Consider the following 72,089-nt stretch of genomic DNA (forward strand, 5'->3'; position numbering starts at 1 on the left):
AATGGCTCCATTGAATGTATGGACCATCCAAATCTGTTCAAATTGGTTTTATTTTAAATTGAGTCCGAGTCCAACCCAAATCTGATCCATTAATACTTATACTCTTAGCATCCCTTGGTTCTGCTTTGTATCTTGGTTGATATTAGGGTTTCGGTTTTGAAGTTGGACTGTGTAAAAGAAAGTTGAATATATATATAACTGCTCTACTGTAGCTCAGCGTGCTAAAGGTTTTGTTAATCGTATGTAATGAAAAATATATTAATTCCTCCTAGTTGGTTGGTTGGTTGGAATCTGTAACTACTGATGTAACTCTGGTTTAAGTTAATACAATAATTCTTTTTATCAGTAAAGAAAAGGCCGTTTTTGGTAAGATTACAAATTAATGCACAGTATCGAGGTGAAATTGTACTCGATCAGATTCGATTTTACAGTAGTCGGTAAGAACAAGTTTTTGTACCGAAAATGAAAAAAAAATTGTTAGACATTTTTGCATTTAAAATAGGAGCAAAGTTTGCTTCTATTTTATGGAAGAAAATCTTTCATTCAAAAGTTGAACCAAGTTTCTACCCATCATAACCAAATACAATACAATACTAAACCAAGTTTGTATTAGTATTTTTTAACCAAATTTGCATTTACATGGAGACATATGCTTTTGGCACTCTCAAGTCTCACCTTGGTGTATATTGGTATTAACGGGACACCTAAACGGGAGAATTCACAAAGAACTCCACGGCTAATGGGAAATCTGATTCTTAAACATTGAAAAAGAGCTGAAAATTATAATGAAAAAAAATGTAAAATGCAATAGCCTACCTAAGCTAGCTTGAAAGGAGTTATCTTGATGACAAGACCAGGAAATACATCATCTGGGTCATGGATATGGGGGTTCTCTTCCACGATGAAAGGGTCACCGCATTTCTCGCTTATAGAATGCAGAGTTTCTCCCTCTTCCACTACATAAATCTCATCGCAAGGCTTGTTGATCATCCTCCGATTAATCCCACTAGGAAACTCATCACCTTCTCTTGACTCGCAACAACCCATTAAGAGAAGCACCACCAGGAACAAAGCACTATACCAGGAGATCCTCTCTGCCACTGACGCTGTCAATGCCATTGAAGAACTTGTCATGACCGTCGAGGAATTCAAGTTCAATCGTTTTAGATCCTGCTTTTGGTCTCCCTGAACTGTTGTCTGCTTTGAGCTGAAGGTTTAATTTCTTGAGGTGGGAATGAAGAAGAAGGGATGTATATAGAGAAAGAGAGCTTAATTATGATTTATTAAGAAACCCGCAAGAAGAGGACTGAAGGAAGGGTTGTTTTCTTTCTTGGTAGTTGGAGTGGGTGCAGTTTTTGGCGGGAGTTGAAATATATGGTTTCATCGTTATGCATGGTTGGTAAACGTCAGAGGGAGGAGGGAGGAGAAGACCTGAGGAGATTCAAAATATGGCCTTGCTTCTTGGATCTAAAGTCTCAACTGCTTTTTGAAATGTTGGCTTGGGTGACCTGCTGCTTCCTTATATGTCATGGCTTAATAAATTATTTAATTTTATGCTTGTTCATGTTACTTTCTTAGAAACAACCTCAACATATATAAACTTGTTAATTAAGTCAGATGACATGCTTCAGCAAACCCTCATTAGTTAATGACTACTCGACTTTGATGCCAGAAGATTACCATTTCTAAATTCCCTTTAATCGGTCGGTAGTATGCATGATCACCCACTTTGAAGCACAAAGAAAAAAAAGATCAAGATATCTCCTGCAGTTGAAATTCTTTATTTCACATGGGAAGGAGGTTATGTGTTGAATACTTTGGTGTTAGGGCTACATAAAAGTGGTGGATAAAGCCTATATGTAGCTATTTTGCCACATGGAGAGATGATGTGGCCAATCCAGACCATGGATGGGATAGTTACTTAAGGACTACAGGACATTCTTATTTATCTAACAAAAAGAAGTAATATATATATATATATATATATATAAAGAAAACTTCAGAAAGAAATTATTAATATATATTTCTTAAATGAAAGAGAACAAATGGATTTGTTGTATTTAACAATAAGTAATCGATCATTGACAAGTAGGCCATCTATTGATAGCAAATAAGAGTGCCCGGAATTCTCTCTTTATGATAAAAAACACTTGTTTATTCAACGATGGCCTTAGCAACTAATTAAACTAATAAGCTGATTAATCCAGACTAACAAAATATTTCTATAATTATTCTCATTAATTAAAAAGGGAAAAGAAATGAAATGTCAACAAATCCTCCCTCTTACTGAAGAAATGTCAGCTAGTCAAAAAGGGTAATCCAACCACCCAAATCTAAAACTAAACCACAAATATTATATTAATGTATTAATTTGAATGTTTATAAGGGCCCCACAAAGGCAGAGTTGAGAAGTGGCGTTTGGTATGCATTCTAGGATTTAATAATCAGTATTAATAAAAGTAGGTGCGGATTATCTTGTGGCCCTTAAATAGGGTTATATAAATCCTTTATGCCATAAACTGTTCATATATACTTAATTAGTTTCCAATGGGATTGAGGTTTGACCACAAATGTGAGATTTTTGGTGGTGATTCAACCTTATCAATTAGGTAGTTGTGATCATCTGATTCCTTGACTTTGACCTTACATTGTTATATCTCTCAAGAGGAATGTGAAGTGTAGTTTTTTATTATGATGGATTTGACCAGGGTAATGAGAAGGCTGAGGAACCTGGCTATATATGTGTCATCTGCCCCTAAAGCTACCTTCTTGATATCTTGATGAGGTCTAATCTAACGGTTAAGGTTAGTTGTCTTTGTTGACTTTTGAAGATATCTCATCTACCAACTTAATGAGGGTATTTCTTTTTGTTGATTTATGGAGGTGGGATTTGTTGAGTTCTTATCTTGGAGGGTCATTTTGGTAGCCAAACTGCATTGGTGCATTGACCCAAATTCCCCAAGAGATACTATTCCCTTAGCCGATGGCGTTGTTTAAGCATTGCGTTTTTCTACTTGACCTATACTTAGGTTGTGTTTGATTTGATAAAAAAGAAGGTAAGGGAAGCTTTTAAGGACTTTTGTAAAATTTTCTTAAGATATTTTCCTAAACTCTGTTTCTCTTATTTTCTGTCAAACCCAGTATGCATTTGGAACCGTTTTTCTATTTGATTTGCTTGGTTCTATTTGATTTGTTTGGAAAATTGAAAAAAGTAATAATGAATTCGTTTTTTAACACTTAGAGACCACATCAGCAAAATAATGAATAAATGTCTATCCATTAGGGGAAGCGCTAAAATGAAGTTTCTTCCAATAATAGACTTGCATGTAAGCAAAAGCCTACTTTTACAAGTCCCTATGCATATGACTTAACATAATAAGGGAAATGCTGAAGTAACGCCTATGTGAACATTTATTTAATGAAGGCCCACTGTTCTAAACACCCTCCAAATATAACCTTAGTTAGGCATAAGTAGTTGGATTATACCTCGATTTGGAGGCAGCTGGCCTTCATTTTTGTAGTCTCAAGAGTGTCTGTGAGGCAGAGGTTTCTCGAGCTGTTCACTCCAAGTGCATGATCATTTCTTTAATTTGTTCAGTCAAGTGTTCTTTTTCTTTTTTCTTTTTACTTCTGGTTTCTTGTATCCTATGGCTTTGTAATTTAAGCATTCTTTTTTAATGAATGAAATATGTCAAAAAAAAAAAAAAAAGAAATACAATCATGAAATGCTGAATTAATTAGTTGATTGCAGCAGATTTGGATTTAATTGGACATTGAGATATTTTGATCAAAACACTGGCCCAGTGCTCCATATCCAAGTTTGTAAACTTATTATTAGGTTTGAATTTTTGTGGTGATTTTCTATTAAATTTGCACACCATCTGAAGTCTGAACCAAGATAAGATCAGCCAGTTTTAGTGCGTCTATTTGTCTTTTTCCTGATTTCAAATTAATTATATATAATTGCAATGAACATGATATCATAAATTTTACTAAAATTGATGAACAAGAATATTATCCCTATGACCTTTAATTTACACTGAAATAGAATGAAAGATTGAAGGGGTCGTTTGGGTTCTGCAAGGCGCACCCATGCATTGAGTTATAATTACTATGTGCAGATGACGAATGCAAGACCATTAGATGAATCAAAACATTCAAAAGGTAATATTTTATTTATTACCTTCTCTTCCCATTCATTCTCTCTCTATTTGTTTTCATTTTTCTCCACTCTACTCATTTCTGCAACTGAATTGAAATAGTCATATATAGAAATTTGTTTTACTTATTCTTGTTTAGATGGTGAGAAGGATACTGTCTAGCTTCAACCCTGATCTATATCTCTCTTATATAGGAGGAAAGAGGGAGACAAGGAGACTTCTTGTATCAATGCTTATGTAGACCTACCTACAATTCTCCTTTCTCATACACATGGTTTTTCTTTAAATGAAAAATATAAAAAAATTGCAATAAAATTCGTCTCAAGTCTTAATTGTTTATATAAAATCTATCATAATAATTTCTCTCTCTTTCTAATAAAATGAGATATAAATGTCATGAGTTGAGTTGGACCAAGAGCCAACCGAAGCCCAACCATCAAACATGGGCATGGACCCAAACTAAGCTCGTAGCCCAAGCTTATTAATTACTCAGCCCCACCGAAGCTAAATCCAAAACAATTTGGTATGGACATGGGTGGGCTTGTACGGGTTGTCCAGGTTTTACTCTTGCCACTCATATTTTGAATTTTTTATCTTCTACTTGGCTTTTTATAAAATCGGATACCACCATTTATTGTAAAACCATATCAAAGATGAGGAAGAATTTTTTTCTGCTTTTCTTTTGTCTATTTTAACATAAATATTAATTATATTATCATTTATTTCACTTGTATACTTTAACCATGGTTTTCAAAACCAGACTGGAGACCAGAAAAACTAAGAGACTGGTTCCGTTTTCCCAAAAAACTGAATTTCCCCCTAAAATCGTTGATTTTGGTCAACGAATCACTGAATCGGGTGGTTAATTATTCGAACGGTTTTGACTGTTTTTATTTTTATAATTATTTTTTGAATTTTTTGTTTTTTGCTCAAACACTCAGACCATTCGACCCGATAATCGGACCCTGACCAATTCAGTCACCGGGTCAGTTTTAAAAACCATGACTCTAACACCATGAAAACAATTATTGCGTTGCATGATATTTTATGAAATCTTCTATGTTCATCGAGCACTACTCTTTTTGTTATTAGTTGATATGTACATCAAGACAATTTCTATAACCTCTTGTCGAATTTCTTATTCAAACCACTCCATGCTGGGATCAAGATTTTCTCCCCGGTATTTGTAATAGTTTGTGGTTGAAGGCCTCATCAGTTAGGTGGCCCAAATCTTGTTCCATCTTAACCCTCTCAGCTAGCCTTTGTACATATTTATATTCATATACAAATAGATATATTTTTTTGGAAATCATAAAATATATGGATATATATGGGTACATTTATAAATACATTTGGATTGGTTGTAGTGCAGATTAAGGGCAGATTAAGGAGCTGCTCCTCCATGCTATGGCTGTGGAGGTGGGGGCTGTTGCCTCCCTTGGTTTTGTTTGGGAAGGATCCCAGTTTTGATTTTGGATGGGCCTGCCGAATCTTGAAAAATGGGTTCTTGGGGAAGCGTTGTAGGGGAGGGTAGGGGCTGTCGCCACCTGATAGAGGCAGAAGTCGGGGCCACCGGAGCTATCTTACGTAGTGTGTGTAAATTGAAAGAGGAGCGGAGACAAATCAAATGCCAATACAGAAAGAGTCGTGCCGTTCAAAGCTTCTAAGATCCATTGCTCGATTTTGCATGCTCTACTCCCAAATTATATCCACTGACAAGTTGTAGTAGCAACGGAAAAAGCAAATTAAGTCCGTTTGGTTTGTAGGAATAGGGGTCTAGAATCAGAATCAGACTTTATATGTATATATAATAAAATTGAATGGTCCATATCAGCATGTCTCTCATCTGAGAGAATCTATTTATCTATTTTCTTCATTATTTATTTATTTTTTATTTTTTTTGTTTTAAAAATATAAAACAATAATCATTACTTATCTCAATTAGATTAATAAAGTTGCACACTATTAGAGAAAAGACCTTTGGGTTTTCCAAAGCCTCTTATTTTAATGTATGTTATTATTACATTTAAAAAATAATTTGAGAGAGAGAGAGAGAGAGAGAGAGAGAGAAAATAATGATAATAATAATAATATAAATAAAATAATATAAATAGGTTGAGGTTAAACTATCAAGAAATTATTAATTAAAAAATCCATTAAACTTTCACTAAAAATAAATATTAACAAAACTTAGTAAATATTAAAAATGTGTTTCATTTCTACTTAAAAATCAAACTTAATAAATGCTAATAAAAATAAGAAATTTAAATATAAAAATATTAATTGATAGTTTTAAATTTTTAATAATATTATTATATAACTTGTTGAGACCTTTATTAGGCATAATAAACTCATTAAAAATGATAAAAATTAATGAAAATTTAAATTGTAGAACCCATTTTATTTATAGTATTTTATTACAAAAATTACTGAATAATAATGAAAAGATAACAATAATTAATTAAAAATAATAAATTTAAATATAAAAATATCAATTGATAGTTTTAATAATATTATTAGATAACTTTGCATTGATGAACTTTTAAATGATTAATAATTTTTATGAGTTGAAACCTTTATTGTGCATAAAGAACTCATTAAAAATGACAAAATTGATGACAATTTAAAATATAGAACCCATTTTATTGCAAAAATTATTCATATGCAAAAATTATTGAATAATAATGAAAAAAAATACCAACAATTAATTAAAAATATGGAAAATTCTGAAAAACCTAAACCTAATTAAAACACTAAAAATAATTAAAAAAATATTGAAAATTAATAATATTTCATACTAATAAGGGTATTTACTAAAAATAATTAAAAAGTAAAATTAATAGTATTTTATTATTAAAAAAACCCAAGCAAAAAATGATTGAAAATTAGCTATATTTTTTATTAACTATGGCATTTATTTGGTTATTTAATTTACTTTTACTGAAAGCAAATGCAAATTAATTTTGTAGTGACAATATGTAAAAATAAACACTGAAAAAACTGAAAATTATTAAAAAAGTACTCATATGCAAAAACTACTGAATAATAATGAAAAAACACCAAAAATTAATTAAAAATATAAAAATTATGAAAAACCTAAAGCTTAATTAAAATAATAAAAATAATTAAAAAATAAATTAATTGTATTTTATTACAAAAAATACTGAATAATAATGAAAAAAAGGGATTATAGCTAATAAGGGCAACTTTTGGGCCCTAATAAAAATAAAAATAATTCTTTTAATATAATTTCTAAAATAGGTTAACTTTTTTAAAAATATTTCAAATAAGGGCAAAAAAAATGTTCATCGTCTTCCTTTGGCTCTTTCCCATCTTGCTTTCGCCTTAACCCCGCGAACCTCAATGACCTCCATCCACTAGTGTTGCCGCCGCTCCGCCCACCTTCAGCAATGCCAATCCGACGAAGAAAAAGGTTGAAATCTTCTGGGATCTTACTAGAGCCAAGTTCGTTGCCTCCAACCCCAAACCCTAATTTGGGTTCTACGTCGCCATCGTCATTGATGGTGTAATGACCCTTCTTGTCAATGATTCTCAAAGGGAAGCATACAACAGAACCAAAACAAGGAAGCCCAACCAGGCGTTGTCGGCAATTGCAGTGTGAGTGGCGACGAACCCAAGCTTTGTTTTAGTGTCGATTGGAAAAGGGCATTGCAGATTAAGCAGTTGAAGTGGAAGTTCAAGGGAAATGAGAGGATTGAAGTGGATAGGGTTCCGATTTAAGACTAGTTGAGAGGAATTTATTCAGTGGTTTGGAGAACAATGTTTTTTGCCTTTATTTGATATATTTTTAAAAAAGTTAACCTATTTTAGAAATTATATTAAAAGGATTTTTTTATTGATATTAAGGCCCGAAAGTAGCCCTTATCAAAGCATTTTAATTATTAACAATAATATAATTAACAATAATTATTTTTAAACTGTAATTAATAGTAATTATAATTTAAACTATATATAGTATAAAATTACATTTAATTACCAAAAAATTAAATTTAGTTAGTTTTAGCCAAGAAAATAGCAACATTTCTAAAAATATGATAATTTCCAAAAATTAATATATTTTAATAATTAATAAAAAGTAACAAATCGTTTATAACTTAACCTAATTCAGAGGTCTAGTTAATATATGTGCACCATGCCCACACATTATCAAGGATAATTAAATTCAAAGTCTAATTGGGTATCAAACTTTTGGAGTCCAATGATGGCTTTAGCGGATAGGGCCCAAGCTAAACAACCCCTAATAAGATCAACTTGGAAGTTATATATTATACGCATATATGGCAAATATTAATATATAATATTTAAATAACAAATTTTACATTAATATATAGAAATGCTAAATATTTTTTTATACAAACTAGAATTAAATAAAAAATTTAATTTGTAAAAAATCATAATTTTATAATTAACAATAGCCTCTTTATTAATAGAAAATATGCAAATCTGAGCCCTTGACAATTGGTCCTAGATCTTGAGACTAAGCCCAACCCTTATATAAAGCCCAAAACTCGAGCCCATACCTGATCTCTACACAAAATGCCTTATTTTCATTATACATTTAGAAACTAATATTATATTAATTTAGTAATAATTTAATAAATTAATAAACCAATTTTTATTTCCTAATAGTAAATTGATATTTGTTAAAAATTTAAGAAGCAATATATATATATATATATATATATATATATATATATATATATATATATATATTTATTAAATATAACATTAGTAATTTTTTATATGTAATAGTATTGGGCCGGGCTTATTTGAGAAAACTGGAGTCCACGGGCTTGAAATTTTGTCCACGCCTAAAAAATAATGGTCGGGTTGGGCCAAGCCGTCGGTCTACCTGGCCCATGAATAGGTCTAATTGTATATATAAATAATTGTATACATAAAAAATCATATAAAATAAAAATTTAAGGGATAATAGCATATAAAGGCAACTTTTGGGGTTTAATATCAATAAAAGTAATATTTTTTAAAAATAATATCAATAAAGGGCAAAAACACTGTTCATCATCTTCTTCTTACCTTTTGTTCACCAGCACCGCCGTTTGCCGCCCGCCACCACTGTTTGTTGCCGCCTCCCACTGCTGCCTCTGCCCAGCAACGTCGCCGTTGAAGGCAGAAGTGGAGGTGGGCGGCGTTGGGTAGAGAAATGACCAGTAGAGTCACCGCTGCCGCCACCTCTGCCTTCGACCACCTCCGACAATGTTATCAAAGGCAGAGGTGGCTGCGAGCGGCGACGGACGATGGTGTTGGTGAACAAATGGCAAGAAGAAGATGATGAGCAGTGTTTTTTCCATTTATTGATATTATTTTTAAAAAGTTAACCTATTTTTGAATCTATTTTAAAATTATTACTTTTATTGATATTAAACCCCAAAAGTTGCCCTAACATGCTATTATATACATCTTTTTTCATTTTTTTTTAAATGGACCTCTCATATCTTGGCCTGATCCGCGGCTTGGCTTGGCCCAAGGATCAGCCCATGGACTAGCCTGGCCCATGGCACGGCATGGGCCCGTGCCGAACTGACTCCCCAAATTATCCTAGTGGAGGGAGGCACAACCTAGGACACCCTGTGGGGCCAACATGACACGATCCACACTTTGTGCGGATCATGCAATGCTGGCCCAACACAACCCGATTTACACATCTACTTGAACTTGCCCAATACTGGGGACGGGGCAGGGAAATTCGAGGGTTCCCTATCCTTAATGTGGAGTGGGGTGCCTTGCCCCTAAACTTGCCTGACATTGAGGAGTGGTTGCCTTTCCCTGAACCCACCTAACACTGGGGATGGGGCAGGGATGGGGTAGAGTGTCTTGACTATGGGGCAGGGACAAGAATGGGGTGCCCTGCCCTGAACTCACCCCATTGTCATTCCTATATAATTGTTAATTATTAGTAAAAATAACAAAAATGTTAACTTTTGTAATTATTTTTATTTATTTAAAGTTAATCAAAATTTCATTTAAAAATAATGAAAATACTAAAATTTACTATAAATTATTAATAAAAATAAATTTATTAAATTTTTTTTATTCATATTAAATTAACAATAATTATTTTCTATAAATCAACATTAAATGAAAAATATAATCATTAAAACTTTATATATTAACAATAACTTTGAATACTATTACTTAATTAACAACAAATTTTGATTATTAATTTAATATTGATTAATAGTAAATAAAATTATTAAAATTTTTAGATTTTCCCATGCATCGCACGGATCCCCGCTAATTTTCCCTATAAAATATGAATTCACATCTACCTCCAATAGAACACACCCCACATGCACATGTCATCAGGAGATGTTCCCAATGAGTTCACATCTACGCCCTACAATGCCCCACACCACATCCCAACTTGTATTGGGAACATCTCGAGGAGATATACAAGGTGGGGATGTGTTGTGGTGTCACGAGGGTAGTTTTGCAGCGGAAGAAACCCGTGTGGCGTCTAGGCCAAGGTAGGTCAAGACAAGCCTTGTGTTTGCTTGGGGCTAGGGGTTGCCCGATGTGATGGCTCCACCAAGTTTAGTAGCACTGGATTATGACCTCACTTCGCATGGCTGGGGCACTCGGCTGGCTCTGGCCAGTCCATGGGAGGCGCCTCTTACGTGCTAAAGGGGGATGGCCATGATGAGAGGCGACTAGGCATCGATGAGAAGGGGCTCCTGCATGCCGATGATGTAGGCACATGAGTGCCGATGATGATAGGCAACTGCTTGGGTCGGAAAACACCTGTGCGCTATGGGCAATGGGATAGCTCGTTCAGCTTAAGCAAGGGGTTGGCATGGTGAAGGGTCATGTGTTATGGGCCCAGGCGTAAGATCTTGTCACGGGGCGGTTTGTGGGGAAAACTCGTTGCCTTCCCTTGCCCTTCCCCTTACGAGTTGACCCTATGGTGGCGGACTGAGGGGTGATTTGTTCAAGAGATCACCAAACTCTCCTTGCTCTCTTTCTTGATTGAAAATTCGATACCTTTATTGAATAAATCAACTCCTTAAATAGGAGATTACAAGAGGGTTTCCATCTTGTATTCGGCTAAGGTAGTCCCTCTCTTATCGCAACTTAAACTTCTATCGAAACTCAAACTCCTACTTCTAAGGGGAACACAAAAATAGGGGATAAGGGTGTGGGCCCACCCGGATGAGCTGTCGTGTGGGCCATGCTCTACCGCTGGCACGTGCGTCTCACCTTGTTGCCGCTGAGACGTGCGTGCTGCTACCGGGCGGTGCGTGCCGCTGGGCGTGCCGCTGGCAGACTGTACCACGGCGCGCTGCCAGGCAGTGCATGCAGCTTGTACCGTGGTGCGCTGCCGGGCGGTGCATGCTGCTAGGCACGCTTCTGTGCACGCTGCTGCCTGTGGTTGCGATGCAGTGTGTTGTCGGGTGTCGTGTCCATAACATTACACCCCTCCTGGACAACGAGCTTGTCCTCAAGCTCGAGGTCGGGGTAGGCGTTGTGCAGGTTGGTCCAGGGAATCCAAGTGGCCTCCGCTGATGGTAGTCCATCCCAGTCTACTAGAACCTCGAAGGTGCCCTGATTGATGCGTGACCGGACAAGAGCTCTAGGTTGGAGGATGGGTCTGCCATCCTTGAGAGGGGGTAGAGGGGGCACTTGCATTGGGGGAGTCCCTGTAAAAGGCTTTAGTAGGGACACATGGAAGACGTCATGGATTTTGTTGTGCTCTGGCAGTTCAAGTTGATAGGCAACCTTCCCGATCTGTCGAAGAACCTTGAAGGGCCCATAAAACCTTGGGGTCAGCTTTTGGGGGCCCCGTCGCCTGAGGGAGAGCTGCCGGTAGGGCTGGAGCTTTAGCCAAACGAACTGTCCTGTCTGGAAGGTGACGTCGCGGCGGTGCTGATCGTAGGCTATCTTCATGCGTGCCTGTGCCTGCTGCAAACGTAAGGAGACTTCAGCTAGTAGGGCATCATGGTCTTGGAGGCTGTGGTCTACTTCTTCCAACCATGTTGAACCCGGTTCGTAGGAGAGAAGACGAGGAGGGTCTTGCCCATACACCACGCAGAAGGGAGTCATGCCAAGGGACGAGTGGTAGGATGTGTTATAACAGTATTTGGCCCAAGGAAGGCAGTCCACCCAGCGTTGTGGTTGGCCCCCTACGAAGCAACGGAGGTACATTTCTATGGTTTGACTGACAACCTTGTTTGCCCATCCGTCTATGGATGATAGGCAGAGGAAAAGGCTAGGGTCGTGCCCTGTAATCTAAATAGCTCATTCCAGAAGGTGCTGGTGAAGACTGCATCCCTGTCACTGACGATGGACTTGGGCAGCCCATGTAAGTGGAAGATGTGTGTGAAAAGGCGTGGGCCACAGAAACTGCACTGTAGGGGTGGGAAATGGAATGAAATGAGCATATTTGGAGAAGCAGTCCACCACTACGAATAAGATGGATTTCCCACCGACTTTAGGCAAGCCTTCAACAAAGTCCATAGAGATATCGACCTAGATCTGCGTTGGGAGTGAAAGGGGTTGCAGGAGTCCTGTTGGGTGTAAGTTCTCCCACTTTTGTTGTTGACATACGGAGCAGTTCTGGATGAAATCCCTAATTGAGCCTCGCATACCATGCCAATGAAAGTCTACATGGACGCGGTGTAACGTCTTCTGCACCCCTTCATGGGTGGCGTTGTGGATGCTGGTGAGGATAGCTGGAATCAAGGGACAATCTATTGGGAGATATACCCTTCCTTTGTACAACACAAGTCCCTCGTGGATGGTCCAATTTGGTTTGGTCGTGCCAGACTGCAATTCTTGGACCAGGTCTCTCCACGTTGGTGACTGGGGCAAAACGCTCCTTAGGTCCTCTAGTAGGGTCACGCGGGGCTGGGAGACCGTGCAGAGGTGTGTTGTGTCCTCTTCACGCCTGGACAGCGCATCAGCGGCCCGATTAGAGGCTCCCGCTTTGTGGTCTACGCGGAAGTCAAACCCTAGCAGTTTGCTTGCCCAGTGTTGTTGAGGTGGAGTAGTAAGCCGCTGCTCTAGAAGGTATTTGAGGCTGTAGTGATCTGTCTTGACAATGAAGGTCCTGCCCCACAAATATGGCCTCCAGTGCTGGACGGCCTTGGCCAGTCCGATCAATTCGTGCTCGTAGGCCAGTAGCTTGAGGTGCCAATCTGCTAGTTTACGACTGAAGAAGGCTATGGGGTGCCCTTTCTATTGCAGTACTGTGCTGATGCCTATGCCAGACGCATCACACTCCACCATAAACTCTTGGTCAAAGTTTGGTAGTTGCAGCACGGGGGTAGTGGAGAGTGCGTCCCTTAGGTTTGTGAAGGCGGTGTTAGCTGCTTCATCCCATTGAAATGCATTCTTCTTCAACATCTTGGTCAATGAGGCCGCCAGGAGTCCATAGTCCCTTACAAACTTGCGGTAGTATCTCGTGAGCCCCAAGAACCTGCGAAGAGCCCTAATGGTCTGAGGCTTGGGCTACTCCTGGATGGATTGAATCTTGGAATTATCTACCGAGACTCCTTCCCTGCTGACTATATGGCCAAGGTAACGGACCTGCGGCTCTCTGAAGGAGCACTTGGTTCGTTTTAGGAAGAGCTTGTGCTGTCGTAGCAGCTCCAAAACTGTCCTTAGGTGACAAACGTGCTCCACCCACAAAGTACTGTAAATTAAGATGTCGTCGAAAAATACTAGGACGAACCTACGGAGGTGGGGCCGAAATACCTCGTTCATCAGGGCCTGGAATGTAGATGGGGAATTGGTGAGACCAAAAGGCATGACCAGGAATTCAAAGTGGTCGTGATGCGTTTGGAAGGTTGTTTTCTCCACATCTTTAGGGGCCATTCGGACCAAGAAGTAACCTGACCTGAGATCCAGCTTAGAAAAGTACTGAGACCCGTGGACCTCATCTAGCAATTCATCTACCACCGGGATCGGGAACTTGTCCTTGATGGTTCTACTGTTGAGCTCCCTGTAGTCCACACAAAATCTCCAGGTGTCGTCTTGCTTTGGCACCAATAAGACTGGTGAAGAGAATGGAGAGCGGTTGGGGCGTATGATTACCTGTTCTAGCATCTCTGCACACTGCCTCTCTATCTCGCCCTTCTGTAGGTGCGGGTAGCGGTACAACCTCACAACAACGGGTCCTGCCCCTGGTATTAAGGGAATCCAATGGTCACATGACCGGCCAGGTGGAAGGCCCTTAGGCTCTGAGAACACGTCTGAAAAATTGGCAAGAAGCCTCTCCATCTATGCGGTGTGCAAGGCGTCGCCATGGAGAGTATGCACCTGTGGTTTTCTTGCTCTCATCTTGGTCCCTTTCCAGGTGACCCATTTCCCATGTAAGTCAAACATCATGGTCAAGGCACTGAAATCCCTGGACTGTCTAGGGTGATGAGCCAGGTGACCCGAGGGTGATGAGCCACTTAATCTCCAACACTATGTCGAACTCGTTTAGGGTCAGTACAAATAGATCTGCGAGGAATGGTTCAGAATCCACCTAGATTTGGATGCTTTGGCAAATCCTTGGATTGTGAACTATCTCCCCATTTGCTACAGCCACTAGAGCCGCTGTCTATCTTCCATTGGTAGCTTCAGTTGGAGTGCAGCCTGCTTGCTGATGAAGTTGTGGGTGCTCCCTGAGTCAACCAGAATCTGTACCTGTTTTCCTGCCACCTGGGCCTGCAGCTGCATGGTTTGGGAGTTTTGGATTCTAGTGATGGCATGGAGGGAGATCTCGGGTTCTAGTGCCGCCTATTCCTCTTCTTCCTCCGCCAACTCGTCTACCAGGAGGCAGAATAACCGCTTGCAATGGTGGCTGGCTGAGTACAACTCGTCACAGTTGAAGCACCGGCCCTTGGCTCGGCGCTCTGCCATCTCGGCCCTATATAGCGTCTGATGGGGGGTGCTATTGTGCTGCTAGCCATGCTAGTTGCATCTCGGGTAGTGTTGATGGTGAAAGGGTGTTGTTCCCTGTTGGCAGCCATCGAAGGCTCTCCTATGGTAGACCTTGGGTTCGCCCAAGTCGTTGCGGGACGCCCCATGTTGGATGGCCCTCGGCTGATCTGTAGCTTGCGCTCGAAGGCTCGGGCCGGATTCATTGCTGTGACCAAGTTGGGTGGGCTCTACATCTCCACATCAACTCTCAGAGGTTCATTTAGGCCGGCTGTGAACATATACACCTGCTGGTCTGGCCGAACCAAAGAGGCTCTGGCGAGAAGGGTCTGAAAATTCCGCTGATACTCCGCGACGGTCCCGGTCTGCTTGAGGTTAATAAGCTCCCCCAAGGGGTTGCTCGTTAATGGGGGCCCGAACTGGAGGAGGCAATACGACTTGAACTGGCCCCAACTAAGGCCTGGTTCTTCCTGCTCCACTCGGTAGAACCAGAGTTGTGCTTCATCGGTCAAGTGGAATGCTGCCAGGCTAAACTTGTCCTTCTCTTCCATGCGCTGATTGCGAAAGAGTTGCTCGTAGCGGTACAACCATCCAAGTGGGTCACCGCTATCGCTGTATAAGGGGAACTCCAGACGATTGTATTTGGGTATGATTGCTGTTGTCGGTGTGTTGTTCTGTCGCTCACCGGAGCCCTCTGTCCAATCTGGGCAGCGGCTGTGATTAGTGGCTGCCCCTTCAGGGCTCCCTTCCCTAGTGGAGAAGTATAACTCCAGTAGACGCCGAAGTTCCCTGACGTCCTCTTTAACTTTTCTTACCTCCGCGTGATTTTCCACGAGATGGTGTTCCAGCTCGTGAACGTTGGATGATTGCTGCTCCATGTCGCCCATGATGTTTGGCTCTGATACCAAAATGTTATGGGCCCGGGCGTAGGATCTTGTCACGGGGTGGTTTGTGGGGAAAATTCCTTGCCTTCCCTTGCACTTCCCCTTACGAGTTGACCCTTTGGTGGCGGACTGAGGGGTGATTTGTTCAAGAGATCACCAAACTCTCCTTGCTCTCTTTCTTGACTGAAAATTCGATACCTTTATTGAATAAATCAGCTCCTTAAATAGGAGATTACAGGAGGGTTTCCTTCTTGTATTCGGCTAAGGTAGTCCCTCTCTTATCGCAACTTAAACTTCTATCGAAACTCAAACTCCTACTTCTAAGGGGAACACAAAAATAGGGGATAAGGGAAAGGTACAACTGGCGTTGGCAAGCAGGGCTGTTGTGGCCGGATAAGTGCGAGCCCACCCGGATGAGCTATCGTGTGGGCCCCACTCTACTGCTGGCGTGTGCATCTCACCTTGCTGCTGCTAAGAGGTGTGTGCTACTGCCGTGTGGTGCGTGCCGCTGCTGTGTGGTGCGTGCTGCTGCCGGGCGGTGCGTGCCGCTGGGCGTGCAGTTGGCAGACTATACCGCAGCGCGCTGCCAGGTAGTGCTTGCATCTTGTACCGTAGCGCGCTACCGGGCGGTGCATGCCGCTTGGCGCGCTGCTGCATGTGGTTGCGACGCAGCATGTTGCCAGGTGTCGTGTCCATAACATCATGTTTAAGCTAGGCCCGCATGCCAAGCCTCCCTTGAGGGTTGGTGGCACAGTGTCGATCCATGCACTGTCCCCATGAACATGTGTGCGCCAATGAGGAACCCTGGAAGTCATGCTAGCCATTAATTAGAGCTGCCCCGAAAGGGATGTTGGTCTAGGAGTGCCAAGGTTAGGCACCCAAGGAGGTCGACCACCCCTCCTCAAAGAGTACGTTAAGCTTTTGGTAGTCTGCCTGAAAATGGCATGAGATTTTTCAATAATCTTACTGGTAAAAATGACAATGATATCCCTTAACGTAAGCCTATCAAGCGTAGACAAAACTAAGCTTGTGTCCGACTGTGACAATGGGATATTATGAGGCTTCCCCTTATTGGGCACAGATTGTGAACTCGTTAGTCATTCCCAATACACATTTTTGGGGTATTCACATCTCCGCCTCACAATGCCCCACTGTCACGGGGTAGTTCTACAGCGGAAGGACCCGTGCGGCGTCCTGGCCAAGGTAGGCCAGAACAAGCCTTTGTAACGCATAGAGGCTAGGATTTGCCCGATGGGATGGCTCCACCAAAGTCAGTAGCATTGGATCATGACCTCAAGTCCAATGGCCGGGGCACTCTCCTGGCTTAGACCGGTCCATGGGAGGCGCCGCTTACGTGCTAAAGGGGGACAACCATAATGGAAGGCGACCATGCGCCGATGAGGTGACTTGGCACCGATGTGATGGGTCTCCTGTAAGCCGATGATGACATGCACCTGTGTGCCATGATGGTAGGAAACCGCTTGGGATGGAACACACCCGTGCGCCAAGGGCAACGGGGTAGCTCACTCAGCTTGGGCAAGGGACTGGCATTGTGAAGGGACGTACTTGAGCCAAGCCCGCATGCCAAGCCTCCCTTGAGTATCGGTAGCGCAGTGCCGGTCCAACATTGTCCCCATGAGCAAGTGTGCGCCCATGAGGAACCCTGGTAGCCATGCTAGCCGTTAACCAGGGCCACCCCGCAAGGGGATGATGGTCTAGGAGTGCCAAGGTTAGGCACCCAAGGAGGTCGACCACCCCTCCTCAAAGAGTACGTTAAGCTTTTGGTGGTCTGCCTGAAGATGACATCAGTTCTCCCAAAAATCTTACAGGCAAAAATGACGGGCATGTCCCTAACGCAAGCCTGCCAAGCGTAGGCAAGGCTAAGCCTGTTTCAGACCGTCACAGGCTCCCCCACTCAATTCATTGTCATCCTCGACAATGACTCCTCCTGTGAATGGGCGTTTGAGTCCCGCATCATCCACTCTTCAGCCAGTTCCAAGGCTCGCCTGGCCAACCTGGGTCTTGCCTATATTGGTGTCCATTTTATGGGGACGGAACCATTTTACCATGCCGGCCTGCCTGGACTTCACCCCTCCAATGTTGAGGTTACTCAAACCGCGCAATGGCTATGCCGTTGATTTGTGAAAGGAGGGCCCTCGAAGAAATGTGTGTGGTGCTTCGCGGAGGTTCGCCCCATGTGTCATCTTACCTCAAGGCTCAACCGTCTTCTTGGTAGCTTTTTAGTGATGCTACCGAACACGTTGATAGGTCTACTCCTGCTGTTGGCGATGACCTGGGTACCCTTTCACCATGCTGGCCTGCAGACTTCACCTCACCCTGTGCGGGTTACTCAAACCTAGCCATGGCTTATGCTCTCCTGGCCCTCGAAACTACGCTTCGCCTCGCCGACTCGGGCTACATCTTCACTCCGAGGGGGCCCCACTACTGCTGCCTCAAGGAGACTTGACCGCTTTGAACGCGAGTGTGGCAACTTTTACCCATGAGTTGTCGAACATGCACTCGCCTTGTGATGAGCTTCCGCTGCTGCAAGTGTTCAACTTGAAAACTGAGCATGTCCACCTGAAACTTTGCCGGTGTAGGGCCGCCATGCTCCAACGACTAGCGTAACCACATTCCTAACAAGGCCCACGCGTCTGCCCCCGCATGGAGACAACAACCAATGCGTCTGCACCCACAAGGGAAGTTGTTTTAGGGTCATTGGAATGGGAACGCGAACATTGAATGGCCTCTAGTTAGGCCTGATAAGCAATAAGCTCGGGCAGTGTACCCACATTCCTATCAAGGCTCACGCGTTTGCCCCCGCATGAGGACAGCAACCGATGTGTCTGCAACCACAAGGGAAGCTGTTTTAGTGTCATTGGAAAGGGGACACGAACACTGAAATGGCCTCTCTCCAGGCCTGATTTGAATTTTGCTCGATCCTGGGTGGAAGTGCCTAGGGACCGCACCCCACAAGATGCTGCCTGTCGAAATGACTGCTTCAACTGGCTCTGGGCTAATCTGCTGAAAACCAATTGCGGTTGCAACTGACCAACTTGTTTTGATACCAACTGTCACGGGGGTAGTTCTACAGCGGAAGGACCCGTGCGGCGTCCTGGCCAAGGCAGGCCAGAACAAGCCTTTGTAACGCATAGAGGCTAGGATTTGCCCGATGGGATGGCTCCACCAAAGTCAGTAGCACTGGATCATGACCTCAAGCCCAATGGCCGGGGCACTCTCCTGGCTCAGATCGGTCCATGAGAGGCGCCGCTTACGTGCTAAAGGGGGACAACCATAATGGAAGGCAACCATGCGCCGATGAGGTGACTTGGCACCGATGTGATGGGTCTCCTGTAAGCCGATGATGACAGGCACCTGTGTGCCATGATGGTAGGCAACCGCTTGGGATGGAACACACCCGTGCGCCAAGGGCAACGGAGTAGCTCACTCAGCTTGGGCAAGGGACTGTCGTTGTGAAGGGACGTACTTGAGCCAAACCCACATGCCAAGCCTCCCTTGAGTATCGGCAGTGCAGTGCCAGTCCAACACTGTCCCCATGAGCAAGTGTGCGTTCATGAGGAACCCTGGTAGCCATGCTAGTCGTTAACCAGGGCCGCCCCGCAAGGGGATGATGGTCTAGGAGTGCCAAGGTTAGGCACCCAAGGAGGTCGACCACCCCTCCTCAAAGAGTACGTTAAGCTTTTGGTGGTCTGCCTGAAGATGATATCAGTTCTCCCAAAAAATCTTATAAGCAAAAATGATGGGCATGTCCCTAACGTAAGCCTACCAAGCATGGTCTGCCTGAACATCAATACGCTACGGGGATGTGCTATGGGGCGTTGTGGAGTGGCCCCTTGTGAGGCGGAGATGTGATCTCTCGTTTTCGGGGCATTGGAGGAGGATAAAAGGTTCAAATTGGTGGGATTTTGACTTGATCTTTTAAATAGATAACACGTGGCAAGATAGATCCGCAGACCTCAATTACTCCAGTCGGGCCTATATGTGGAAAACCCCACATGAATATATAGATGACGGTGCACTCGTTTTTTTCCAAGGCATAAAGAGAGTAGAGACGCCATGGTTCCAAGACCCGTTTGGAAATTGAAACAAACTCAAATTGATCACGGACTCAAAATCCTTCACCATCTCCGTGTTTCAGTTCAGACCCAACGCGTCTGCCAATCCCATGCTCTTGCCTCCAATCTCGACACTTTTAACTGGGACTACGAGCCAATTAATCTGCACCAAGCACGTAAATCGTTCGACGGAATTCCGAAACGAGACGTTTCAGAGTGTAATAAGTTGCTTTTCGAGTATTCTCGGAACAATCTTAATCAAGAAGCGATAAATCTCTTCTTGGAGATGCACGGCTCCGATGTTCACATTGATGGATCCACTCTTTCTTCTATTCTGAAGGTCTGTGGCTGCTTCTTCGATCAAATTCTTGGTAAGCAAATACATTCTCACTGCGTGAAATCTGGACTTGAAGCTGATGTTAGCGTCGGAACTTCTCTAGTTGATATGTACATGAAAACTAATGGCGTGGAGGATGGAAAGAAGGTTTTTGATAAGATGCCGGAGAGAAATGTCGTCTCCTGGACTTCATTGCTCGCTGGTTATACACAGAACGGGCTGGCTGACTTTGCCATGGAACTCTTCTGTCAGATGCAAACCGAGGGAATTAAGCCCAATCCATTCACTTTTGCCAGTGTTCTTGCAGCTTCCGCAGCAAAGTGCATGGTTGAAGAGGGAATTCAAGTTCATAACCAGGTCATAAAACTTGGCTTCGAATCAACAACGTTTGTGGGTAATTCTTTGATAAATATGTATTCCAAGTCAGGACTAATCAGAGATGCTAGTGCAGTCTTTGAGGATATGAAGAACCGCGACGCAGTTTCTTGGAATGGTATGATTGCGGGGTTTGTGTTGAATGGGTTTGAATTGGAAGCATTAAAACTCTTTTATAGGATGAGACTAGCAGGTGTGAAGCTGACCCAATTGATCTTTGTTACAGTTATCAAGTTGTGTGCTAACATTAAAGAATTGGCTTTTGCAAAACAAATCCATTGTCGGGTTCTAAAGAATGGGTTCGGATATGATCTTAACATTACAACAGCACTTATGGTTGCTTATAGTAAATGTGGTGAAATAAATGGTGCATTAGATTTATTCTCTACAATGTATGGTGTTCAGAACGTGGTATCATGGACCGCCATAATCTGTGGGTTTTTGCAAAATGGAGATACCAAGCAAGCAGCAGATCTCTTTTGCAAAATGAGCAGGGAAGGTGTTAGGCCAAACCACTTCACCTATTCAACAATCCTTGCAGCTTTCCCTGCTGTCTCACCCTTCCAAATACATGCTCAAGTCATCAAAGCCAATTATGAGAACTTGCCTTCGGTGGGTACTGCTCTATTGGATGCCTATACAAAGCTTGGAAACATCCAGGAAGCTACAGCCATTTTTGAAATGATTAATGATAAAGACATTGTGGCATGGTCAGCAATGCTTGCAGGATATGCCCAAACAGGAAACTCTGATAGAGCCATCAAGCTTTTCTGCAAGATGCAAAAGGATGGACAGAAGCCAAATGAATTCACCTTCTCTAGTGTGGTTAATGCATGTGCATGCCCTACAGCACCCACAGAGCAGGGAAAACAACTTCATGGGAGTTTGATCAAGTTTGGTTTGGATAAGGCCATATGTGTAAGCAGTTCCCTTGTTACCATGTATGCAAAGAGAGGAAATATTGAAAATGCTCTCAAAGTTTTCAAAAGGCAGGTGGAGAGAGATTTGGTCTCATGGAATTCTATGATCTCAGGCTACGCACAACATGGTTATGGGAAAAAAGCTCTTGAGATCTTTGAGGAAATGCAAAACCAAGGCTTAGAACTGGATGGTATAACATTAATTGGTGTCATCTCTGCTTGTACTCATGCTGGTCTAGTGGATGAAGGTGAAAAATACTTCAATTTGATGGTCAAAGATCATGGTATAATTCCAAAAATGGAGCATTACGCCTGCATGGTAGATCTGTATAGCCGAGCAGGTAAACTTGAAAAAGCCATGGATCACATAAAAGGGATGCCATTTCCAGCAGGTGCAACTGTGTGGCGGACTTTATTGGGTGCATGTCGTGTTTACCTCAACTTAGAGCTAGGGAAGGTTGCAGCAGAGAATCTCATAGCGCTTGAGCCGCAGGACTCAGCTGCCTATGTGCTTCTATCAAATATTTATGCAGCAGCTGGACAATGGGAGGAGAGAGCTAAGGTTAGGAAATTGATGGATGAAAGAAAGGTAAAAAAGGAGGCTGGGTATAGCTGGATTGAGTTAAAGAATAAGACTCATTCATTCATGGCCTGTGATAGGTCGCATCCTTTATCAGATCATATATATGCAAAACTTGAAGAACTGACTACCCGACTCAAGAATGCAGGACATCGCCCAGATACAAATTTTGTACTTCATGATCTAGAAGAGGAACACAAAGAAGCCATTCTTTCTCAGCATAGTGAGAGACTTGCCATTGCCTTTGGGTTGATAAGTACACCGCCTGGAACTCCTCTCCAGATTGTGAAGAACCTCAGGGTTTGCGGTGATTGTCACACTGTTATTAAGTTAATATCAGTGATTGAGGGGAGAGAGATTGTAGTAAGGGACTCAAACCGCTTCCACCACTTCAAGGATGGTTCTTGCTCTTGTGGAGATTATTGGTGACCACTTGACTAGTCTGGAGCCTGTTCGATTCAACTCAACCATCTACTCTAAAGATGGAAAGGACCATATGGTTGACCCAGTCAGAAGAAAACATCTTTCCTAAGGACATCCATAACACAAGAGAAGCACAATAGTTACTTCTGTTGTTCATGTTACAGAGTTGATGACCCATTTGAGGTTTCACCAAGCAACCTTTTGAGTACTTGAACACTAACAAGGAAATTGATAAGATTCCTACACTAATTTATATACAAAGAAAAAGGAAGTTGGCTTCAGCCTTTCAGGAATCAAGAGGATGGTTAAGCATCGGAACTAAAGAATATATGGCCTTTGGGGCCCATTGAGCCGACCATGTCTCGAACTATATTTTGTATGGGTGTAAGAGTGATGATGTTTCTATCTTATCCTTGCTAGCTTGCTAGGTGAATAGTGTGCAAGGAGCAGCTGTTTTTGTATCAATTTTTTTCCATTCAATTAGCAATTCCAAATGCCACAGTAAACTCCTCAACTTTCTAATGATGTATTTGCAGCAAAAAAAAAAAAAAAAAAAATCTAATAATGTATTACACAGTAAACATGGATCATAAACTAAGTGACATTGATGAATAAATTAGCAGCCATTCACATGAGAGACCAACCGAAGGCAAGAAAAGAAATGACAAATGGGACAAGAATTGGCAAATGCTAGTGGACCCAGCCTTCTCTTTTTACAGTTTCAGGCTTGAATATCACTGCTTCTAAGACTTCATGGTTTCATCAACAGTTCTTTTACATGCATAACAACTTCATCCACATTAACAGTCCATGCAACCAAAACAGGGGAGTAGCCTGTCCATGGGTTGCTTGCATTCCATCTGCAACAAAACATTTTTACAGTGTTAACAAAAGAATTTTAGAACTTCGCTGAGGCTTATGTTAGCTAGGATATACCTTTTCAGTCCCTGATCCATTAGCGTATGTCCTAGACAGATGCCTTGTGTCTCAACCCTGACAACCCCTTTCTTGTAAGTAAAGAGATCAGGCTTGACCAGTGCCGCAAAACTTACAGGATCATGAAGGAAAATACCTGGATTTAGCAATTGAATGAGTTATTCCATTGAGGTGGCAGAACAACATAGAAAAAGAAAAATAAAATATTTTAGGATCATTAAGCTTATTAAGGGAAAGATACCATGGAGACCATCAGATTTCACGTGCCAATCTCTGTAAAATTTGCACATATTGCTTAATAGTTTAGCATATCTTCCTCTTGAATCCCTCAACTGGGAGAGGTCTGCATCTGAAATAAACAAATAGTTTTCACAATAAGGTTAACATGGAACATTAAGCAGTATAGGTATAACATAGAAGTATAAATTATAAATAATGAAGTGAAAGGTATGAATTGCACCTGTTAGCTTCACTTGGGTGGTAATATTTATGCCAACAACAACAATACTTGCCCCAGATGTAAACACAATATCAGCTGCTTCTGGGTCACCATAGATCTGCAATTCAGAAGGGATTGACACTCTTATCATTATCAACATAGTTAACTGTGGAAACTCTGCTTCTTATCCTAGTCACTTGTTAGAGTAACTGTAGTAAAAGAACCTTGCCTAAACAACCAATATCTAGTTTAGTTTATTAAAATAAATACAGAAAATTGAGAGAAGGATAGGGTGTATCTCTTTCCCACAGCGTATCCTTCTAACAAATGGGGCCAAGAATTGATTTTTGTCTTATAGTATTGTAGCACTTGAGGCTAACACTGCTTTTCACAAAAAAAAGACCTTAGAATAGGCTTTTGTGTTCTATATTCATGTAAACCATTTGCTTAGACAACTCCAGATAATGGTCATTGATAAACCAAGTTGGATCAAATGATCCTTTTGATTTTCTTTGTTCTCTGTTTGAATGAATTGGTCACGAACAAACTTCATTTGCATTATACAATTAGTAAGAACAGGTACCTTTTTAATAGATAGTTGATATTGCAAAAAATGCTTTTTGAGTTTACAAATTGAATGTAATATAAATAAATTTATGGTCCAATAAGATGTGCTACACCTCAGGGACAGCAAGAAGTGGAGAATGAAGTTGCTCAACAAATAGGGAATTTAGTGCTTACATTTGCTTCAGCAGCAGGATTGACATTTCCCAATGCAAAGAAAGCTCCACCAAGTATCACCACTTTCTTCACCTTGCTTGCAAAGGACGAATCCCTCTTTATTGCCTAGTCCAATAAAGCACAGACACCCCATACTACATCAATATATGGCAAATAAAATTGGTCATACTGGAATGATAGACGAAGGCAATACCACTTACCAAAGCAAGATTTGTCAGTGGTCCTAGTGCAAGTATGGATACCTCACCAGGATATTCAGAAACCTTATCAACCAAAAATTCAGAGGCACTTTTTCCAATTTTGTTTTCTTTTGGGGGTGGTAGATATATATTTCCCATTCCATCAGAACCATGAGCAAAGTCACAAACACGTGGCTTTCCTCCCTGTTCCAATAATGCAGCACAAACATTGTAAATAATCTAAACCTTGACAAAAAAAAAAAAAAAAAAAACCCTTTCATTCGAAAATACCAAATATTTGGTAACATTGACAAAACTGAACTAAACATATATTCATTTGAAATTTAAAGAGATGTGTGTCCATCCAGATGTACCGTATATTGTGGTGGCATTTTAGTATTCAGAGAATTAATATACAGAAAGATGTGAAAAATCATATGGCCACAGTTCCAAGATAATTATGTGGGTGCACCATGGTAAAATATGCATTAAGGCATGTACTATTCACGTGTAGAAAGTATACATTCAACAATCCTTCTTAGATCTTAGGTTCTATTCTTGGTTTTCCTATAAATGTATTTGTACAATGATTTCAAGACAGAGGATTTATTTTTGGTGGGCTCACAAGCACATCAAAATAGGATTCTGTTTGGATAAGCTTTTGCTTTTGAGCTTTGGGCTGTGGAAAACAAAATTGAGACAAAAAAGTGTTTTGATCATTTGGTAAGAGTTGCTTCCAAAAACATTATATTCTAAAGCTTTAGGTCCCTAACTTTGTTTCACTTGTACATATGTCTTTATGATGATCTTCTGCCTATACAGATAAAGCTTTTTTCTCTTGTTTATACTCCACATTCACAGACAAAGTTCTGTTCTGCAATGACAATGAGACAAAAAGCAAAAAGCATCTCACATTGGGCCAATTGTGTAATAAAAAAATGCATTTCTAACTTGTGATCATCTTCGTTTTAGGGAAATCAACCGGGTAGACAAATTTAGAACTGAGACGATACTAGAAACAATACATGAAACCACCAATCAGGAATAAAACAATTAATGGAACCGTGAAGTTTTCTAATTTTCACAAGGAACAGATTAGGCATGCAGGATGCCTCAAAAGAAAATAATGCCAACAACTGTAATTCAAGTTTTGGTGAAGAATTCTGATGTAATCAGTAATCTAAGAAAATATGAAGCTTCAAGTACAGAATTCATACATTGGTAAGCAGTTTGTACCTTCAGAGGTTCAGGGCTACCCTCTGCAACAGGAACATCAGTCCGTCCTGCGATCTCACACTATCCTTTTTTTACACATAAAAAACGGTAACTAATCATGAAACTGTTCCTAAAACACTACAGAATTGTCAATCAAAAATAAGGGAATTGAAGTAAAAGTACATACGTACCAGAAGTAATGCATTGCGAGTAGCGTCCTCCGTGGTAACGTTACCGAATATTGTTGTCAAACCTATAACTTCCAGCTCGGGTGATTGAAATGCCATGAAGATGGCCATACTATCGTCTGAAAAGGGATGACATCCTCATCAGATTCCACACATACACAAGCATATCAAACATAAAAGCAACTGCTTAACTTGTATTTCCAATCACTCATGATTCGAATCGATTCCTCATGGTAAGCAGAAAGAGTTCTTATCAAGAAACTAAAAAAGAAAAAAAAAAAAAAAAAAAACAGTTTCTACTTCTAAGTAACTTTATGCGGGTCCATGAAAACTACTAAAGTTTGGAAATTGAATCTTCAAAAGTTGAAAAGCAGTACAAAACATAAAGAAATCGAGAAAAGGGGAGGACAGAAATTTTGTACATTGAACTAAAGTTCCCAACAAAGCCAACGAAAACTTGTAATTAAAAGACCAGAGTGAAAAGTAAACAAGTTTGACAATTAATTACCTATGCCAGGATCAGTATCTATGATGATCTTCTCGGGCTTGGTGCACAAAGAGGGCCTCATGTCTACTTCAGCGTGAGAATTCGAATTCACAAACTCCATTACCTTCCAAGATAATGAAAACCCACCAAAAACAGAAACAAAAATTAGGGTTTCGCAGAGAATAACAAGCAGAAAGAGAAAGAGAGACAGGAGAGAGATAGAGAGAGAGAGAGAGAGAGAGAGTTGTTGTTTCAAAGTGAAACTCTGCTTTTTATAGTTTTATTGCGTGTGGTTTTGGCTTGGTATGTTTATTTGCGACAGGACGGCGAGGCTAAAGATGGGCTGTCTTGCTTGCCCATTCGTTCCTAAATAATGGTTGGGCTTTTGCTCCAGTTGGTACATGACGGTATTATCCAATCAGAAGTTGACACGTGTTTTGGGCTGACTGGGCCACGTGAGATATTCCACCAACCAACCAAACAGATCCAGGAATCAGCCTCGTCATGTGTGTATGCTTATCGGCTTTATCCAACGTCACTCCAGATCCGAACCCGAAGAAACTACTACGACGCCTTTTTTTTCTTTTATTCTTTTTCTTTTGCATATGCAAAGCATGTGGAATACTGTTCATGTTTTCGAAATCCCTGGAAATCAGAATCAAAATTATCTACTCTCTCGCCTGTTAGGTTCAAATGGGAATCCAAATCTGAATCAGTATTAGCTGGAATGGAATTCTCATTCCCAAGCTCAAATGAGAGATGCCATGAAATGGAAATTGAATTCTGATTCTGCTCAGTCAAATTGTTGGAATTGAAATGGGTCATTTTGAAATTGATTTTAAAGCCCTATTCCCACAAACCAAATGGACCTAGCAAGTATAACTTAGTTACATCATTACAACACTTATTAGACCAGAAAAAAAAAAAAAAAAAAAAAAATTCAGACTGCAGCACTAAGAAGGAATCGGACTGCAGCACAAGTCTTCTAACATAGCCTTTTTGAATGGCTATGATCCCCTTGACCAAGGCTGCCAAATTCTTATTTTAAGGACTTATCTCCTTTTTTTCGGTTAAAATGCTCTTATGAACACTGATCCAATTTTTCCCTCAAAAAAGAGATACGTCCTTAAAATAATAAAGAATGACAAATGTGGGAAAGCCTTAAGAAAACACAAAACCATTAGTGATATTTCTAGAAAACCAAATTATTCAAGGTAGGGCCCCATAGGTGCTGATTCTCCCAAATGCAGTTCCAAGTTGATCTAGAAGAGAAAGTCGGATTGGGTCAAGGAACCAGGCACCTCTATCCCTGGGACTCTAGAAGATGGATAAGGAGGCAACCTCTTCCCATACACACACCTCATAGGAAAGGGATCCACCTCTAATCCAACTTTGGCCATTCTTGTGGCATTAACAATACCACATTGAATAACTTTAACATAAATCCCCAAAAATACCTCTGTGTGCCATCGAGCCACATTTGGACATTTCAACAAACATGAGGCACACCAAGGATCTAGTATAAAGGTAACTCCAAACAACCTAAGAATGAATTCAAATCAATGTTTGGAGAACTAAACGAGTGCATATAATTAAAAAGGGGGAGATTCACAGGTTAGAGGTTGAATTAAGGTGGCGTTTGATAAATCTGAAAATTAAGATCTGAAAAGTTAGAAAGATAGTAAAAGTGTCTGATATCTGAAAAGAGGCATAGATGCTTTTCTACTTTTTAGAGGCTCTTAATTCATAAATTTGTTTGTTTTAGATCAGTCCTTTACCATCTGAAATTACTGATTTTACTATTTTATCCCTAGAACATATTATTAAATGTTGAGTTCAATTTGCATTATCTCATAAAAAATAAATTTCAACCTCAAAATAACATTGAAACAATACAAATAAAAAATTATTAATTATTAAATAAAATGATTAAAATAAAAAAATAATTAATAACTATAAAAATATAAAAATAATTAATAATTAATAATTTACACAAATAAAAATAAAATATTTTTAAAAAATTATGAAATAATTAAAAATTATTATTTAATATTAATGGTTAATAAAAATAAAAATAATTAATGTTTAATAATTAATCATTGATAAAAATAATTTATAATTAATAATAATATTATTATTATTATTTCTACTCACCGAACCACCACTACAAGTTATAGTGGCGGTGGTAGTGGCGAGAAGATAGGGGGGAGAGAAAGAGAGCGAGAGAGAGAGAGAGAGAGTGAGAAGAGAGTGGGAGAGCAAGAGCGAGAGAGAGTGATAGAACCGCCACCATTGCAACTTGCAGCAGCGGTGGTGGTGGCAAGAAGATAGGAGGGAGAGAGAGAGAGTGAGAAGAGAGTGAGAGAGTGAGAGAGTGAGAGAGAGAGAGAGTGAGAGCGAGAGAGAGCGGCGGAACCGCTACAACTACAGCAGTGGCGACGGGAAAACAAGGGGAGAGAGAGCGAAAGTGAGAGAGAAGGAACTGTTGTCGCCGCAAGTTGCAACGGTGGTGGCGGACTTGCAGTGGAGTTTCGTAAGTCGTATTGAAGGTTCGATTCAAGTTAAATGAAGAACAAAAACATGTAATATTAAAATTTTTAAGGGCATTTATGTCTATTATATGCACCTCTCAATTACATTTGAACACATAAGTGCTAGGCTATTAACTTAAAATTTCAGATTTGAACACATAAGTGCTAGGCTACCCTCAAACGAGGCTTAAGATGAAATGGCATAGTTAAGCCTCTTAACTTGCATTTTCCTTAAAATGTGTGTATAATAAAGTAATGCATATAAGGAGTTATTAATTAATATAAATAAAGAAATAGGTTAATTGTAATTAGATCATACGTTCAAGTTTTGTTATAAACATTTTGAAAATTCCATTATCTTATGACTTGTATGGTTTTATGAAATTGTGACCAGTTCTCTGGTTAAGTTGCCAGTTAGATGGTTTTCAGGCATTTGAAAACTTTTCTATGATTTTAATTTTATTTTATTTTAGAGTATAATTAAAATGGCTTGGGATCTAGGTCATGGTTCAATTGGTCCGACTAGATCGTCAAGTCTAGTTTTCTAAACACTAGCCTAAATAGAGTTCTGCCAAACATATATTTTAACAAACCAATCCAGGTCTCTCCCACTAGCAATTCTCTACAACACATGCTTAATCAATGGCATTGAGTTCCACTCTTTCAATCGTCACAAACCAATTAAGACTCCTTTCTTTAAGGGAGCGTTCTTTTTTTAGATTTTGAGAGGGGGAAAGTTGGTCAATGGGATTTTGGTTCCCATTGACCAAGAATCTTATGTTCTTTTTTCAAATTTATGTGGGGATCAAGGAAAGTTTATTTTTGGTATACCCATTTCCTAGGTGGGTAAATAAATTTTTCACCTAAGGGGAAAGTTGCCAACACTTGAATGAGACAAAAAATGCCATTTTTAATAATGGATTTTTATAGCTAAAATGGCCATTGCCTTGTTTACAAGAAAAACAAAAGAACATGGATAAATGCATTTACCTGAATACATGTTTGCAAGGAAAAACTTATTCAGGTAACTGCATTTACACCGATAAATAACTTACCAAAAAATGAACAGAGCCTAGGTATAAACAACAAGAACTTCAGCTCTAACATTGCAGATGCCCCCTCACCTAACTCCCAACAAAAGGAACCTAGCTAGAACACAACCTCTCCTATAATATTTTGGGGCAAAACTGATAGAAGCATATCAAACATCACATGGCATTGTTTTATCAATCAGATGTGTGGTGACTGAAAGTGGACGTTTTTTTTTTTCGGGAGGTGATCTAATCTCCACTTCAATAGGTGAATTGGTCGGGTTAAAACCAATGGTGATCTAACCCATTGAAATCATTTATTTATTTTATTTTATTTTTACCAAAAATTTCTTTTTTAAGCTTAAAAATACTTTATTTAAACACTAAAGCTCTGACATTATCTTATCATTGTTAATAAAAAAAGTAATCTTATTATTATTAAAAAAATAAAAAGGGGAGCTCTGTCGTCAGAAAAAAAAAAAGAAATACAAAAGAATAGAAGAGATTAGGTGGGAAACATGCAAAGGAAATGTATAAATTAAGAAAAGCCCTAATATATAATAGAATAGAGTAACAACTTCCTCAAGCAAAGCTACTATTTTATTTCTTTTAAGAAGTAAATAAATATAAATTTATAGTAACGAATCCACTAACACTTATCCAATTGGACTGCTAACGGTATCCATTTATCCGAATTTGGTCAAGCGGTGATTTCAACTGGATCCGGAAACGAATATGGTTCCCTGACTCGATTTGATTTAAATGTACATGTTTATATATAAACATTTGAAATTTATATTTTTTTCCATTAGTAAAAATTGATTTGAATGTTGTGTTTTTTTAGTTTTTTCTTTATTTTAAAGCCCTTTTGATATCAACGTCAATTTTGACCCATTTTGTTAATAATTATATAGTTTGATCATTTTGTTTAATTCTTTTTTATACTGTTCAATATCCAAGTCGATTCGAATTGGAATCCGAATGTAAACGCCTCATATAGTAAATTGTTAGCACATGGTCCTTGGAAACGTTTCCTCAGAAATTGGGCGAAAGTGATTCTCATGATACTCAAAAACTGCACTCGGATCCATAAGCAGCCCATTTTGAAGTTTCAAGGGAGAAAGAGGAGTCAGTTTGGTCAAAGACCTTTAATTCTTCATCATCTCCATCGTAGAAAGTGGAAACTAGAAACTAGAAAGCCCCCTTGATTGTTCAATTTCAATCACGTCGCCCGGGATCCGTTGGTCCAAGGAGCTGCTTTCAATTCAATGACCTGACTACCGGACCTCGCCTTCTTCTTTCCAGAATTCTGGGCTACTTTTTTGTCATATGGATCCGGATCCGGATCCGGTTATGGAGTCCATGTACCAGAGTGGATGAGCGGAAGAAACTTGTGCCCGGATTGACAAGAGCCCGGAAACCGGACAGATCGCCACAGATTTCTGGGGTTAAGTCACTGACTAATCAACCGACAGAACTCATTGAAAGGTCAGGAGGTTCATGAAGTTGACAACGCATTTGCACGTAAGCAAGCACGTGCATCATCATCCCTTTTTGTCGCTATATAAGGCATTAACGAGACGATATGACTCGGGTTTTGGCTCATAAATCCTTTTACCCATATCCGTTCGGCCCGACCGTCTATCACCCCTTATTCATTTGAGCATTGGAGTATTTACTAGGAGATAATTCTTTGGGTTTCTGACTTTTTTTTCCTTGACTTTGAAGCACGGCCTCATCTTTGTAGCTCAATCTTACCAATAAGAAACTATCTGTTTGCTCTCTTCATTTCATGTACTACCTTGGATTGAGTAGCATCAGGTTTTATATTTGATTTTGAGTTGTTTTCACTAAACGTTATGGGGGAGAAAGAATAGAGGGAGTGATTGCAAGACCCGTTGGAACACCGTTTGAATAGCCTTTACATTTAACAATCCTGTATTAAAAATATTTTCATATTTATATGTTTTATTTTAAAGAAAATTTTACTTTAGTACCTTAAACTTTGCGGTAGTGTCAAGTTAATACTTAAACTTTGAAAAGGTGTCACTGCAGTATCTAAAACTTTCAAAAATTATTAATTTAGTCTCAAACCGTTATAGTTAGACTGTTCATGGGCCGGACCGGATTGGGCTTTCACTTTGTATTAACAGATTTTTCTAAGGCTCGAGCTCGAGCTCGGTCCGACCATCAGGCCTACAACTTGGACCCGAGCCCGGGCCTGGGCCTAAGCCCGAAATTTAACCCGTGTTGTTACTACGACTGAAGTGGCTGAATAGAGAGAGAGTGAGAAAGAAATTATAAAGAAAAAATAAAAAAATGTATATATTAAATTATAAAAATATATATTTTAATAAATGTTATATTATTTATATATTTTATATTTTATATTATATATAAAATACATTATATGTATTTTATAAAATATATAATGTTGAATTGGGCCAGGTTGGGCTTTTTTGACAAATCCCGAGCCCGGCCCGTAACACAGTTGGGCTTACTGTGTTAGGTCTGAGGTCAGGCCCGGAAGCCTAATTACATGACCAAGTCCGACCGAGGTGCAGGTCGAGTTGGGCTGGGCCATCGGGCTACCCGGCCCATGAACAGGTCTACTAATGAAAATCATTTTTTTTTAATGTTGAAATTATCCCTTTTAAAGCGGTGTAGATCCGGTGTGTTTGGACTCAGAAGAGATTTTCTCTTCATGTCCAGTAATATTTTGACACATCAAGGATTGCTGAGTTGTATTAAACCTGCAACTGACCGAAATAGTGAAACCTTCAATTAAATAAAAGTATTTTTTTTCTTTCAAAAGAAAAAAAATAAAAATAGGTGAAAAACAGACACATTTGGCGAATTTTCTTCTCATCTTTCAAACTCCAAGCTTTTATCTTTCACCATGCGAGCTCTATCTGATACTGTTGTGCTTTTTCCTGTAACTTGTCCGACCTGCAATTAATCCAAATATAGAATGCATAGAAACCATACATATATTTATATTCTTCTGATTTTAGAAAAGTATTAATGGAGATGATTTATATTATTTGTGGGCTTTGGAGGTTTTTATTCAACAGATAAAGGTTCTTAAATTTGGTGATGGGTTTGAGAGGGTCATATATCTCAACATCGCTCGTGCAAACAATATTCATCTTGACTAAAGTACCATAAAAGGGTTATGTTAGAGAAAGCAATTAAATGTAAAAGAAATGAGTCTTTTATGTACTAGCACAAATAGATGGAAGTGCAAATTCCATTTTAGAATTTGATTCAGGCTTTGTTTTATTTTTTTTCATTTATTTTACTTTATTTCATTTAGTAGGTCATCGTGCATATTTTATTATTTAATTTTTAAATCATTTTATATCAATGACACATTGTCTTGAACGATTGAAACTAGGGGTTCCATGGCAGAACCTAGAACCTATCCTAAGTTTTTGGAATTGGAACCTACCTTTGTGAAGGTTGGTTCCAGGGTCAGTTCTGGTGTCTACCTTTGAAATCTGTTCTTTCTTTACCATCTCTCTTAAAAAAAATGAAGCATATTATTTTAAAATTTTGACTTTCAATAAATATAATATATAATGTAAAACTTACATTATGTTTATTGATAAAATTGAGTAATTTAATATGTAGATTATCATGATATATTAATATATTATTCAAAACTTAAATATTAACTTTTACATTACTTTTTATACACATTCAAATATTAAAATGAAAATAAATGATTAAATCACCTAATTTAATGGTCAAGTGAGAACATAGCTTTTATAACCATGGGTGCTTAAGTTTAAATCTTTACATCATCAAAAGTATTTTGGGGTTTATTTCAAGGTAAATTCTGTTCGGTTCCACCAAAGCCAACAAAGACCATTTCATCAGGTCAATTTGGATAGGATAAACCCTTAGACCCTAGAACTGACCTAGGTGGGGGCCGGTTCCAAGAATTTGGGACCAGACCCTACCCTGTAACAAATTGGATAGGATCAATTCAAAACCAGTTCCATTCGATTTCGGGTAGAACCTGCCCATTTACTCACCCCTAGTTGAAACGCTGAAATGCTAACCCATTGAGCCGAATGAGGAAACTGTTCAATTCCTCCAGGCCGGGTTTTAAAACGCTAATTACACATGAGCAACCCTATTTTTAATCAATTTATTGATTGATGAAGATTGTCCATGACCTGACCATTGTTTTACGTTGAAATGGTTGTGAAGACAGAAAACCCAACCAGTTAGATCTGTAGAGCAAAGCGACGCAGTTGTTTTTGAATTTCAGAAGAAACCGAGGAGCGTGTCCCCATAGCTAGCTTCTAGCCATCTCAATGGAGAGGCAAAATGGTACAAGCACCACCCCAGATGAGATCCAAAAGACCTCTTATTACTAAACGAAACATAAAGCACATGTGCTTTACTGGTACATAATATGAATTTGGAGATGGAATACGTACACTACACATAGCTTAAATTAAGTATTATGTATAAGCCGCTAGCCATAGGCTATATATATGTAGCTAGACTGAGAGCACATGAAGTGCAATGGGACTCCTAACCCTATGGAGTCCGTTTAAGTTGATCCATATCAACTCCCCAAACACAAAGCTGCCATTAGTATCCTTGTAGGGCTTGAATTCTACCATGAAAGACTTCTTCTCATCAACTTTGCTGAATCTGAGCTTATTAGGACGGATCATAACGTTCACGCCCATTGGCTGCTTTACAGATGCAACATAAACAGTTGGGCCTTCACCGTAGTAAGTGACTGTTCGATTTACAGAGAGGCTTCCCGTCATGTTTGTTACACCAATTGAAGGATAATTGAGATTGTAGATTGGGATTGGTGGGGTTTTACAAGGAACAGCCTTCCCTATCAACCCCAACCGCTCTCCAGGTGTGGCATTGTTACTGCAGATAAAATCGTAAGCATCGTTGGAATCAAAATCATAAACTAGCCCGGGATCAAGTGCTGCAATTGGATTAACGTGTCCAGATCCATAGTCAAAAGGCGTCGACACAGATTCCTTTAGGCTGCTTAACATGGGTTTTTGACTATTGTCAAGTACCGTAGCTGTATGCACCAATTAAAGCAATAGAAAACATGTTAAAAACGACCAAAACTAATTGCGTTAAAACAGCATAGGGCAATAATTGATATTAAAATATATAAATTCTGCAAAAGCAAAATATACATTCTAAATATTAAAAGAATACTAATACGCAGTTATAATAAAATAAATAGTGGAAAAATGGAAACTGTTAATTTGTTTTATTATGATTATATTACTTAGTCTGAACCAAGGTTTTTAAAACTGAACCGGACAATGAATTGGTCAGGGGTTCAGTTTCCGGGTCAAACGGTTTTACCATTCGAATTGAACGGTTTTGCCATTCTCACAAAAAATTAAAAAAATAAAAAAGATCAAAACCGTTGGATGGTTCGAATGGTTCAATCATCTAGGTCAGCTGTTTGCTGATCAAATCAACATTTTTTTTGACAAAAATCTGATTTTGGGAAAAAACGGAACCAATCACTTAACCAATTGTCAGTTTTTCCGATCTGACCGTCTAATCTGATCCATTTTTAAAAACCATGATCTGAACTATCTCAAATAACAACATTTCAAGTTTGGAAATGTAAAACGATATCTAAGCCGGCCCTGATGCAACAATATATGATACTGGTTACATGAATCTTATTCTCTACCATTCCATTTTGTTTTTTGAAATCATGATCTTTTAGTTTGTGGGAAGGGAAGAGAAAAAATAAAACAGCCAAATTTTTGAAAAGAGGGTTCATACCATTTCCCTGTGAAAAGGTGGAAGGAAAGGAAGGCTGTCTGATGTACTTGTCTAATGCAAAAAGAAAATTACTTTTTTTTTTTTTATTGGGGCTGATGTTCCATTGTTTTCTCATTTATAACAAAACAATAAAATATTAAACTTTTGTGCTTGGTTTTCCTTTATCATTTTGTGCCATCTTATCATTTTCCATCCCACCAAAAATATTCTGTCCCATCCTATTCTTTTGGTCTGACACTGGTAAATCACTACCTCATATATATATAGAGAGAGAGATGTATTTTGTATATAATCAAACCATCTTGGTTTTATCACCCATTGGAACTACCTTAGGATACTTTAAATAAGTTGATTTCTAAACTTATCATGTTATCCCTCCTCTTTTTTTCCATCCATCTCAACATTCATATTTCTACTACTCATGTTTTAGATGCTCTGTTTACAAGTTATATATCACTATCACTCTACTTATACAACATGTTCACCTTACAACCATTTGATATATTTTTTTCCTTCTTCTAGCCTAGATGATATATATTCTTGTCTTACAAATTATATTAATAATTTTCTTAACTAAGACTTGTTTAAATAAAATTGTTCCATTCCTAACTTTTTAACATTTACAAATTACAAATTCATTTTTTAAATCTTTGCATACTATGATTGCTACTCTATTTCTATTATTTACTTTTCCGATGTACCACATAGTATTAAAGATATATTTTTTTAAGCTTTTCTCCATTTTTCTTTGTAAACATATAATATCAACCCTTCCTTTCATTGTGTAAGTTAATTCTATACCATTATACCGTATTTAAGATAGTAAATCAAATTCATATATTTTATTGGCCTCTTTACCCATAATCATCCAAAATGATGAACTCTTACATATTTCTCACAACAACTGAGCAATGTTGTGGCGCATCACTTTTGAGTAATGTTGTGGCTTACTCTTGCTCAATTTTGCACTCGAATTGGAGCATAGTGCATATGTTACTTATAAGGAAGAGTTTACTATGCACATGAAAAAATGACCCATATCCACATTCAAAAGAGTTTGGCAAAAGTTTTGATGTCAACTGTGCCGACCTAACATATACAACAACTCCCTTTAACCGGGTAAGATAATCTCCACTCCCTCTCCTTGGTTGTTTAGAATTCAAATAATTATCAATACCTAATTATTTTTTAATCCATTGACACATGAAAAAATTATGCTGCCAGTGTAGTATGAGGCTTAAATGAATTTTAAGTTTAATTAATTAGGATTAAAAAGCTCTTGATATATAAGAAAACGGGTTTACTTATTACCTGTTGTCATGATTGCAGATTGTATGGCAGCTGGACTCCAAGAAGGGTGGACAGATTTGATGATAGCAGCAATAGCTGAGACATGTGGGCAGGCCATGGAGGTCCCTGAGATTATATTGTAGTCAACAGGTCGTCCAGCTGTTCCAGCAGTTGCCACAGGAGACCAAGCTGCCAATATATTTACTCCTGGTGCTGTAATATCTGGCTGCAACATTACAAAATATTTTGCAGATATATTTTGATTCTAATAAAGTGACATTAGTTGTAGTGTTTAGATAACTAACGATCAGCATTTTTCCAATTGATCATTAGCATCAATGTGATTATTGTTCTTTGCAAATACTTTTTTCGTGGAAATGATTTCCGAAGATAATCCCTCCTTTGTTTCTGAAAGTGGATACTTGTCTCAAAATGAAGGTAGGCAAAATAGCCACTGCATTACGAATAAACAAAAAAACCCTCTCTGATGACCGATTTTTCATGAATTTGCATTTTTCCTTTCGTTGGCTATACAACCTATGAAGTAGTTATTATAAACAAGGCCTAGGGGTGCAACTTGGGCTTAGTTGTGTCTGGTTGAGATGAACCAGAGGCCAATCCGAGGTAAGGGTCAACCCTAACCCTACCCTCAACCTGAGAGTGAGACCAATCCAACCATATGTAACCCTAACCTAACACAAGTAACCTCGTTTTTCTTCCGATGCCCAGCCCGCCTGAGCCCATACAGAATGCAGATGGACCTCAGCAGCCCTAAAACCCTATCAAGGTTGACTCCACCCTAACTCACTTACGCTGGGTTAATGTGGGTTTTACTGCTTAAACCGATGCAGCAGTTATATCCCTGTTTACGGTATGAGGTGCAAATTACAGCGTTAATGCACTTTTAACAAAAAACGTGCCATTAACTTGAAAGCAAACTTACTTTAATTATGCTAGGTGCTATTTTATTTGGTCCCTTTGAAGAAAACGAAGCTACCACTGGTGCTGGCCTTGTTTTCAGAACTGTTACTGTATGAGAGATTTTCGCAATTGGTTTCCTGTAAGCAAAATAAAGATGCATTAAGTTAGGATGCATGCATGGCTAGTTTCATGGTAGGATGCCAATTGGGCAGGGTTAGGTTGGGTTGAAGTAAACCTTCACCCAGCTGGTCGTAGCATAGCTGGTCGGATCTCCTATAATCCATGACCACCCATAAGACTATAACTGCACATCGGAAACATTTTTCATACTTGTTTGTTGTTATCACTCATGGGGAGACTGATGTGCACATCGGAAACATTTTTCATACTTGTTTGTTGTTATCACTCATGGGGAGACTGATGTGTGGTTATAATATCCCGTGGCTAGGTGTGGATAGGTTTCTTGTGGATAAGAGATCTGAACTGGCAGCAGATACTTGCCACTTGGATCAATTGCTGCTGTCAGGGTGGTTGGGGGATGAGGGGTTATGGGTTTGGGGGCAGGTTATTTCTTCTTTTTAGATTCAATTAAAAGAAAAAGGGTTAATTAATTAAAATATATCCTATGATTTTCAAAATTAAGATTAAGGAAATAATTAAAAGACGAAATGCCTTTACTGGAATTCACATCTGCTCCCCTCAGCATATTCCAACTGTATATTCAGTATATCTCTCACTAACAATTTGGGGAAATGTTTTTGATGCACTTTGAGATGTCCATGTGGAAGGTGTGTGGGGCAAGATGTGATCTCCCTTCACTGTACTTGAATTTTCAAAATATGCACTTAAAGCACAGCTCCAACTTTGTCCCATACTCTCTTCGAAACTAAGGCTCAGTTTAAAAAGGATACAAATATAAGATTTATAAATACCATGAATAAGGTTTTACAATATATATATATACTTTTGCACTCTTCCCAAACAGAACTTAAGGCTTAGTTTAAAAGAAATATAAATACAAATATATACAATATAAATACTATAAAATAATACAAAAATTAAGATTTTGTAGTACTCTATATATTTGTATTTGTATTCCTTTCAAACAGAGCCTTATATTCACTCAATTTAGAAGGAATATAAATACAAATACATAGAAAATATAAAATACAAATATATACAAAATATAAGATTTTGCACCCTAAAAATTTGCATTTATACTCATTCCAAACTGAGACTTAAAATCACTCAGAATTCATCCAGATTAAATTCTGTGAAAGCGTAGGAGAGATGGCTACTTACTTATCCGTAGACAGATATGATTGAAGCACTTGTGATTGTTCAAGACTAATTTGAGTGCCTGGAATTTCGAACTGTCTGAGTATTTCCTTGGGAAATGAATCGACAAGAATCATCCCGACACCGCCGCCCCATTTTATGCTTTCCACCGTCGTGGAATTCATATCGTAGCACACCACGATCTTTCCTTTAATCAACGTGTGGTTAAGACTCTCCTTCTCACAAAAGCTGCATAAAAAACAAACAGAAACCAGTGGATGCATGGTTTCGCCATTGAATTAATTTCAAGTTTTCTGAAAGCGATAACACCATTTCTATGTATATATGCATCGATATCCGTAACCAATATTTACCTCGCATTTATCACACCATAAAACCCATCCATCTTCAATGGGTTTAACGAGTAACCCTGAAATTGATCAATGGAATGTAATAAGATATTTCCGATCCTTAATTAGGAGCCGACTGAGACGGGGATATTGAAGTTAATTAGCTAGATATGTGGCCTCAGACGATATAATCTATACCTTTAGCATCTTTGAATTTCCAAGATACACGTTAGAGCTGAAATCTCTATCAATGGAGCTCGCTGCAACAGTGAGGATCCATGGGGCCACATTGGCAACGGTTCTTGGTAAGTAGTCGTTTCCTGCTGCTGCTGAAACAAGAATTCCTTTCCTGAATGCATGGAAACCTCCAATAGAGACTGGATCTTTGAAGTAGCTGGAAGTTGGAATTCTAAGTGAGAGAGAGATGATGTCGACGCCATCATTAATGGCATCATCTATTGCCAAAAGAACGTCAGCTGCGTCAGCTCTATTGAACCAGAGTGCTTTGTATATGGCTAGCCTAGCGCTGGGGGCACCTCCCCTGGCAACGCCTGAGGCTATCTTCCCATACAAACTAACATTTCGCACCACCGATCCAGCAGCTGTAGAGGCAGTGTGGGTGCCATGCCCATCGGCATCACGAGCTGACCGATAGAAAGGTTGGTCGAAAGATTCAAGAGGTCCGTTTTGTGCTTCAAATCCTTTCGAATAGTACCGGGCACCTATTATTTTCCTGCATATTACAAAACCGATCAAACCTTCATTACGTTACAATCCAGAACTCAAATGAAAGCTTGGGCCTTTGGATGCCATACTTGTTGAAAGGTGGAAGAGCTGAGGGAAGATCAGTATAAATATAACCTCTAAGCCTTTCTAGTACCAAGATGAATTGAGAGAGCACTGAGAAGGCTATGGGTGCAAATATCGGATCCTATTTTGTCAGATTTGAATATTCCTAATTTTTTTATAAAACAAATACACACACATATATATATTGAAAATAGTTGAAAGAACACTTGTATTTTTTATTTTTATATAAACTGTTATATTTTCTTTTCCTTTTAATAATTTATTAAATTAGATTGGATTAAATTACATCATTAATAGATTCAGATTTGAGTCAATATTGTAAGATCCAATTGGATCTTCGGATCAAATCGAATCTACAGTTTATAGTATTTTATCAGATTTAGATATATCCTGATTCTAATATCATCTAATGCATTTGCATCCCTACAGTAGGCCCATTTCGATGTACCTGTTGCAATTGGACACTGTAAAATTTTCACCAGTAACACACTCTCCCTTGAATCTCTTGGGCACAGGACCTAATCCTTTGTCGTTGAAGCTCTTCGATTCAGGCCAAATTCCTGCCAAGCAATGAAAAAAGAAAATGAGCAGTTTCCCACTGTTTACTGAAAACCAATGATATTATTATAGATGATAATGATGATGTAGCTACTAATATTGGTCTAGATAATTAAGGAATACAAATATATACAAGCAAATTTAACCCTTACCACTGTCGATGACACCTATTATTATATCAGATTTGGTGTAAATAGGCAATCGGTTATACTGATAAATAGAATCAATTCCTAAAAATTCCCATGAATGTGTGGTTTGGGCTCGAGCTGTGCTACTTTCGAAGACAGAAATAACTGATTCATCCTCTGCAATATCATCAATTAGTGAAGACTTGTAAGTGGAGAAAAGGTATTTTACAGATTCTTTTTCAGTCTCTACTTGCGTACGTAATTATATATGCATTGAACATCTAGATAACATCAATCAAGCCACAAAGTGTACCAGAAAGTTGCTGTGCTTGTTCTGCGGTAAGCATGGCAGAGAAACCTCTGAAGCTCTTAGTGTAATGGTGAACTGCTGCCCGTTGTGCCTCATCAATACTTGAGAAAAAATACAAGATGGGAATATGTTAATGGACCTTCTAATATATTAGAAGTAGTTGCTCAATATCTTCTTAACTCTGCTTGTTTTCCTTTCTATGAGAAGGGCCGGGGTTGAAAATTTGAAACCCATTTCACAAGATAAGTGGGAATTCATGCAAGGCTACCTGCAGCCGATAACTGAAGCGAGCAAGTCATGGTTGGCACTGATCACAGAGTCCGAGTCCGGGTGTGAATGATCACCCATGTAAACTATGTAGTGCTGCAGTCATTATAAACACACTAGTGTTACTAACTACTGTAAAAATGATATAAGGTTTCGATTAAATTGAGCGATGACCCTAAGTGTCAGTTTAGTTTATGGAAATAGGGATCTCTAGAATCAGAATCGGAATGGTCCAACTGTTTTATTGGGTAGAATGGGAATGGAGCATTCTTGGAAATGAATTTTATTCCGGTTGATTCTAATTCTTATTCTCATTCCATGAACCAAATAGATTATGGGAATAGAGTATTCCCATTTTGATTCCGAGAAATTTCAATTCTGATTCAGATTCTAACTTTGACCCTAATTAATTACTGAAAATGAAATCTTATAGCAAGCTATCAGCCTTACCTTGGAGGTGGTGGTGCTGGATCCATGTGTCAGAAAAAACCCAACGAACGTAAGAAGGATAACTATGGCAACTCTCATTATTTCAGTTGAAGGGGTAGAATCATCAAACAAGAGAAAGAAAGGGAAGCTAATACTAGTAGAAGTGCTGATCCTTGGTACTGATCATGAAGTTCATGGTAGTCCTATTTTATAACCTCGTGATTTGAAACTTTCACACTTTGACAACGCATTTCCACAAGCGTTTATCGTATCCACACACTTTGAAACTTTCACACTACTTCAAAAAAAAATTGTGCCTTCAGATAATGGCCAAGCCGGAAGAACTGATCAACGGAGGTCATTATTATTTTGAGATTCTTTTTTGGGGAATAATCCATTCAGTTTAGTAGGGAGAGAGTCGTTAATTGCCGAAACGCATTTGGGATGCCTATAACAGATCTGAAACTGGAACCGTTTTAGTCACCGGTTTCTGGCGGATCAGTGGCTTGACCATCCCATCCAAATGGACAATTCGTTGTAAATTAAAATAAAAATGGTTAAAACCACTATACGGGTCAAAAGGGAAGATGGTTCAACCATTCAGGTCCATTGGTTGTTGACCAAATTAATAATTTTTGGCAATGGAGCGATTTAGGGATGAAACACAACCGATTGCCTAAACAATTTCTGGGCAGAACAGTCCAACCGTTCGGGTAACCGTGGTTCAAAAACCATGATGTTAGTCCCATATATTGGCTCTTATCATTATTCTACCTACTAATTAAAAGACCAAACAAAAAAAAAAATAAAGTGAATTCAACTAATTCAGCAGGCGGCTGGTTAGCAAATCATAAGATTGTAGTTAATGAAAGATAAGATGCTTTGATGTATGATGTCATGAGTTGTGACATTCGGTTCCTTTGAAGAAAATTAACAAAGCCACCTTTGGCGCAGGTCTAGCGTTGAGAACCATATAAAAAGACATGACTATTCAGATATTTTCCATTGGATTGGGTTTTCCAGTCATTCGTGTTGTTCAAGATATTAGAAATTTAGAATCCGTTTGGTTTACAGTCCGAATAAAAAACAGAATGGTCCACTCGTTAGGTGGGATGAATAGACCATGTTCTGTAATCATTTTGCAGTTTCATAAACTTTCTTTGAACTTGAAGATGGCCTTCCATCGGATGATGATTGTCTTCCTTTTGCATAATCAAAGCCGGTGTCTATACTGACTTATTACTTTGATGTCTATATATATATATATATATATATATATATATATATTTTATAAAAGTGTTTAAGTAAAGTGCTTTCATAAAGTTACTTTTATAAAATTCAAATAGGAATAATTTTATAAGTGGTATTTTCAAATTCAATTAGGGATAATTTTGGAAGAAAAAAGTTGAATAAGTGCTTATTGTATAAGTACTTAAAAAAAGAACTGGAAATTTGGGCTTAAAAAATAAGCATTCAGGTTTATTTTCCAAATACCAATAAGTGCTTAATGACCCAAATACACACTTATTTTGAAGCACTCTGAAACATGGCCTAAAACCATCAAAATTAGGGTTTTTAAAACAAAAACAAATTTTATAATATAATACAACATATTAGATATAATCAGAAATTTGTTTAAAAACAGAAATTCAAGAACATATCTGATGAAATGGTAAAAGTGTTTATTAAATCAGAAATTCAACAACATATTTTTTGTTTAGGTTTTGAAAAGTGAAAATTAACACATACATATAATCAAGAATATTCAATTTGTCTTAAGACAAATAAAATAAGTGTATAGTGTGGACGTGGACCTGGTATATCTGATGAAATGGGAAAAGTCTTCTACCAGAAAATTTAAAGAATCTCTTGTCCTAATCTTGATTCTTCTTAATATAATAATGGTTGTATTTATTGCTCTTCCTTTGTCTTCTTAAAATTGCTAGCGATAGTGAAAATCTGTTCATGAGAGGTGGATGTTTCTAATTCAATTACTTTGGTGATTTCTGATGAATTCCCGAGAGTGGCCACTTTACTGAATTCTCGATCCACAGTGCTGGCAGCAACTACTGTGAGAATCCAAGGAGCTACATTCGATGCTGTTCCAGGAAGGTAGCTGTTTCCGGCTGATGCAGACGTACACCAGAATCCCTTTCCTGAATGCATGGAAAGACTCAATTGCAATCGCATCGTCCAAGTAGCTGCAAGGTTCTCCAACGAGTGAGATGGAGATTATGTCAACACCAACGGCCTGGCCTCAATGGGCTTGTGTTTAGAAATCAACTCAACGTATCTCTATCTTTTTCTAATCTTTTCTATTGGAAACTTAGAAATTCAATGGCTGCTTTTGCAGGGAGAAGATTCATTAGATGATGAGCATCTAGAGTCCGGGTGGGTAGGTTGGTTTTATTAGTAGATAATTTGGTCCATATTTTATTCCACTGTTAATTTTTCAAAATTTCAAAACAGTGGAATAGTTTCTTTGTCCATTCCGTTATCTTCTGTGTAGCCCTACACTTTGTCAAGCTTTCATGTCAATTTATTATTGGTTTCTTCCCTTGATCGGCCTCTTTAGTCTCAGCTCCCCGAGTACTCCATATTGTTGGTTCTGTCTCTTCATTTGTCTCTGTTGACGTCTCTCTATTTTCTAATGTATTGAAGGATGCAGCTGCAGATCAACCTCTTATCCCTATTTCTGCAAATCCATGCTCCCGCAAAATGAGAGAAGCTAGCAATATTTTTTACTACGACTGATTTTCTGTTTGCTAGTTTGTTTCAACTGCTAAGAAGTTTTTGGGCCTTGGTTGATCAATACCTCAAAAATTAGTCGACCTCACGTGTTTCTTACTCTGCCCACACCCCTTAATCGCATTGTAATGTATATGTAATGCTAGCAAGGAAAAGAAGTTTTGCTACATCGAATATTTTTTCTTTTTTCTCATTTTTTGTAGCACCAGAAGGTCCAAAACTATAGAAATGTTATTAAAAATGGTGGAGAGGAGTTTCAGACCGACAATTAAATTGAATTCAGTTTAGATGAAAAACTTGCATCTCTATTTATGGTATTGGATGCAGCAATACAAAGATAAAATAACATTCAGTTGGGTCTCTCCCTGGCCCCTGCATTTGTTTCTACCCAAACAAGAAAAAAAAAATGAAAAAAGGCTATAACGGAACAACGGAAAAGAAAAATTAAATGCATCTCAACTACAGAGAATAAATTCAATTCTCTTCAAAAGGATATGAAATATATGTTTACAAGAATCTAAATTAGGGTTACTTGGGCTAAACTAGCAGAACAGTCACGAAAAAAAAACACAAAACAAGGTTTAATTTAAATCTTTAACCCTATTTATTATAATTATCATCATCATTATCACTAAAAAACCTATCATATGCAAAGCATACACACTTACAACACCCAAAAATTGCCAGGTGCCTCCAGCATTAGAAGTGGTCAATAACCGATGCAAGTGCTGATCAGTGGGGAAGGGAGTGTTGACATGTGTAGAGCTTGGCAAGGAAATGGAAAGGTTCCCTGGTGTTACTTTCCGAGTAGGTGAAGATACTGTTCCAGAGTGGCTTATTACGCCAGAGTTAAAAGGAATAAAACGCCCAGTTGATTCATACTTTTGTGCTGGAATTGTAGCCTTTCTTATTGGCCCTGGTTTCTTTGACTTTTCACTAAGTCATTTATCAAAAATTGGGATGTGCTTAAAATAAGTTCCCATCCAAATGATTCATACTTTTGCATTTATCCTTTAGGCTCACTAGTAAAATACAAATATGTAGAATGCAAAAGTAGAAATAGCAATGGGACTGGTTTGGGGCAAGAATCATACTTCTCATTTTCCGACCCCAAGTTTTAATTTTGTCCCACTCCCTGACCCGGATCCCTGTTGGGAAAAGAATTTAGCTTCCACCCCATTCCCGGATGAAGATGGGTTCTTCATCGAGGACCCAAATCTTGGAATTTTTAATTAAAAGCTTGTTTTTGAAAAAAATATTTATTTAAAATAAAGAAAAAAGTTTAAATGTAAATAATATTTTATATTATATATATATATATATATATATATATATATATAAATAATCAGGATCGGGATGGAGGTGGGGTGGGGTGGGGACTTACTTCACTGCCTGTCCTCGTTTTCATCAAGACAGTCTCCATCCCCATCCTCACCAGGTTGGGGAGGTCAGATACCGTGTGGGGACGAGAAAAATTGTCATTCCTGTAGAAAATTATGTATTCTAGTCGAGTCAGATGTTCCTGCCTTCCTGGTCATTGTTGGCGGCTTCAAGGAGATTCACATTGTAATACGTAGTTTTCTAGCTTCCATCGGAGAACTTGACATTCAGTGGCTGGTTTTACCGATAGAAAATCATCCCACGGCACGATGAGCTGAGTGGTCTTATTGGTAGATAGTTTAGCAAAATGATCTTCTCTTTGAATTGTCAACATGATTCAGTATTCCAAAGATATCTAGGACAATTTTTCACAAATAGTCTGGGCTGGCCCGGCCCAGCCCAGCCCGTCATGGAAACATGGAGTGGTTCACATCATGTGGCTGCAAATGTGCTTTATTGGTGCATAATAAGAAAAGGGAGAAAAAAAGTATATGTACCAACAGCTTGAATTATAACCAGCAACTGAGCTACTCTGAGAACAAAAAAAGCCCAATGGGACTCCTAACCCTATGGACATTGTTGCTCCACATCAATTCCCCAAACACAAAGCTGCCATTAGTATCCTTGTTGGGTTTGAAATCTACCACGAAAGACTTCTTCTCACCAGCTTTACTAAATTTAAGCTTATTAGGACGGATCACGACATTCACGCCTCTTGGCTGCTTCACAGATGCAACATAAACTGTTGGACCTTCACCGTAGTAAGTGACTGTTCGATTAACGGAGATGCTTCCATTCATGAATGTCGCCACACCAATTGAGGGATAATTGAGATTGTAAGAGGGAATTGGTGGGTTTTTACAAAAAACTATCTTCCCTGTGAGTCCCAGCATTTCTGTAGCTGCATAGTTGAGACTACAAAGAAAATCAATAATATCATTGGAATCAAAATCGTAAACCAGCCCAGGATCCAATGCTGCAATTGGATTTACATGCCCAGATCCATAATCAAAAGGTGTCGACACAGATTCCTGTAGGCTACTGATTATCGGTTTTTGAGTATTGTCATGTACTGTAGCTGCATGTATCAAAGCAATAAAAAAACTTGTTAAAAATGGTCAAGTAATTATCGTAATGGAATAGGACGATCATAATTGATATGTTTTAGGACTTGGTATCTCATTCCTCTTCTTTTCATATATATATTTATACTATTAATTATATTATATTCAAAGTTGCTAATCAATTTTGTATTCCAGGGAACATGCTAGCATGAGCATCAAAAAGATGACTAAAAATATCTATAATCAGAGTATGACTAAACTTCTGGTGTTGGCTCTACCTAACACAACCATCTTCCTTATCTAGGCTCGGAATTGATAGTACAAGATAAAGCTCACATTAGTTGAGTTCAAATAGTCTCTCTTAGTTCTACAATATATTTGGATTAATTGCAAGAGTGCACCGGAATTGAATTCCACTCCACAAATGACTAGCATATTTAATCCACTTACACACATGAAAATTTAAATTTTAAGGATTATAAAAAAAAAAAAAAAAGAACCCACTTTTGAAAATTTGCAGATTTTGCTCCAAATTATAATGCACCCAACAGCAGAATTGAAACATTTGCAAAATTAAGACCTCGAAATTCTGCTGCCAGTATGTAGTATGAGACAATACCTTATAATTGGGATTAAAAAGCTTTTGATATATAAGAAAAGGGGTTTATTACCTGTTGTCATGATTGCAGATTGTATGGCTGCTGGACTCCATGAAGGGTGGACAGATTTGATAATAGCAGCAATGGCTGAGACATGTGGGCAGGCCATGGAGGTCCCTGAGATTATATTGTAGTCAACAGATCGTCCAGCCGTTAGAGCAGTTGCTACGGGAGACCACGCTGCCAATATATTGACCCCTGGTGCTGCAATATCGGGCTGCAACATTACAAATTAAAATACTGCAGATATTATGATCCTGAGAAAAGAAAATTAAATGATATTGTAATTTTAAGAGAAGAATTTCCACCATTATTCCTTTTGGATTTGGTATACAACATTATATAGACAAGGTGATCATTTTTCTTGGCCCAGCTCATTTTGAAAATTTTTTGGTCTATGCACAAGTTTTTCTTCTAAGCCCACACATAATGTAGGACAAGCCTGGGTTTTAGACCTGAACAACCTGGCCTTTCCCATAAATTAAATATAAAAATATAATAAGTTTGATAAATAACCACCTGATCTGATTTATTATCATATTTATGATATCAGTTCATTGATTACAAGTAATTTTGTTTCTTTTTAAAAATATAATTTCATCAATTTATGCAGGCAAGCCTAGATGCTCAAGCCTAGACATATATTATGAAGTGTACAACAAGTTAGGTTTGGGCAGCCTAAGATGCTGTATTCTCACTTCTTTATAAATGTTTCATCAGTACAATATCAATTCAACAGGTTGGGTTTGGTACAGAAAATCCTCAACCAGAACCTAACTCAAAACCCTTGTTAGGAGTGTAAATATATCGAATTGGAATCGGATCAAGTAATATTTAAATTTTAATTCCGATTAGAAAGTTTGATATCCGAATTTGATTTGATATCCGATAGATATTAAAAATTAATATTTTAACTTGAATCCGATTAAATATTCAAATATTCAATTTGATTTAAATTTGATTAATCAATTATTTTAGGTAATTAATAAATATATAAAATAAATATTTTATTTATATAAAGTATATAAATATATAAATTATTTATATAATTTAATTATTGTATATAAATTATATAAGATATTTAAATATTTTATATATTAATATAAGAATTAAATAATCAATCGAATTCGGATATATATCGAATCGAATCATGTCATATCTTAATTCAACCGATTAGATATTTAAATTATTCAAATTCAATTCGATTATGTTGAATCTCAAATTCAAAATCAGATTTTTGAATACCATTAACACCCATAAACCTTATCAAGAGAGCCCAAACCCGATAATATCCCTATTAATGAGTATTACGAAAGCATTGTAGCATAACCTGACCATAAAAGTGATACCCATAAACCACAATTAGGCTTGAGTGCATCTTTGTGATAGAAAATGCAGCGAACTTACTTTTATTATGCTAGGTGCAAGCAAATTTGGGCCCTTTGAAGAAAACGGAGCCACCACTGGTGCAGGTCTTGTTTTCAGAACCGTTCTTGTGAGAGAGATTTTGGCAATTGGTTTCCTGTTGGCAAAACAAGGATGCATGGCTTCATGGTACACAGGAATGACCACCATATAATAGTAGAGGTGATCATCTCAAATAAAAAAATCGAACTGAACTGACGAAACCAAATCAAAATTTGTTATTAATCGAACCAGTTGGTTTTGATTAATGTAACCTGCTCAATAGGGGTGTTCATACTTTGGTTAACTCAACTCTAAGCTTATTTTTCAAATTGAATTGATACTACCGGCGTGAACCAAAACCGATCGATTAACCAGTTGTTCGGTTTAGTTTTTGACCAATTCGTTCATTGGTTTTCAGTCTTTTGATATTTAAATATATGTTTATATATAATGCATATTTATAAACATATATAAACTGAACTGATCAACTGAACTGGTCAAATATATTTATAACATATATTTAAATATCAAAAGACCGAAAAACTGGTGAACTGAACCGGAAAAAAACTAAACCAATTAACCGATTAATCAATTGGCTTTGATTCACGATTTTCTAAAAAGTGATAGTATCAATTCAGTTTGAAAAATAGGCCAACAGTTCAATTAACTAAACTATGAATGTCCTTATTGAGCAGGTTAGGTTGGGTAGGGTTAAATTCTCAAACTTAATTCTAATCCAAACTGTTGCCATTAGGTTTGATTGGAAGTGAGTTGAGTTCAGAATGGGTTTGGGTTGGCCCTAATGGTGATCATGCATCAGATTGATTTGGGAAATTGTTAAATTTTCAATGGGCCTAAATTCTAAACCAAACCTAGGTTTGTAGTTAAAATACTTCAAATGGGCAACCCAACTTGCAGCTTTAGTTAGACCATACACATGAGCTCCGTCTAATCACAAGAAACTAGGCTCAAGACTGGAAATTTCTGGGCTGGGCCAGGCCAGGGTGGAAATGATAACCCCCTAGGTGACCCATTTCTGGGCTGGAAATTTCTGTACGGTGGGCGTTAGATTTCTCAGGTGGACTGAACTATAAAAATCTCTTATTTCTTTTTTCCTTAAAATGAAAAGAAAAAACTAAAGAAATGTTCCTTAATTTGAAAATTAGGATTTAGAGGAGAAATGAGAATAAACAAAGAAACTGGGGTGGTAATAGACCGGGTGAGATCCTGGTTGAGCAATTCCAAGTCAAGTGAAGCTAATGAGAGAATCGGTATTTGAAGTCTTGAAGAATGAGTTTTGAGCTCAGACCGAAGTAAGATTGATTTCTAGGGCCAATAATTATTTGAAAGCGAAGCGGAGATATTAGGCTACTTACCTATCCGTAGCCAGATATGATTGAAGCACTTGTGATTGTTTAACACTAATTTGAATGCCTGGGATTTCGAACTGTCTGAGTCTTTCCTTGGAAAATGAATCGACGAGTATCATCCCGACACCACCGCCCCGTCGTATGCTTTCCCCTGATATATCTGTTCTTGTGCTATTGCACACGCACACCACTATCTTTCCCTTAATCAACGTGTGGTCAAGACTCTCCTCCTCACAGAAGCTGCAGGGAAACAAGCATCATCTACATAAAATCAGAAAGTGGGATATCTATTTTTTTTCTTTCTTCTGGAAGCGATAGGACCAATTCTATGCATCGATCCATAACAAATTGAACATCAATTAACCAATAATAATTTATACTTAGCATTGGTAGAAGGAACACCGGGAGCAGCTGCATCACTCGCGTTTATCACACCATAAAACCCATCCATCTTAAATGGGTTTAACGAGTAACTCTGATTCATCATTAATTTCATTTAAAATTTAAAAAAAAAAAGACCAGTATTGTTCTCATTAATTAATTTATCAGCTAGATTTAATTAATACGTATATATACCTTGAGAATTTTTGAGTTACCAAGATGAACATCGGAGATGAATTCTCGATCCACAGAGCTCGCAGCGACAGTGAGAATCCAAGGCGCGGCATTTCCCACTGTTCCAGGGAAGAAAAAATTTCCAGCTGCGGCTGAGACCAGAATTCCTTTCTTGAATGCATGGAAAGCTCCAATGGAGTTGGCATCATCAGAGTAGTAGCTAACGAAAGGTATCCCGCCAAGTGAGATGGAGATTATATCGACGCCATCATTGATGGAATCATCAAAGGCTGAAAGGACGTCAGCGTCGGAACATAGCCCCAAGGTCCCCCAACAAGCTTTGTAGACGGCAAGCCTAGCGCTAGGCGCACCTCCCCTCGCAACACCTCCGGCAATTCCATACAAACTGGCATTTCTCACCATGGATCCAGCCACTATGGATGCGGTGTGGGTGCCATGCCCATTCTCATCCCGAGCTGACCGGAAGAAAGTGGAATTTAAAGATTCAAGACGCCCACATTCTGCCTCAAGTCCTTTCCAGTAATACCGAGCACCTACAACTTTACTGCAAAAATATAATCCAAAAAACCCAATACTCAAGATCGAGGGGATTCCATGCTTATAATTAAGTTTGATGGGATTTAATCATAGAACTAACAAGAATTTGCAGCAAACAAAGCAAATTAACAGAAAGAGAAGGCAAGACTGCAAGATGATACATTTTGATCAGTCTTCAACACTGTAACTTAAACAAGTATTCACACATACTACCTGTTACAGTTTGCCAATGTAAAATGATCACCAGTGACACATTCTCCCATAAATCTCTTGGGCACAGGCCCTAAGCCTCTATCATTGAAGCTCTCTGATTCAGGCCAAATTCCTGCCAATTAAATCCAAAAAAAAAAAAAACAAATGAGCACCCCTAGAGAGAGAGAGACCATCAACAGCAGCGAAAAGGTCAGATGATGATGATGATAGTTAAAAGAAACAATTAAGCACATATAAATAAAATATTTACATAAAGAGCCTTTAGTTTACCACTGTCAATGACACCAATGATAATATCCGACTTCACGTCAATGGGCAATTGGCTGTATTGGTGAATAGAATCGACTCCCAAGAATTCCCAAGAATGCGTGGTCTGAAGATGATATGTCCGGCTCTCGAAGACGGAAACAACTGATTCAATCTCTGCAGCATCGGTACTTAACTATTTGTTATGGGGGTGGGTCAGCAATCTTAGTATGTAATTAAGCCTTTCCCAAATAAACTCAAGTCAATCTAACCAGAAAGTTTCTTTAATTGTTCTGGCGTGAGCATGGCAGAGAAACCCCTGAAGCTCTTGGTATAATGGTGAATTACTGATTGTTGTGCTCCGTCAATACTTGAAAAGCAAAATGGAAATTATATAAACATTAGGTATTCTAAATTTATTGATTACAGTTGCAGCAAATTAAATAATCGTAGCAACCCAACAATGGCAAATAAGAAATTCACATCTTACCTGCCAATCACTGAAGAAAGCATCTCGTGGTTGGCTCTAATCACAGAATCTGAATCCGGGTACGAGTGCTCTCCCATGTATACTATGTAGTGCTGCATCCATGTTTTAATGAGTAAGTGCATCCATCTCCATTTCCTTAACTAATTACTATATTAATCTCTCTCTCTCTGTCAATTATGTAAATATATATACCAGGCTAGAAGCCTAGAAGTATTACCTTATTAGTGGTGGTACTGGATCCATGCGAGAAAGAAAATGCAAAGAAGGTGAGAAGGGTGAGAATAATTGTAAATCTCATGATTCCGATGAAACTGGAATTAGCAAACAAAAAGAAAAACGAGGGAATTAAGAAAGCTGGGTAGATGATAATCCAAACGAAGTACTCAAAGTTTCTAAGGTTTCCATTGATCAACAAAACGCCCATTGTAGCTTACCCAAGCTTGTTCATCCGTTGCCACTCAATCATAATTCATAACAAAACCTACTGAAATTTATACTTGTAGCTATTACTATTATGATAGACTACAAATTAAACCAAGTCTCTCTGTCTGTAGACTACAAGTCAAGTCAACGAGTCATTTGAATAAGACAAGGGGGGTGAACTTTCCTTGGAAAGTGGTTTTGTAGAAAATGGTGGTCTAAGAAAAAGCTGACGTGACCCATCCGTCCGACGATGAAACAGACCCCAAACACAAATAAGCTACACCAACCGAGGTCTGGCTCCTTGCCTCGTTTTTGAGTTCAAATCATTCTCGCCGTGTATCGGAAACATCATCATCATCATTTCGGGTATTATACGGCGGGGATGTGCTATAAAACGTTGTGAGGGTACAATCTTGAGGGAGTTGATTTGATCTCCTCGTTTGTTGTGTTAGCTGGTTTGTTCTATTATGCCCAATCAAATTCACAAACCAGTACTTTACACTCAGTTTGGAAGGAATACAAATTTATATTATTTTATATACATTTATACAAAAACTTATATTTTGTATTATAAATTTGTAATTTATAGATTACAAAATATATATACTTTCCAAACAGAGCCTTAGAAAAAAAGGCGTCAGAAGAAAATTATATAATACAGAAAAATACAAATAAACTACAAACCGATCCTACTTGTTATTGTTCTTCACTCCTGATTGGATTCTGTGGGCCATTGTACACGTTCTGTTTGTAGCAGATCACAGATCAATGAAATGATATTTTTCCAATAATAAATACAAAATGGGAAAATTGAAACCCCGTTACTTCACCGTGTTGACCAGGGTGAGTGGTTAACTTTTTGATATCAATTTGATGCGGCTAAAAACACCCTCCACTTTTTCTGCAAAACCACTTTACGACCATGAAATCAAAGTTTATGTGCGCGTTTGGGAGGACTTTTAACACTGGCTTTGCAAAGAGGTGGTTCTAGTGTGAACAAAATATCTGAAAAATTGGTTAATTGAACGGATCAGTTTGATTTTGGTTAATCAATATAGAAAACCGACACTTAATTGAATCGATGGGTATATATACATATATTATATATTTTTATATTTTTATATATTATAAATTAATAAATATGCATTCGATATAATTATATATATATATCTATAATATATGATATATTGTTTATTATTTAAAATATAATATTTTATATATATTTATCATTTTTATTATATATTTTTATAAAAATTAAAAAAAAATTGAAAAACCAACAAACCAAACCTAATTATTTCTTAATCCACTAACACATGAAATTTTAAGTTTTAAGAATTGTAACCAACCTGTGAAATTTTGCACATTTTGCTCCAAATTAATTATAATAAACACTAAGCTAGTTATATTTGATTTAAAGGGAAAGGCAATGATTCACGTCAATGATAAAATATACATGTATTTTACTATTTTATGACTGACTTACAACCTTATTAATGATTTCACAGCCTGCTAAACAGTTATCAATTAATCCAATCAATCAGGACTCAGGAGTGATATTGGATTTGTCGCTCACAAAACCTGCACTTCACAATACGTAAGGAACATCTCTTTTACTTTTATGTTGTCATTCAACTCTCTCCGGGGAGAGGTTCTCAATGCACGGCTGGATGTGTTGTGACGTGGGTGTGAATAGCAAATCCAGATTTCTCGGGAGTGAAAGTTGTTGATAATCTTTTATAAGAATTAGACCCGACAAAAAATTGAACCAACCTGTGAGTTCAACCCAAAAAGAATAAGATAAAGGTCCCCTAGCTAGCGAGACAAACTAGAGGATAACCTAATCAAAATTCTTTTCAAACCCGAATTGACCAGACTGTTGAATTTTTTTGAACCGGATGGTTAAATCCATATCTTATCTTATAAATATCTATTAATAGGAAATGGGTGCTCTCTGCGAGTAGATCCCACGTGGGAGCACCCATTTCCTATTAATATATATAAGATAACAATAATTACTGATTATCACAGTAATTTAATAAATATATAATTAATAATTACTGTTATTATAAATATTATTAATAACTAGATATTTACTTTAAATTAAAATTATAAATACTGTTATTAATAAATTCTGTTAATAAACTTAGTAATTATTGTTATACTAAAAATAATTAAAAATGTTATTAAAAGTATTGTTATTGACTATTTAATAAAATGTTATAATTACTGACTATTACTAATAAATACTGTTAATTTAATTTAATTTTGGTAATTATTAATTTAATGAATATTGTTAATAAATCCTATTCATAAATTTAATAATTACTGTTATAAAAAAAATAACTAAATAATATTATTAAAACTATCATTAATGATTATTTAATTAAATAGTATAATTACTTACTATTATTGATAAATGTTGTTAATAACATTCTGACAACTGACAGTTTGACCGTCTAGTTCGAACGGATGGCCCGTTCTGACAATAAAAATTGCAAGCAAAAATTATGGAACCATTCTAGCCATCGGTTTTTGGGTCGACGGGGTTCGAATGAACGGTCCGTTTTGACAACAAAAATTATAGGAAAAAAAAATGAGTTTGTGAGGTCCATTAAGTAGTATCATACGTGTTATGTCATTCAAGCGTATGACTCATACGACCCAAAATGGAACCATTCTGGCCATCGGATTTTAGATTGACGATTCGACCCTTCGGTTCAAACGGACGGCCCATTCTGACAACAAAAAAATTATAAGCAAAAATTTACAGAATGAACAGTCCGTTTGCTTCTTACTACGCCAAGAGATAAGGGAATCTCCAAGAAAGAAGCAATAACTAGTAGTGGAGCGTCTATCAGTAGGATCACTGGCCCAAACAGCATCAGAATATGCGATCAAATGAAGAGAGGAAGAACTGGAGTATTGAAGTCCATGAAACAAAGTGCCCTTGACATAACGGATGATCTTAAGCATAGCAGCATAATGGGCAGTGCGAGGGGCAAACATGAACTAACTCACAATATGTACAGCATACGCAATATCAGGACGAGTAACAGTAAGGTATACAAGACAGCCAACTAGTTGCCAATATAAGGTGCAATGACTAAGAGGAGTACCATCAGTGGCTACTGATGTAACCGTTTTCGGCCACGTACCAATGTTTTGTGATGTAAAACTTTTTGGCAAAGTACCTCGTTATTCGACCCGGTGGTGGCGTACCTTAGTGACGAGCTACTTGGTGGTGAACTGCCTGGTGGCGAACTGCCAGGGGGCGAACTGCCTTGGTGGCGAACTACCTGGGGGCAAACTGCTTGGGGGTGAACTGCCTTGGTGGCGAACTGCCTAGGGGCGAACTGCCTGGTGGCGAACTCCCTGGTGGCGAACTGCCTGGTGGCGAACTGCCTGGGGGCGAACTGCCTTGGTGGCGAACTGCCTGGGGGCGAACTACCTGGGGGCGAACTGCCTGGGGGCGAACTCCCTACTAGGCGGTCGATGCCTTAGAGAATGTTGGAGCCCCCTGGTGCGGCGCAATCCGACTGCCCTCAGCATGAGGTGGTCTTCTTTCCTTTGTAGGCTGCGGGAGATGAGGGACCTGCGAGAACTTCATCTTTTCCTCCTCTTTGTAGGTGGCGGGAGCTGAGAGACCTGCGAGAACTCCATCTTTTCCTCCTCTTTGTAGGTGGCGGGAGCGAAGGGACCTCCGAGAACTCCATCTTTTCCTCCTCCTTGTAGGTGGCGGGAGTTGAGGGACCTCCGAGAACTCCATCTCTTCCTCCTCCTTGTAGGTGGGGGGAGCTGAGGGACTTCCAAGAACTGCATCTTTTCCTCCTCTTCGTAGGTGGTGGGAGCTGAAGGACATGCGAGAACTCCATCTTTTCCTCCTCTTTGTAGGTGGCGGGAGCTAAGGGACCTCCGAGAACTCCATCTTTTCCTCCTCCTTGTAGGTGGCAAGAGTTGAGGGACCTCCGAGAACTCCATCTTTTCCTCCTCCTTGTAGGTGGGGGGAGCTGAGGGACTTCCGAGAACTACATCTTTTCCTCCTCTTCGTAGGCGGTGGGAGCTGAAGGACCTGCGAGAACTGAATCAGAGGTCCCGAGGGTACTTTCCCGGTGGGGGCTCTCTGATGCTTAAGTTAGCACTCTTATTGTAGAGAGCTTTGAAGATAATATGAGAGAGCTAGAGAGCAGGGTTACTTCCCTTTCTTTTCCATCCCCTTCCCCTTTGGGGGGTGAGGTCTTTATGTACCGGAGTCTTCGCGGGTTAGGTGGGTGAAAAGCCTCCAAACGGTAAGACTCGTCGCATCCGGTCAGATCCGGGGTACGGTGGTGAACTCCTCGAGGTCGTCAGGGTGGCGCTTGTGTCAGGCGGCCAGGTCGGCGCCTGGGCCGGGTTGTCAGAGGGGTGCCTGCGTCAGTCGGCAGGTCAGTGTTTAGGCCAGGTCGTCAAGTTGGCGCCTATGTCAGTCAGCGGGACAGTGTCTAGATCAGGTCGTCAAGCTGGCGCCTGTGTCAGTCGGGGGGTCAGTGTCTAGATCAAGTCGTCAAGCTGGTGCCTTGGCCGGATCATGCGCTAGGCTGGTCCAGGTCGGCCAGGTCGCGCATGCTGTGCACAGTTCGCGCAGGCCATGCGCAGTTCGCGCAGGCCGCACACTAGGCTGCGCGCAGTTCGCGCAGGCCCCGCGCGCGCCATGCTGTTCGTGCGCGCCGCGCAGGCGCGCGTCAGGCCGCGCGCAGGTCGCACCAGGCCGGCCAGACAGGTGCCCGGGTGGGTCACCAACTTCGTAAGTTTGTTGGCTGGGTGTTTTCCTAGTTGTCACGAGGTGCCACGTGTCACAATTTTACTAGAGGGCCAAATTTGCCCTCATCAGCTACCAAATGGGCATTAGGCTCAATTGGAGTGGTAACAGTCTTAGTATCAGTGAGTCCTGCACGAGAAACAAGATCAGTGGCATACTTGGCTTGAGACAGATAATATCCCGATTGGTCAGAGGAGACCTCAATGCTTAAGAAATAAGTTAGTCGACCAAGATATTTCATTTCAAATTGTTTGCTAAGAAAGGTCATAAGAGCGGAAATGCCCTGCAAATCATCGCCAGTAATGATCATGTCATCCACATAACGGAGGAGAAGTACACAACCCTGAGAGGTCTTTCGGATGAACAAGGCATGACCATAAGTGCTAGATTGAAAGCCAAACTGACAAACAGTAGAGCTGAATTTGGAGAACCATACTCGAGGCGCCTGCTTAAGTCCATATAGAGCCTTACGAAGATGATAAACCTAATTAGGAAGATGATCATAACCAAGAGGGGGTTGCATATAAATCTCTTCAGAAAGATCACCATTGATAAAAGCATTCTTAACATCCATCTGAAATAACTGCCAGTGCTTAGCTGCAGCAATCGCAATAAGACTGCAAACAGAAGTGAAACGAGCTACTGGAGCAAAAGTCTCCTCATAATCAATGCCATACTCCTGTGTGAACCCTTTAGCTACCAATCTAGCTTTATACCTTTCAACTGAATCATCTGTTCGAGTCTTGATTTTGTAAACCCATTTGCAACCCATCACGGATTTATCTGGAGGCAAACCAACTAAATCCCAAGTATGAGTGCTTGTAAGAGCTTGAATTTCTTCCGGCATTGCTTTCTGCCATAGAGGGTCAGTACTAGCATCGCGATAGGTACAAGACTCATATAAAAATACAATGGTAGAATAGCAATGAAAATCACGAAGAAGAACGGAAGGTTTAGTGACCCTACCAAAGCGACGGAGTGAAGAATGAGCAGGGTCGAATGCATCAAGATGAACCAAGGGCTCAGAAGAAGGCAGAGCTAGAGGATCCATAGCCAAGGTAGATACATCATGAGAGGTTGCAGGTGGTGCAGTACTATTAGAGCTATCAGATGAAGTAGTCGGACATGCAGGTAAATCATCAGGAAAAAATGAGATAGTAGGATCAGTAAAGAAATGTGGAGATGTCGTGGTAACTCGAAATGGGGAGAGACTGGAAAACATTTTGTATTCCCAAAAGGTAACATGATGAGATATGTGAAGTCGCTGGGAAAGAGGATCCCAACACTGGTATCCTTTATGTTCAATACCATACTCGAGAAAACAACATAGACATGCTTTTAGTTCCAGTTTGGTATGTTCAAGAGGTTGTAATAGAACAAAACAAGCACAACCAAATACACGAAGAGACTGGTAATCAGGGCAATGGCCATACAATCGTTCATAAGGAGAAAGGTTACCAATAACAGGAGAAGGAATGTGATTGATGGTATAAACAGCAATGAGGGCTGCTTCCCCCCAAAAACTTTCAAGACAAGAGGAAGAGATTAAAAAAGCATGAACAGTATCAAGAATATGCCTATGTTTTCGTTCTGCACGCCCATTTTGTTGAGAGATACCGGGACAGGATCTATGAATGATAGTTCCATTTTGTGAAAGAAATTGGGTGAGGATAGAATCTCTATATTCCATGGCATTATCAGTGCGAAAAATTTTGATGATAGAGGAAAACTAAGTTTTGATCATGGTGGCAAATTGAATATAAATTGCAGGTAATTCAGATTTATTACGCATGAGATAAATCCATGTATATCGAGAGAAATCATCAACGAAGATCACAAAATATCGTGAACCACCCATGGTATTATGAGGTGAAGGGCCCCAAATATCATAATGGATAAGATCAAAAGGTGCAGAAGAAACAGAATCACTTATAGTAAAAGGTAAAGCATGATGCTTTGAAAGAGGACATGAAACAAAGTCAAAGTCTGTTGTTTTAACAGGACCCAAACATCCATTAGAAATTAAGGATCCTAATTTATAGGTAGAAATTTGACCAAGACGAGAATGCCAAACACTAGAAGTAACAGCAGTAGCAAGAGATGATAAATGAAGGGATGATAGCTCAAACAGTCTCCCAACCTTACGGCTTGTCCCAATGATCTTCCCTGTCCGTGGATCCTGGACAGTACAACCACAACTTGAGAAATGTAGTTCAAAACCAAGTTCACATAATTGTCCAACAGATATAATATTTATAGATAATTTAGGTACCAAAAAAGTGTTAGGAAGTGACAAACGAGATGTTAAAACAATGTCTACACTTTTGACAATTAGGGTGGAACTATCGGCAGTATGAACAATTGGTGCAATAGAAGGATGTGACTTGAAAGTAAACAATGATGAATTGGATGTCATATGATTGCAACAGGCATAATCAAAATACCATGATGAGGTAGTACCTGGAGTGACAGACAAGACTGAATTAGAAGGCATACTAGAATCAGGTTGGAGCTGGTGAAGAAGAGCTTGGAGTTTTCTAAGATAAAATTTTGGAGAGGTGTGATCAAAAGAATTCTTTGTGGCAGAAACTGCAATAGAACTCGAAGCTTGAGAACCCATGGATGAGGACTTCTTTCCAGACGCCTTTTTGGCTTTCAAGCGGCGACACTCAGAAATAGTGTGACCAGTCTTCTTGAAGTAATTGCAGAAAGTCCATTTAGAAGATTTAGTTGAAGTAGCAGGCGTACTCGGAGTAGCAAGAACAGCATCAGTAGATAATAAGGATCGCTCATCTCGGAGTATTTTTAGACGAGTTTCTTCAGAGAGCAAATCTTTGATCACAACTTCAAGAGAAGGCAATGGGCTACGATGAAGTAGAGTACCGCTAATAGGTTCATACACATCCCTGAGAGTCATCAGAAGATGCCGAACACGTTGGCGATCGCGAAGCTTGGAATAAGTAGTAGCTGCAGAGGTACTATCCCATTCAGGTTCACATTGTGCTAATTGATCCCAAAGAACTTGTAATTCAGAGACATAGCTGTGAATGGTCTGTTCAGGTTGCTGCATCATACGGTGAAGACGCCTATAGAGCTAAAACTAATGCACACCATCAGAAATATAATAACGAAATTGTAAGAAATCCCATACCTCTTTAGGAGAGTCATATCTGCGAAATTCCAACTTGATGCTTGTAATACAAATATTGCGAAACCATGTCAATATTTGATGATTTTTCCCATCCCGTTTTTCTACTTGTTCAGCAAATTTATCCTCTGTTTCATCAGCAATTTTAGTAGGTTTGGGAATCTAACATGTCACATATCGCCATAGAAGATGTCCCTTGAGAAAACTGCACATCTCCTAGGACCATAAATCATAATTTGAGCCATCGAAGGTAACAGTGATGGGATGAGAGATATGTTGAGCAGCTTCAGAATAATCCATGAGGAGAAACACAAAACTCCGGAGCAAAGTAAATCACGAGAAAAAAAAAGGAACAAGGCAACAGTAAAAGCGATTGAGAATTACAGAGAGAAGACGAAGATGCTCTCTGCAGGAAGAAATCGCTGGATGTCGCTGCCTGGGGTCTTACACTTAATGCTTGGGTCGGTTAAAATCCAACTATTTTCTGAAACAGAGGCTTACTACGAGACCCACTGATGAGTGACCTCTTGTTCGGGTCGGGCTTGTGTTGCAGCCAGCCTGGGGTTGTTACTGCCTCGAGTTTGTTGCCGTTGGTGGCACGGAGAAGGTGGGTTGCAATAGAGAAGTCGGGTTCATCTGGCTTAAGGAGGAAGAACGCAGTAAGAGTAAGGAGCTTCTGACTCGGGTTGGGTCACCCTCTGCGATATCTACCTCGATGACCCTGCGGAATCCGGTAAGATCTCGTTCGCCGATCGTTGGTCTTGTCGCAGAGGATCCAAGCTTGTAGCCAATCGGAGCAGAGCAGTTGGACTGAGGATCCGCAGCCAACCGAAGCAGCGAAGTCGTCGGTTCCAAACGGAGCAGAGCAGAGGGATCGTTGGTCTGGTTGCAGACTTGGAAGATGGAGGACAGAGGATCTATAGCCAACCGGAGCAGCGAAGTCGTCGGTTCCGAACGGAGAAAAGCAAAGGGATCGTTGGTCTGGTTGCAGACTTGGAAGACGGAGGACAGAGGATCCGCAGCCAACCGGAGCGGAAAAGTCGTCGACTCCGTCGCTCTGGTTGCAGACTTGGAAGACGGAGGATCCAAGCTTTAGTCGTCGGTTCCGTCGAATTCTCTTTTTACCTCTGTACCGGGCGGCAGAGCAGGAAGACCCTTGCGAAGTCGAAGCTGGATCGACAAGCTTCCGTGCACCAGATGGCAACCTCCAGATTACCCTGCTTCTGCTTTCGGGCTTAAAGAAGAAGAAACGACAGTGTGGACGACAGTGTGGACTTCAACCCGAGGTGCAATGATAACTGGTGTAGCGACAGTGTACTAGGAGTCGTATACAGGATGACGATCATGACGGGCGGTTATGCGAGATAGCTAGTCTTCAACCCGAGGTGCAACGATAACCGGTGCAACAGCAGTGTGGACTTATGAGAGGGCACCGACGAAGCTCAAGTGGAGGGACGGATCCGATAAAGTATCACAGGCTCTGATACCATGATAGGAACCAAGAAGGATGAATGAAGAAGATCTTTCACTTTAACATCTATATTCAATAGGCTACAACTCTATTTATAATAGAGCTAATTATAATAGGGATACAATAGGGAGAGAAGGTCAATGACCTAAAGAGGATACAATAAGAAAAGAAGAGAATATATGTACAGCTATCTCCTAAAAGGAATGAGATAATGAAACTAATTTTGATAGAATACGCTGACAATTAATTTGTGACTCTTTCCAAATTAGAAAAGCATAACTCTTATTGCTATTACTTAAACAGAATGCATCGTACACGCACCACCCAGAAGAGATTTATTATTATTATTATTATTATTATTATTATTATTATTATTATTAAACGAATAGTGGATTATTGGTTACATAATAAGAGTTTGGAGAAAGAGCTGAGTAGGTACGTATAGCTTAGAATATTATGTAAGTAGCTAGATTAAGAGTACATGAAGTGCAATGGGACTCCTAACCCTATGGAGTCCGTTTAAGTTGCTCCATATCAACTCCCCAAACACAACGCTGCCATTAGTATCCTTGTAGGGCTTGAATTCTACCATGAAAGACTTCTTCTCACCAACTTCGCTGAATCTGAGCTTACAAGGACGGACCATAACGTTCACGCCCATTGGCTGCTTTACAGATGCAACATAAACAGTTGGGCCTTCACCGTAGTAAGTAACTGTTCGATTAACAGAGAGGCTTGTTCCCGTCATGTTCGTTACAGCAATTGATGGATAATTGAGATTGTAGATTGGGACTGGTGGGTTTTTACAAGGAACAACCTTCCCTATCAACCCCAACCGCTCTCCCAGTGTGGCATTGTTACTACATATAAAATCGTAAGCATCATTGGAATCAAAATCATAAACTAGCCCGGGATCAAGTGCTGCAATTGGATTTATGTGTCCAGATCCATAGTCAAAAGGCGTCGACACAGATTTCTCTTGGTTGCTTAGTATGGGTTTTTGAGTATTGTCAAGTACTGTAGCTGTATGTATCAAACAAAAAAAAAAAACTTGTTAAAAATGATCAAGTAATTGTCTTTAACGGCCTAGGGTAATAATTAAATTCTGCAAAAGGAAACAAACATTGTGAATATTTAAAGAATACTAATACGCAGCTATAATAAAATAAATATTAAAAGAAAATATGTAGAAATTGTTTGTTTGATATAATTATATTAATTAGTCAGAACTATCTGAATTAGCAACCTAACAAGTTTCAAATGTGTAAAACTTTTCTTTTGGAGGTAAAACAAAAATTTATTAGAAAATAGAAAGATGAGAGAACAGGGAGAATTTACAACCTGCGCCCAGCAGGAATAAACCCAGCTCAGAAGAGAAAGCGAAACCGCTAAACAAAGACTTTGCAAGTAAACCCACATCAAAAACACCAGTCAATAGACAATAGACCCCCACTAGATACACAACCCCTTTCAACCATACAACTCAAAGGTTGAGCCTCTCAAAAAAAAAAAAAAAATCAGTAGGCGAAGAAATCTATGAGAAAAGCCAGCCTCACCGAAAATGAAACTATTATCTTGAAGCTTTGCCTCTTCCACCTCACCGAAAATCAGCTATGGTGTTTAATTCCTTATGAATCCAAACTAGCTTTGCATTCAGGTTATTTAGAATATCTCTAGCTTCATCCAGCAGATGAACAAGCCTCCAAGGGCCTCCAGTCCAATGCCTTAACCAGTTTATTGTGTTAGCTGAATCGCCCTCACTTGATGAAGAGAAAAGGCCTGACATTTTGGCGGAACGAAGACCTGTGAGGGCAGCTAAGATCTCTGCCCTGGTGGCATCAGCTCTCCCAATCGGACCACTGAAAGCCCAAAGGATGCTGCCCCCACTCCCACAGATTACTCCTCCAACTCCTGCTTGAACTGTGGACCGTTGAGCACTGCCATTAAAGCTTAGATTTAACTAGTTCTCCTCCCTGGGGCAGGATGTTTGAATAAAGCCGATTCCAGGGGAAGTGTAGAGGACTTCTACCAGGTTTCTCTGAAGGTCATTTAATGTGGTGCCTTTGAAGACTTCAGAGTTTAGGGCCCAGCTGTCGCAAAGGTATGTAATGTGAAAGATTAGATCCTTAATATTCCTGGCTTTGTTTTCAAAGGTTCTGTTGTTTCTTTCTTTCCAAACTCCCCATAACACTGTGTGGGTCACCATGCTCCAATAAATTTTGCCCCTACTTCCAAGGCCTTTGCAGTGCCATTGTCACAGAAGATCTATGACTTGGTTTGGGAATACCCAGTTGAGTCCCACCTGACTGAGAAAGGAACACCAGATTTTCCTTGTTAATGGTAAGTGAAGGAAAAGGTGCTCCGCTGTCTCGCCATTGTTGAGGCAGAGGGGGCAGACATGTGGGGAGATGCATCTGCCTCTTGAGTTTCTTTTGTAACATATCATAGGTATTTAGTTTCTTTAGGCAGGCCTCCCAAATGAAGAAGAGTTATATTCAAAATTTGATCATCTAGGCTTTTGTCAGATCAGTTCTAACAAGAATTAGGTTTAGAAATTTGATTCACTCTTTTTTGAGACACGTGTAATTTAATTTGTTCTCGATTTGGTAGGAGGGCTTGGTTTGAACTCAATAAGATGGTGATCAATAATTTAATTTGTTCCCAATGCACTGGAGGCATTCCTTGTCCGCTACCAAAACTGCAAACCTGGGGAATAAGTTCCTTGCTGTAAATAGGTCAATAAGAAGTAGGGGTCCAAGAATGAGGAAAAACAAATGAAAAAGAGAATATCGGATCTCCTCAGAAAAGAGAACCAGCTCGGCTGACTGAACTTGCTACAACTACTTTGTTGATGCTCTCTTACTGTACCAAGAACAGGGGCATCGGAGGTTGCAGCGGTGGTGCCAGTTAGAGGGTTGGGTTGCCGATTTTGAGGAAGAGAGAAGAAGAAACAAGAGATAGAGAGAGAAAAAGAATGCCGGCGGCACAACCAGTGATGGTGGACAGTGGTGGATCGTGAGAGGGAGAGCGGAAGCAGGGGAAGAGAGAGAGGGAGAGAGAGAGAGAGAGAGAGAGAGAGAGGGAGAGAGGGTAGGTTTTAACTTTTGAGACATACCATTAACATTCATATTTCTATTCCTCATCCATCTCAACATTCACATTTCTACTACTCTTGTTTTAGATGATCTGTTTATGGGTAACTCATATATTAGATGCTCTGTACATAGGTCAAATATCACTCTAGTTATACAACATTGTTGGCCTTACAACCATTTTATCAATTTTTTCTTCTTTAGATGGTATTCTTGTCTCACAAATGTAATTCTCTAAAGCATTCTCCAATGTTCTCTATCCTGCTCTAATTCTATAGGCTAGGGGTGGATTCGAGCCGATCCGAGTCGAATAGTACGAGGTTCGAGTTCGGCTTGAGATTGTTCTACAAGGCTCGAGTTCAAGTTCAAGCTCGGTTCGAGTCATAACCTTGAACTTGAGCTTGGTTCGAGTAAAAAATTCATAAGCTCGAGATCGGTTCAGCTCAAGCTCGATTTTGAGAAAAAATATTTTATAAAAATAAAAATTTATATATAAAAATATTTTTATTTGATATTTAAAAAAAAAAGAATTATAATAATTAATAATTATAATATTTTTATTATATATATTATTTTCTATAGTTTTATTATATATATTTGAGCTGGCTCGCAAGCCTCACGAGCCGAGTTCTAGTGGCTCAAGTTCGATTGAAACCGAACTGAAACGAGCTTGAGCAACTCATGAAAAGCTTGACTCGTTGCCACCCCTACTATAGACTATGTCCTCTTCAATCTCTCACATTGAGTTATATCTTGCTTTATAGTCCTATATATTTTAAAATATCTTATTTTTGAGGTAATTGTATATATCATATCATTCCTCTACCCAAACCTAAGCCTTTTATATATATCATATAATTTTTTGCTCTTCTTTTCTCCACATACCCATTTAGATCTCTTTCTATAAAAATCCACTTTTCAATTAGAATTCCTTTAATTAACTCATCTCTGTTTGCTAATATTGTCTTTTAATGCTTTCTTCTAAGCCCACTTGAGGTACATAAACACTAATTATATTAGTAATTTTCTTTAACTAAAACTTGTTTAAATAAAAGTGTTCCATTCCTGACTTTTTAACATTTAAGAATTCAATTTTTAAATCTTTGTATACTATTATTGCCTACTCTGTTTCTATTATTTACTTTTCCAATGCACCATAGTATAAAGATATTTTATAGCATTTATCTTTTCATTTAGTTTATTTGTAAACATGTAATATCAATCCTTCCTTTCATTGTGTAAATTAATTCTATACCATTTCCTATTCTATATTTAAGATAGCAAATCAAATTCATATTTTTCTATTGGCCTCTTTACCCATACTCATCCAAAATGATGATGAACTCTTACATGTTTCTCACAACCGAGTAATGTTATGGCGTACTCTTGCTCAATTTTGCACTCGAATTGGAGAATAGTACATATGTTAGTTGTAAGGAAGAGTTTAATATGCGCATGCAAAAGATAACTTAGGATCCATATTCAAAAGAGTTGGGCAAAAGTTTTGATCGATGTCAGAAATGCCGACCTAATACAACTCCCTTTATCCGGTGGCAAGATTAGCTCACACCCTAGCCGGATTAATGCAAATAGTCACTTTTATTTGTAGGTTATCTTTGGATTGCAAGAGAGTACATTTGGAATTGAGTTCCACTCCCTCTCCCTCTCCCTCTCCTTGGTTCTTTAGAATTCAAATAACTATCTATACCTATTTATATTTTAATCCACTAACACATGAAATTTTAAATTTTAAGGATTGTAACCAACTTCTGAAAACTTGCATATTTTACTCCAAATCATTTATCATAAACCCAAAAAGAAGAATTGAGATATTCTCAAAATTATGCTGCTAATGTAGTATGAGGCTTAAATGAATTAATCTTAATTGGGATTTAAAATGTTTTGATATATAAGAAAAGGGGTTTATTACCTGTTGTCATGATTGCGGATTGTATGGCTGCTGGACTCCATGAAGGGTGGACAGATTTGATAATAGCAGCAATAGCTGAGGCATGTGGGCAGGCCATGGAGGTGCCTGAGATTATATTGTAGTCAACAGGTCGTCCAGCCGTTGGAGCAGTTGCTACTGGAGACCACGCTGCCAATATATTGACCCCTGGTGCTGCAATATCGGGCTGCAACATTACAAATTAAAATATTGCAGATACTGTGATTCTAAGAGATCTAACAAATTGAATTAAAATTATAAAATAATAAAATGACATTGTAGGGTTTAGATAACTAACAGTCAACATTTTTCCAATTCAAACACCAATGTGGTATTGTTCTCTTCTCTGCAAATACTTCATACTTCTTTTTTGGGTATTTGGCGATAGGGGTGTCAATGGACCAGATTTGGATTGGACCCGTCCAGTTCACATCTAAATTGGACTGGTCCACGTTTTTATTGTTTGAGATATAATTAGTGGATCCAAATGGGGAGGAACTCCGTTCCTTTGCAAACCTTCTGAAAGTCCATCGAAACCTTCAAGGCTAAGGATCTGGGCATTTCATCATTCACCTCTTCAAAGCTAGTTTCTCCCTCACACCGTCTTTCAAATGCCTCCTCTCCGACATCACCCATCAATAAAACGGCCGTCCTCCTCTTTGCATTATCGTCAACAAGTTGTTTGTATGGTCGACCAAGGTCGATGATGGCCTGGGTTTCATTCCATCTTCAATGCTGGCGGTGCTTATGGGATGGCCATCTACTTCTCCATGTGGTTACACCTCCCTCATTGCCAACCAAACAACATCGAGTACGCTAATGGGACTGATCCTTGTTCTAGATTCATACAGACACAGATTTGTCTATGGCTGAAATCCGACGGGCTTTTATTTAACACATTGGACTTCAATCAAACTGATTTACAGTATCGGACCTACCACCTTTTCCTTGGCCAACAAAACCCATGCAGACAGAGCTGCCAGGAGTCCAGGACCACCCTGAATCAATGCATCGAGTGGCTCAATATGCAGCCTCCGGATTCTGTTCTTCATGTATGCATCGGTTCCCGGAACACTATCTCTGCTTCACAAGTGACGAAATTGGCTATGGCTGTGGAGGCAAGCGGCAAGAATTTCATATGAGTCAATAGGCCTCCAGTGGGATTTGACATAAATTCTGAATTCGGGGTAGATGACTGGTTTCTGGAGGAATTTGAAGATGGAATAAAAGCGCATAACAGAGGACTTTTGGTGCGTATATGGGCACGCCAAGTGATGTTATATTCTATATATCACAGGTCTATCTCTGCCTTCTGAGTCATTGCAGTTGGAATTCAATGACGAAATAAAGAAGATATTTTTTATATTTTTGTCAAATCTTTAATATATAATTCTGGATTTTTTTTTTATATTTTCTGGGTTTTTAAGTAATTTCTAAAGTTTCATTTAGTTTGAACTGAATTGGGTCTAATTCGATCCATTTGCATTTCAACTAGACTTAATTGGATCAGATTTAATCCAATTCATTTGTAAATGAATCAATGCTGGATTGAATCAAATTAGACCAAATCCAATCCAATTGACATTTCTATTTGGTGATACACACCACTAATAACCCCTCCCCCTAAAGTCGATGGCTGCAGGAATTGAATCTTCATCTATATTGGAATGAACCAACTAACATACCACCCCTCCATTTGCCTGTTCTCATACTTTTTCGCGGAAGTAAATTCTCAGGATAAACTCTTTATTTCTGAAAGTGGATATTTGCCTCACAATGCAGGGAGGCAAAATAACCACTACATAACGCCTTCAAATTTGCATTTGTTTCGTTTAAAACAGATAATATATAAAATAGGCCTAAGGGTGTAACTTGGGCTTAGTTGGATCCGGTTGAGATGAACCAGAGCGGCAGAGCCCAACCTGAGGCTAGAGTCAATTCCAATCCAACAAAATTTAACCCTGTAACCCTAACCCAACACAAATAACCTTGTTTTTCTTCCCAAGCCCAGCCCGCCCGACGGCCCGAGCCCAAACATAATGCATATGGACCTCAGCCCTAAAATTCTAGGCTTGAGCAACTTGGCCTAACCGGAAGTTTAATATAAATTATATAAGGTAGATTATATACAATATTTATACTACATTACATATTATATATTACTCAGTTTAATTTAAAGTTTTTGAAATATAATTCTATTACATTACATATATAAATAAGCTTAAATGCTTACACTTTTTTTTGGTATTAGTGATACGCATGAATCTTCCATAGGGGCCGTAATTATTTTTATTTTTTATTTATTTTTTAATTCTGTGCTGGTAGGTAGTGGCACTCGAATCCGCATATCTGTTGACCCAGTTAACATAACAACTAAATCATTATTTAGGTGGTGTTTGAAAGTGTGTTCTTATTATGGATGAATCATTTCAGTCTATACCACGGGGTGAATATACTATTCGGTTGGTCGTAGATGGGACTGGTTTATATAAGGTTTTAAAAATCAACTTGGAAAGAGAATTGCTTTGATCATCGGTTTCTGGGTCAGTGGTTTGACCATCCAAGTCGAACGGTTTGAGTGGTTTTCCTTTAGATTAGAAATATTAAGATTTCATCCTTTAGTGAGAAAAGAGAGAGGAGCTAAGGTGGTTGTCAGCTAAGAAAAGAAGAAAGAAAGGAAAAAAAGCAAAAAAAAAAAAAAGAAAAAAGAAAAAAGAAAAGGAAAGGAAGGAGAGGAGGGAAGCAAAGATGAAGAAGAAGAAGAATAAGAAGAAGACATTCACTTGTGACGACGACGACAATAGCAGTGGTGACGGTGGCAGCAACGGAAATAATGATCATGGCAGCAATAACGACTTTATTCTCAAATCTGAGATCTGAGATCTCGTTTCTCTCTTTCTCAGATCTCAGATCTCCCATCTGAGTTATCACCACTCTTTCTCTTTAATCTCTCTCTCTCTCCGAAATCTCACTTCTTAGATCTTAGATCTTAGGTCGTATATCATCTAGGTTAGCGGTTTTCTAACCAATTCAATGTTTTTTTTTTCCAGAAAGAGATCCGATCTAAAAATGGACCTGGATATATGATTGGTTCATGAGGAAAACAGTTCAACCGTTCAGTCCGATCTGGTTTTTAAAACAATGCGTCCATACTATATCGTGGACCGGCCCTGTCCACACCCCAAAATCTCAACAATGACAATTTCTCGTGTCTATGATCGGTTCATACTCCATTTTTTATTCAATACTTCTCTACCCTATATATTTTTCTTTCCTTTTTACCATTAAAAGTCCTCCACCGCTCCTCTTTCCTCATCGTCAGGCATTGTAAGCATGGGTTACCCTTTGTAAGCTCTCCTCCAACCGTCACAAGCTCCATTTTTTAAAATCATTTTATTTTTTAAATAGTTATTTTATTTTATTTTTTAAATTACTTTATTGCCACTTTTTGTTAAAATTAATATCTATTGGTTAATATTCAATTGTAAAAATTATATTTATGATCATTTGTATATATCACTTCATAAATTGTATATGAAATACATAGAATAAAAAAGTGTGGTATGGATCACACCACACCTATAGAACGCCACTATGGGTGTGGACTAGACCAATGGACATGGTATGTCCACAGTTCAGAACAGTTGTGGATTGTGATGTGGTATTAATTGGTCCTTACCACAGTGGTGTGGTGTAAACCAGCTTACACCACCCAATTTCTCATCCACATTACAGAACACCCCCTTAGTTGATAATACTTAAACTTGGACATCTATTATCTCAATGCTATGTCAATGGATCATGTTTGGCACAGACCATCCTCGACCAGAATCCGACTCAAAACTATGACCATATCCCTAACCCAATTACACTCGATTAATGTGGGTTTACCGATTAACCTGATGTAGTGACATCCCTATTGACAACTAACAAGTGACAAGTAACTTCGAAAACAAGTATGAGGTGTAAAACTAT

The 72,089-nt window shown here is 38.8% G+C and overlaps 6 protein-coding genes across 6 annotated transcripts in view; 1 reads left to right on the forward strand and 5 right to left on the reverse strand.

Annotated features, from left to right (window-relative positions):
* Positions 1–560: 560 nt before the first annotated feature.
* LOC148847366 (uncharacterized) lies at positions 561–1,249 on the reverse strand. Its single transcript, XM_088952341.1, has one exon. It carries the CDS (start codon positions 1,132–1,134, stop codon positions 817–819), a length of 318 nt encoding a protein of 105 aa, XP_088808467.1. The 5' UTR covers positions 1,135–1,249; the 3' UTR covers positions 561–816.
* Positions 1,250–11,537: 10,288 nt separating this feature from the next.
* Positions 11,538–12,242, reverse strand: LOC148847367 (uncharacterized). Its single transcript, XM_088949591.1, has one exon. It carries the CDS (start codon positions 12,240–12,242, stop codon positions 11,538–11,540), a length of 705 nt encoding a protein of 234 aa, XP_088805717.1.
* Positions 12,243–19,813: 7,571 nt separating this feature from the next.
* LOC148847368 (Tetratricopeptide repeat (TPR)-like superfamily protein) lies at positions 19,814–23,264 on the forward strand. The gene has a single exon (XM_088952154.1). The coding sequence runs from the start codon at positions 20,027–20,029 to the stop codon at positions 22,664–22,666; it is 2,640 nt and encodes an 879-aa protein (XP_088808280.1). The 5' UTR covers positions 19,814–20,026; the 3' UTR covers positions 22,667–23,264.
* LOC148847369 (uridine nucleosidase 1-like) lies at positions 23,114–27,185 on the reverse strand. The gene is made up of 9 exons (XM_088952155.1): positions 26,867–27,185; positions 26,362–26,477; positions 26,192–26,251; positions 24,977–25,159; positions 24,777–24,881; positions 24,057–24,153; positions 23,838–23,945; positions 23,597–23,732; positions 23,114–23,520 (listed from the first exon to the last, which is right to left on the reverse strand). Exons 1-9 carry the CDS (start codon positions 26,964–26,966, stop codon positions 23,412–23,414), a joined length of 1,014 nt encoding a protein of 337 aa, XP_088808281.1. The 5' UTR covers positions 26,967–27,185; the 3' UTR covers positions 23,114–23,411.
* A 7,736-nt stretch (positions 27,186–34,921) lies between these two features.
* On the reverse strand, positions 34,922–53,665 carry LOC148847370 (uncharacterized). Its single transcript, XM_088949601.1, has 23 exons — positions 53,455–53,665; positions 53,238–53,329; positions 53,020–53,117; positions 52,772–52,924; positions 52,502–52,613; positions 51,752–52,295; positions 51,556–51,650; positions 51,182–51,415; positions 49,806–49,920; positions 48,411–48,615; positions 47,204–47,753; positions 44,618–44,748; positions 42,569–42,726; positions 42,120–42,214; positions 41,855–41,952; positions 41,566–41,718; positions 41,304–41,415; positions 40,242–40,778; positions 40,070–40,135; positions 39,720–39,944; positions 38,440–38,554; positions 37,518–37,722; positions 34,922–35,475 (listed from the first exon to the last, which is right to left on the reverse strand). The coding sequence occupies exons 1-23, from the start codon at positions 53,659–53,661 to the stop codon at positions 34,922–34,924; spliced, it is 4,854 nt and encodes a 1,617-aa protein (XP_088805727.1). The 5' UTR covers positions 53,662–53,665.
* Positions 53,666–63,266: 9,601 nt separating this feature from the next.
* The window catches only part of LOC148847371 (subtilisin-like serine-protease S), a 16,326-nt gene continuing 7,503 nt past the window's right edge, over positions 63,267–72,089 (reverse strand). The window contains 2 exon segments of the mRNA XM_088949605.1: positions 63,267–64,097; positions 68,097–68,301. Of these exon segments, the coding sequence (XP_088805731.1) occupies positions 63,541–64,097; positions 68,097–68,301 (762 nt within the window). The 3' untranslated portion in view covers positions 63,267–63,540.

This window comes from Nelumbo lutea, chromosome 6 (genome assembly GCF_056320005.1).
Source record: "Nelumbo lutea isolate HS-2025 chromosome 6, American lotus-T2T, whole genome shotgun sequence".
In the NCBI taxonomy this organism is placed as follows: domain Eukaryota; kingdom Viridiplantae; phylum Streptophyta; class Magnoliopsida; order Proteales; family Nelumbonaceae; genus Nelumbo; species Nelumbo lutea.

Bases quoted from the DNA above. Each gene is read 5' to 3' on its own strand.
- LOC148847366 (XM_088952341.1), bottom strand. From the start codon at position 1,134: ATGACAAGTTCTTCAATGGCATTGACAGCGTCAGTGGCAGAGAGGATC.
- LOC148847367 (XM_088949591.1), bottom strand. From the start codon at position 12,242: ATGACTCCCTTCTGCGTGGTGTATGGGCAAGACCCTCCTCGTCTTCTC.
- LOC148847368 (XM_088952154.1), top strand. From the start codon at position 20,027: ATGGTTCCAAGACCCGTTTGGAAATTGAAACAAACTCAAATTGATCAC.
- LOC148847369 (XM_088952155.1), bottom strand. From the start codon at position 26,966: ATGGAGTTTGTGAATTCGAATTCTCACGCTGAAGTAGACATGAGGCCC. The intron at 26,252-26,361 runs GTACGTATGTAC...AAAAAAGGATAG, and splicing joins CTCGCAATGCATTACTTCTG to TGTGAGATCGCAGGACGGAC. The intron at 23,733-23,837 runs GTATCTTTCCCT...TGCTAAATCCAG, and splicing joins GAAATCTGATGGTCTCCATG to GTATTTTCCTTCATGATCCT.
- LOC148847370 (XM_088949601.1), bottom strand. From the start codon at position 53,661: ATGGGCGTTTTGTTGATCAATGGAAACCTTAGAAACTTTGAGTACTTC. The intron at 53,330-53,454 runs GTAATACTTCTA...ACATGGATGCAG, and splicing joins CCAGTACCACCACTAATAAG to CACTACATAGTATACATGGG. The intron at 42,215-42,568 runs GTAAGGCTGATA...TAATGACTGCAG, and splicing joins CCAGCACCACCACCTCCAAG to CACTACATAGTTTACATGGG.